The sequence below is a fragment of the Rhopalosiphum padi genome, chromosome 2, assembly GCF_020882245.1.
Source record: "Rhopalosiphum padi isolate XX-2018 chromosome 2, ASM2088224v1, whole genome shotgun sequence".
Classification (NCBI taxonomy): Eukaryota; Metazoa; Arthropoda; class Insecta; order Hemiptera; family Aphididae; genus Rhopalosiphum; species Rhopalosiphum padi.
Window position 1 is genome coordinate 40,340,404 of NC_083598.1, and position 72,089 is coordinate 40,412,492.

The 72,089-nt window shown below is 27.8% G+C and overlaps 7 protein-coding genes across 10 annotated transcripts; 3 read left to right on the forward strand and 4 right to left on the reverse strand.

Moving 5' to 3' along the window:
- The first annotated feature begins 315 nt into the window (after positions 1-315).
- LOC132919272 (mantle protein-like) lies at positions 316-1,807 on the forward strand. The gene has a single exon (XM_060980701.1). The coding sequence runs from the start codon at positions 441-443 to the stop codon at positions 1,596-1,598; it is 1,158 nt and encodes a 385-aa protein (XP_060836684.1). The 5' UTR covers positions 316-440; the 3' UTR covers positions 1,599-1,807.
- Positions 1,808-3,680: 1,873 nt separating this feature from the next.
- On the reverse strand, positions 3,681-7,430 carry LOC132919274 (uncharacterized). Of its 2 annotated transcripts, none has more exons than XM_060980702.1 (5): positions 7,281-7,430; positions 6,976-7,158; positions 6,581-6,767; positions 5,521-5,978; positions 3,681-4,919 (listed from the first exon to the last, which is right to left on the reverse strand). In XM_060980702.1, exons 2-5 carry the CDS (start codon positions 7,000-7,002, stop codon positions 4,578-4,580), a joined length of 1,014 nt encoding a protein of 337 aa, XP_060836685.1. In that variant the 5' UTR covers positions 7,003-7,158; positions 7,281-7,430; the 3' UTR covers positions 3,681-4,577. The 2 variants fall into 2 exon arrangements, with proteins under 2 accessions (XP_060836685.1, XP_060836686.1); XM_060980703.1 differs by having other exon boundaries at positions 6,976-7,129; positions 7,281-7,426.
- A 396-nt stretch (positions 7,431-7,826) lies between these two features.
- Positions 7,827-9,827, forward strand: LOC132919275 (cytosolic Fe-S cluster assembly factor Nubp1 homolog). The gene is made up of 8 exons (XM_060980704.1): positions 7,827-8,104; positions 8,255-8,359; positions 8,432-8,568; positions 8,647-8,715; positions 8,777-8,809; positions 8,905-8,995; positions 9,078-9,533; positions 9,622-9,827. The coding sequence occupies exons 1-8, from the start codon at positions 8,083-8,085 to the stop codon at positions 9,648-9,650; spliced, it is 942 nt and encodes a 313-aa protein (XP_060836687.1). The 5' UTR covers positions 7,827-8,082; the 3' UTR covers positions 9,651-9,827.
- A 118-nt stretch (positions 9,828-9,945) lies between these two features.
- LOC132919277 (uncharacterized) lies at positions 9,946-10,507 on the forward strand. The gene is made up of 2 exons (XM_060980707.1): positions 9,946-10,098; positions 10,191-10,507. Exons 1-2 carry the CDS (start codon positions 10,093-10,095, stop codon positions 10,416-10,418), a joined length of 234 nt encoding a protein of 77 aa, XP_060836690.1. The 5' UTR covers positions 9,946-10,092; the 3' UTR covers positions 10,419-10,507.
- On the reverse strand, positions 10,436-13,029 carry LOC132919276 (palmitoyltransferase ZDHHC3). Its single transcript, XM_060980705.1, has 6 exons — positions 12,583-13,029; positions 12,332-12,517; positions 11,730-11,866; positions 11,578-11,662; positions 11,292-11,504; positions 10,436-10,969 (listed from the first exon to the last, which is right to left on the reverse strand). The coding sequence occupies exons 1-6, from the start codon at positions 12,670-12,672 to the stop codon at positions 10,814-10,816; spliced, it is 867 nt and encodes a 288-aa protein (XP_060836688.1). The 5' UTR covers positions 12,673-13,029; the 3' UTR covers positions 10,436-10,813.
- A 3,463-nt stretch (positions 13,030-16,492) lies between these two features.
- LOC132922442 (ras-related and estrogen-regulated growth inhibitor) lies at positions 16,493-25,420 on the reverse strand. Of its 2 annotated transcripts, none has more exons than XM_060985959.1 (5): positions 24,948-25,420; positions 23,219-23,275; positions 21,958-22,031; positions 19,960-20,158; positions 16,493-19,410 (listed from the first exon to the last, which is right to left on the reverse strand). In XM_060985959.1, exons 1-5 carry the CDS (start codon positions 25,042-25,044, stop codon positions 19,190-19,192), a joined length of 648 nt encoding a protein of 215 aa, XP_060841942.1. In that variant the 5' UTR covers positions 25,045-25,420; the 3' UTR covers positions 16,493-19,189. The 2 variants fall into 2 exon arrangements, with proteins under 2 accessions (XP_060841942.1, XP_060841943.1); XM_060985960.1 differs by having other exon boundaries at positions 24,935-25,416.
- A 5,304-nt stretch (positions 25,421-30,724) lies between these two features.
- LOC132919309 (tyrosine 3-monooxygenase) lies at positions 30,725-41,473 on the reverse strand. 2 transcript variants are annotated; one of them, XM_060980773.1, is made up of 11 exons: positions 40,755-41,473; positions 37,267-37,378; positions 36,072-36,143; positions 35,346-35,414; positions 35,202-35,252; positions 34,503-34,648; positions 34,066-34,406; positions 33,617-33,949; positions 32,298-32,424; positions 31,966-32,195; positions 30,725-31,769 (listed from the first exon to the last, which is right to left on the reverse strand). In XM_060980773.1, exons 1-11 carry the CDS (start codon positions 40,818-40,820, stop codon positions 31,598-31,600), a joined length of 1,719 nt encoding a protein of 572 aa, XP_060836756.1. In that variant the 5' UTR covers positions 40,821-41,473; the 3' UTR covers positions 30,725-31,597. The 2 variants fall into 2 exon arrangements, with proteins under 2 accessions (XP_060836756.1, XP_060836757.1); XM_060980774.1 differs by lacking the exon at positions 36,072-36,143.
- Positions 41,474-72,089: the final 30,616 nt, after the last annotated feature.

Sequence of the window (72,089 nt, forward strand, 5' to 3'; positions counted from 1 at the left end):
AACAACTTGAAACTATGTAAAAAACGTTTTCAAAAACGTGAATACTTTTTGAAATAATGAGCGTACTGCAATGATAAAAGAATCACCTTGTGTATATACACGCCACACTGCAGCAGGTATCCGGTTATGAAATATGAAGTTTGACGTGGTTGCAGTTGAAACAGGCGCGGGAAAAACTCGAACGGCGGCGAACAGCACCGACAATAATGCGAAAGTGAAAGCCCGTGCCGCGAAAGGCATACGGGAAACGCTGTTGTTCTGGCGGAGTAATACTGCGAGGAGAAGTGTCCGCGGACAGGTATAAATGACCTGAGACCCGAGCACACTCGTCACCGTTATCGTCCGTCCGCCGGCGCGATAACTGCATTTGTGCGTTCGCGTAAACCAATAGTATATATATAGTACAGCGGGTCTATATTTTATAATATAAACCGCGTAAAATGGCCGTCGCGTTACCGTCGTCTTCGTGGATCTTGTTGACGTTGTTGTGCGCGAGTTGTTGTTGCGCGCAGTCGTCGTCGTCCGAACGTTTGCAGAAGCGCGGCGTCGTAGACTCCTCGGGATTTTCGTCCTCGGGCGGCCACCAACAGCAACAGGAATACGACTACGGCGTTCGCCACCAGCAGCCGCAGGAATTCGACTTGGGCGCGGGCGACGATCAACAACTACAGGCGCACCAAGAATACGCGGAGTTCGGCGCCGCGGGCCAGCACCAGCAACAGGACTACGACTACGGTGCCGCCGCGGGCCAACACCAGCAACAGGAATACGATTACGGCGCCGGTCAGAAGCGTAGTCCCATCAAAGTGTCGGTGATCGAGAAAAATGTACCGGTGCCGGTGCGCGTGGACGTGGTGAAGCCCGTGGGTTACGTGGTACAGGTGCCGGTGGATCGGCCGCGCGCAGTACACGTGCCCAAGCCGTACCCGGTAAAGGTGGAGAAGGATGTGCCGTACCCTGTCAAGGTGTACGAACCGCAGCCGTACCCGGTGGAGAAGAACGTGCCGGTGGCCGTCAAGGTGCCGTACGACCGTCCCGTGCCGGTGCACGTCGACAAGCCGTATCCCGTGTACAAGGAGAAGATCGTGCGGTACCCGGTGTACAAGCAGGTGCGCGTGCCCGTCAAAGTGCCGTACGACAGGCCGGTGCCCGAACACGTTCCCGTCGTCAAGAAGGTTCCGTTCCGCGTGGAAAAGCCCGTACCCGTGCCCGTTAAGGTGCCGTACATCAGACATGTGCCGTACAACGTGTACAAAAACGTGCCCGTCCCCTACGAGAAGCCCGTTCCGTACCCAGTCGAGAAACGCGTGCCATATCCGGTCCGAGTTCCGGTCCACGTGCCCGTCCACGTTCCCGTCAAGATCGAACAACACGATCATCATCATCATCAGCAGCAACAGCAACAACAACAACAACAACCACATCAACAGCACCATAACCACTACACGCAGCAGTATCAACCGCAGCCCGAAAAGTTCACCCAACAAGACGCCGTCGTAGATTTCGGAGGACACCACCACCACCACCAACAACAACAACAACATCACTTTGCCCCGGACTTTAACTCGCAACACGGTCATCATCATTCGTCGTTCTGAGGACTTGCGACTGATCGGAAATAATAATCTAATCGAAATCCTTTCCTTTCGTATTTTTAAGTATTTTTATTATTTTTAATTTTATTACGTATACTGATATCTATAATACTTATACACACATAATCATTGTAATAATAATATAATTTCGTGTAAATAATACTATCCTATAATATTATGATAATATATAATAAAACCATCAATTATTTGTACTTGAAAAATTAAAATTATCGATTTGCATCGAAGTGATCGCATGTAAGTTCCTATATACAGCTGATATATAGGTAAACATCGCAGTACGTCTGCACTGTACTGCCTGTACTAATGTACTATGGCAGCGGTTCTCAAACTGTGGTACGCGAAAGACTTCATGGTGGTACGCGGAGGGCCGTTTTTGGATAATAAACCCATTCAATTATTTCTTCCAATTCATATCTTATTTTAAAAAACTAATAAATAAAAAATAATTATACTGCAGTTGTAGTATTTTACTGATTTATTATTTAAAATAAATGTATTTAACTATACAATTTGGAATTTGGATCGTTCTATTTTTAATCATTAGTGGTACGCGACTGATTGATAATATAGTTAAGTGGTACGTAAAAAAAAAAGTTTGAGAACCGCTGTACTATGGTAAATGGAATGGACATTTGAAACTTGTAATTCGTAACTTCGTACTTAAGCAGTGTGTTAAGTATTTTTGCAAGATGACGTTCATATTTACATACATATCAGATGTACTTCTGACACCTGATATTTTTTTAAATCTTGTAATCGGGGTCGGCTGGCCTAGTAAAAACCTATATACCTACTGTTCTAGAATTGTAGAAGGCGGCCTTTTGATAAACTCAGAGAGTTAATTACTTATTTTTTACACTATTTTTTTATGTACATAATTAAATGCTTTGCCATTGACTATAGATACAAACATTTAAAAAAAAAAAATGTCTAAAGGCTTGCCATTCCGCAATGCGTTGCTATGGATTTTTTTTAAAAATAAAATCAAACAATATTTAATTGTTTGTTTTTTAAATGTACAACAAAAGGGTTAGAATTCAAAACAATCCGTGGGTTGTTGCTTATATTTACTCAAAAACTACTCAACCGATTTTGACCAAAATTTCAAATCGTTCTTAGAGATATAAGGAAAGTTTAAATAAAGTTCGAAATTATGTTAGGTGCTCTATTCAATCTAACACAAGTGGATTGCTTATCTCGATTGAATTAGTTCACCAAACGAAGTATACCGTTGTTGATATGTCTATGAACTTATAAGGTTCAGTGACATCTTAAACCTCAAATTACAAATCAATATAAATTTTTGAAAGTGATATATTTTTATATAAATTTTCTTATTTGAGGATCAAAATGTTTTAATTTTTTCATAGTTTTCTGGCATCTGGATGCCCTTCAAACATCTGTTGTTCGGGGCAAGTGCCCTTAAAACCCTCCATCAAATCTGGCCCCGAGTATGATTATAACTATTAGCCATTATGATAAATTTTTCTTATCACATAAGAATGATAAAACGATAATAATATTAATACTAACATTTTTATTTGTAATAAAATTAGAATTCAGATGTCAAATGTCAGATGTCCTAATTTAATATTGTATGTTATATACACAGAGAAGAAATAAGAGCTGAGTTAAGGGTTGATTGCTGCAGATGGTGAATTTATTGGGCTATAGATTTTTAATTTGATAATATATTTTGTTTTTAAAATTATTAAAATTATACTACATATTATAATATGTTTTTTTTTAAAACTATAAATAATACTGATTACTAAGGTCCAAAAATGTAATTATTATTTATTATAAGGTTCAGATATTTAAGTTAAAACAGTTTAAATATGATGCTATAATATTTTTTAAGGAATTCTATAAATAGGTATTCTCCTTGTGTTCATTTAAAAATTATAAAAAATTATAAATATATAGTTTTTCAAACAAAAATTATCAAACTACTAAAAAATCAAAATATGTACATTTTAAGTTTGTTTTTTTTCGAGAAAATTAATTAGTTTAAGGCAAAAACAAATAATTGGTAATTATTCATAAAAATAGAACAAAAATGCATTGCAATAAAAAAATAAAGATGTATTTATTTTAATTGAACTTGCATAAAACATTCAAAACCTAATATATAAATAAACTTAACAATAAAATAAATACGGAATAAAGATTTACTTTAAAAAAAAAAATTATATTATAAATAATTTTTTGAAAATTAATTATTGTAGCGAAATTAAGGTATGCTTGCGTAGTTACATTGGACTACACTAATTGTGAGTATTTGAAAAATAGAAAACAATTTATCAGAATTCTATCTAGATATATTGTGTTATCGAAGTTTAAGTCCTCTACCCTGCACTCTATAATTAGCTCTGGCATTTACCTCAATTAAATTCTGTCTTAGCATCCTTGACTACTGGTTAATGGTCCATGCAATCATATTCATACTAAAATATGGGTTTTATGTTGAGTATATCAGTGAAAACATAAATGATATACACTGTGCTCTAGCCTAATTTTATTTTCTATCATGGATTGTAATTATTTTTCTATAAAAAATATTATTGAAAATATACACACAAATAAAATAAAATTTATGACAATAATATGTCGTTACTTGTCTTTTTATTATTTTTTTTATGTCTTTTAGTCAAATAAAAAATAAAATCAATTATTTGCACAGTCTTATAAATTATATTGAATTTTCTTATTTATTCTTAATGCATAATAAAATAATATATCATCTTATATTAAGGTAATACATAATATATATTATTATTATAAATGGGTATTATGGTGATAAATATATATATAGAATATAGAATAAAAAACATAACTGCATCTGTCTCCTCGGGTAGATATGTATAAAATCTGCAGTTAAAATGTAAAAATATTATAAGAGCACAGCGGAAAAGTGGATCATTTGTCAGCATATCATGGATTTTGCTGAAGATATTGTGTTCAGGGTGATATCCTGATGAAAGATTCTCTATTACATGGCTGGTCTGATTCCCACAGTACTGTGTCCACGTATGATGTGAGCCGGGAAATCAGAGCCTCTCTGTACTCTTTTGGCGCGTTTTGCCATACCTTGTTCATGGCCCGCTCAGCCATTACTATTTTTTCACCGTCAGACAGCTGTTTCAGATTATCCATTACCTTAAGTTCCAGTATGTACATGGCTTTTGCAAATTTTGGATTTTCAGTGTCACATAGGTGGTGCAGCGTCTTAGCCAACGACCACGGTAAATCTTGCAAGTTTTCAAACACCAGCACTTCGTTTTTCTCAAGTGACGTAGCCAACTGAAATGTAAAAAATAATAAGAATTTAAACAAATGTATAGTTTAAGCATAAAAATGTGTGATAAATATGATTTAATAATCATATGGTTAAATCCCATATCAACCCGGGGGGGCCCTCTCAATCATCTCATTGAAAAATAAACCTTTTACAGTAGGTATTTATAGTTAACACAACTTAAAAGAAATGTAAAACAAAATCATAAAGAATGGCACTTAGGTTCACGTGAATTCGATTTGTCACTTAGATTATTTATTTTAAAACTTGCTATAGTCTAACCAGAATTTGATTTTATTGTGATATCAAAGACAGAAAATGACATTGAAAAAATGGGTTAGTTAATTCTATTGTTTTTCAATTATTATTTCAATAAAACCTAGGTCTAAATAAAAAAATTGAGCCACCCATATTTAAAAAAAATAATAATAACAGGTACTTACATAATTTGTGTAAGGAATTTAGTTTTTACTATCTAGTCACAATGAATATAAAATCTGTTCTACATACAGAATAATTTATTTTGTGGTATTATAATGTTTAATAATTGATAACAATTTTATATTAAATTATATGAATATTAGTGAAGTTGTCAAATGTTATTACCTTTTCGTACAGCAAGTGATCTTGATTTAAGTCCGTATAACTAGTCCATTCTGACCCATCAATCCACAAGCTTTTTGAAGAGTTTTTGAATATATATTTTTTGGCCGAAATGCTTGCATGCGATGCTAAACAGTCAGTAGTCTTTTTGTTTGCATCATCATGTAACAGCATGAAAATAATTGGTTCACCTGGCTTTCGAAGCCGTGAAAAAGCACCATTTAGTTTTTTTAATATGCTCTGCTGCTGCTCTAACAATGGTAATTGATTCTCTAATAATTCCATTGTGGACTTTAATTGAGCTTCACTCAAATCGGTCAAATATTCAGTGTTATAATATATATTTAGTGTTTGCCAATATGACCCAAGCACAAATGCTAAAAACGTTATAATGATCAGGATGATGTTAGACCAGTTTTTTTTTGGAGCATTCGTGGTCCGGGCATGTGGTCTCACTTGAGCTGAAAAAAAATATTGAGCATTTAAATATAATGAGATTTTGTTATAAGTAATGACACCTCCTGAATAATTTTATTATACCTTTTTTTATAGATTCATGCAACTATGGAATGCTAGAATAATTATTTTGGGATGGGAAATGTTTTTAAAAAATATTTATTTCATACTTTGTATTTTACTAGTAATTTTTTTTTTTGTCTCCCTAAAGATATCAGGAAAATATTTTCATAACTTTAATAATTTTTCAAAACAAAAGTTGGGAAATGATAGAAATCATCAAGTCCTAAAGGATTGAATTTAATTAACTTTTTACAAAGAAATGGAAATAAAATAAAAAATATGTATAAAAATGATTTTGTTTATCATTATGGAATGCATTGATCTCATCAATAATAATGATGAACTATCACAAATCTCAGTATAGCTGTACATCAATTTCAAAACTTTTTAACTTTTTATTTTTAATTTCACATAAAAATAACTGTAATATAAAGTTAAATAAAGCGATATAATAAAGTTGCACTATATAGTCAAATTGTATATAAAATTTACATAGAAATCAATCAACTGTATATTTATTATTCAAGTATAATAATATACTCACGACAATTTGTATATTTATCACGCCATGTGTTGATTCTACATGTTGGACACAGGTCACAAACTGAATCTGGATTTTTTTTGAAGTTAATATAAAATAATTGAAAATCTTTTAAGTGGCCATATTTTGTCTTCAATTGCTCAACAAACTCTGGACAATAATCATATACTTCGGATTTACACAAGGAACACTGCAATCAATTAGAACAATGTTATAATTCATAGTTGTTGTAATAGTTATTATTGCATTTTTTTTCAAATAATGGTTAGGTTTGGTTGATATCTTACAATGATTAAGTACCTATGCAATAAAAATAGTATTAAATAAAAAATACTTAGAACTACAGTCTAAACAAATCGTTGATCAAAACAAATAATTAAGTAACACAATTTTCTTACTTTTAGCTCAGTACTTTGTACATCCATTACAAATCAGTACAAATGTATGCTCAATAGTAGGAATGCATGCAAAAAATTATTTTGGTTGGTATATTAGAACATTTGTTGTCAGGTTAATATAATATACTGGAAGGCTTTCTACATTGAATAACGCCTTTAAAATATCAATTAAAACGATTTGGACTTAAATTTTTTGATTGTTGATATTTTCATTACGGTAAACATAAAAAATTGATAAATGATAATTAAAAATGTTACGATGACTAGAATAAATTATTCTAAAATATTACAAGTTCAGTGCTTACTGATTAGTGCTTGTCTTATCTTAGTCCGTGGTGCTTGCTTACTTCAAATCACGATTACAGATATACTAGTTACACAACTGATGGATCTAGGACAATTGGTCCCCGTGAAAAAATGTCGTATGCGGACAATTGGTCCCCGTCATAATTTTATACTCGGACAATAAATTAATCCCCGGCGTAAAAGTAAAAAGTTAAATTCAAAATTTAATTAAAATTTATGTAAATCTCGAAAGCCTAAACAAATAATTTAAAAGATCGTCTTTTGAAAAGTTATTATCAAAACTATTGCAAATAGAAATAATGTTTTTTTCTTTGTCGCTTACAGGTTCCGACGATATCTATTATTTATTATTATGTTCATTTTTATTTATTTTTTAAACAAAAAACTATTACCTATTATATTATTGAAAAAACATCTTTAAGAACAATAAGAACGTTTATTGATTGGTAAAAAAATACTTTGTATTTACCATTTTACTTTTACGCCGGGGACTAATTGTCCGAGTATAAAATTATGATGAGGACCAATTGTCCGCATACCACTGAAGATATATCACAAAAAAAAAAATACTGATAAGAGAGAAAAATCAGAAAAACCGCATAAATCTCAAAATTTGTTTTGACTAGATAACGAATTATTCATATTAATTATTAATTTTGATTCGTTTTATTTGCCCCCACAACAGTGAATAGACTACAGTCATCAATACAGTAGTATTAGTCATACTTGTCTATAAGCCGGATTTTTGATTTGATACGGTAAATTCAAATGATATAAATAACTGGTTTCTGAAAACAATTAATGGATCCTAACATTCCAAATCGTAAGTTTTATATTAACTGTTTTCTTTTATACATTTATTTTATTATTGTACTTTAATTTATTATTTTATATCTTTAAATCTTAAATACCAACTGGGGACTACTGACCTATTCATCTATAGACTATGATTTACATCTTTTGAAATTTTTAGATTGCCCAGGCACAGATAGCTCATCTGCCGGTCAAGTATCTGCATGCCAAGGATGTCCAAATCAAAATATTTGTGCATCTGGTGTTACTCAACTTCCTGATCCAGGCAAGTCAACATACATTTTATGTTGTACATTATTTTAAATACGAATTTTATATTTTCTTCTTAACCATTTAGCTCTAGAAGTATTAAAACAACGACTGTCTTCAGTGAAGTATAAAATACTAGTACTTTCTGGTAAAGGTGGAGTGGGTAAAAGTACATTCACATCATTATTAGCTAGAGTATTAGCTAAGGAAAATGAACAAAAAAATGTAATAATATAGTTATAATACACTGTTGTAAATAATCTGTTAATGCATTTATTTATTTTCACTTGTTTTAATATTTAGATTGGAGTGTTAGATGTTGATATTTGTGGGCCATCACTACCTCTTGTGTTTGGAGTTCAAGATGAAAATGTTTGTATCTTGTTTATTAAACAATTTTAGAAAAATTTTAATCAATTTATTTCATTTATAGATACATCAAAGTGGATCAGGGTGGTCTCCTGTGGTAAGAACAATAGAGATATTTATTTTAATATTATTTAATAGTCAAAAATTTTTTATTTTCATTAAAATTTATTTAACTTTATATAATTTTTTTAGTTTGTTGAAGAAAATTTATCAGTTATGTCTGTTGGATTTTTGCTAGAAAGTAAGGATGACGCTGTAATTTGGAGAGGTCCAAAGAAAAATGGTGATTTCTTTATATTTTAACTCTTGATAACATTAAAAATTATTACTATAAGATTATATTTTAATAAATATAATTTTTCTAGCTATGATCAAACAATTTTTAACCGAAGTTGATTGGGGTGACACATTGGACTATTTGATTGTTGATACTCCGCCAGGAACTTCTGATGAACACCTCTCATTAGTCCAATTCCTTAAATCAACTGATAACTTTTCTGCAGTTGTCGTAACTACTCCTCAAGAAGTGTCTTTGTTAGATGTCCGTAAAGAATTGGATTTTGCCAGAAAAGTTGGATTACCTATATTGGGTGTTGTCGAAAATATGTCTGCTTTTGTTTGTCCCAAATGTAAAGTTACATCTGAAATATTCCCAAAAAATACTGGTGGTGCTGCTCAGATGTCACATGAAATGGGTGTTCCATTCCTCGGATCAGTTCCATTAGATCCTTCGTTAGGACGATGTTGTGATGAAGGTGTCAACTTTATTCAAAAACATGCCGGATCACCAACAATTATGGCTGTTAAAAATATTGTTGAAAGTAAATTGATATAATATATTATTAATAATTATATTAAAAAATATAATAATTTCTGTTCATTGATTAATAAAATATTTTAATTTTACAGATTTAACAATGAATTTGCAATCAATATGATATAACTGTGATTTGTGTTTAATCATATTATAATATTAATACTACACAAAAAATATTCATCTACAAATGAAGATAGTTTTCTATTTAAGAAGCTGTTATAATATAGATATAGAAGAAAAAAATTATTTTGTAATAATATAAACAATATTTTATAATTATACACTGATATGAATTATCTTTTTATGTGATAAATTATTTAAATAAACCTAATTTTACATTAGAGTAATAGGTATGCCCCTATCACATTTAGTGTTCATGGTCAAGAGAAAGTTGGTAACCAATCAAGATGTTATGACACAATGTGTTTATGATTAAAGAATTTTAACGTGGGCTCATATACCTGTTACTTACCATGAAATGAAACTAATAAAATTTCATCAGTTGCCTTTATTGTTTTATATTTAGTATTTATTCTACACAATTTTTTTAATTAACCATAAACATGAAGGTAAGACAATAGATTTTTTTATGTTTAAATACTCAATTATTATTATTTCAATTTTATAACATATAAATACATAATTTTCACACTTTATACAGTTACAGAATCTATTATGTTTAGCTTTATGGAGCATACTCTCTGTATTAGGGGCAAAATTTGAAGCTTTTTATCCAAGAGAAGCATATGGTGTGAGCAATGGAGCGTCTAGATCACCTCACGGCCATGGATCATTCTACAAGTTCAGAAACCCGGCTCTTGTTGATGCTAAAAATTCTCCTGCTTATGGATATAGATTTGACGGGAAAAGGCGTTTCAATTTTGACTAATGATTTATGTACATATGTATTTAGAATTAATATTAATGTATTGTTCGTCAATAATAATAATAAACAAATAGTAAGAAAAAGCAGCAAAATATAGTAATAATTCAAATAAAAGTATTTATAAACTATAAAGTAACAAATTAACCAATTACTGACTGTATTATAGAAGGATTTAACAATAATAAAATAGCAATTCAAATGCATAAAATAATTAAACTTATTAATTAGATCCTCTGTTAATAAAAGAATCATTGTCTTATATTAGATACAGTCATCATTTTTAAATTTATAGAATTATAAATTTATTTTAAAATAACAAAAATATTATATAGTAGAATCATTAATATTATTAGGTACAAGAGGTAAACTTTAAAAATATGTAAATACTGTTTATATCACTAGACCTGTAGATAATTATCTACTTTGATCTTAGGAGCTGGTTGTGAAAAAGGTGATAGCCAAGTTATGGAAACCCTACCAAATACAGCTTGTAAACTTTTCCATTTAGATTTTTTCATCCATCGAGCTTCTTCTTTTTTTAATTGTTCAATACCCTAGAACACATACAATAATTATAAAAGATTATTGATAATTTTTGTATGTACATTTTTTAACCCAAACTAAATAATATGCACAAATTAATTTAACTGTATGTTAAATATTTTAAAATTAACAATATAGAATTGTAGTTGAAACACATAAATATCATGACCATTTATTAGTTATATATTTTGATCTTTTTTAAAGAAATTTTTATATTTTTATATACTTATAATTTAATAAATAGAAACTGTTTATATACAAATTATATAAATAAAATGATAATTTATCAAATACTATTTTTGTAGATCATATACTATTATGTAACATATTTACCGTTTCATCAGAGCATATGGCTTGTAGTTGAGTGGCAAACATTACCATGGTAAAAATTGCAAATAGTAATGCTTCAAAACCTAAAAATATCAAAAAAACTACTGTTGCGGGAGGTGTATACCAAGAACATTGCTTCCATTCGGAATGTAGACACCAAACAAATTGGCTTACACACAAGTATAATGCATGCATTGACATAGCAGCAATGTAAAGCTAAAGCACAAAATTACAGAATGATTATGATATTGATTGTATACATTGAAAAATGAATATATATTATTAATACCGTAAATAATACAAAAAATTTCTGATTTTTTTCTCCAACACAATTGTTAACCCATGGGCAATGATGGTCCATTTTTCTAATACATCTAAAAGTAATAATAAAGTTTGATTATCAGCAAGTGATTTTATGAGTATAAAATTATTTTAATGAACCTTTGGCAAACTGAACAGTGATGGGCTCTTGAAGGTTTAATACAACAGCATTTTGGACATTTATATATTACTTGACCCTCACGTAAACCTAAATTTTGTATCATTTCTTTTGTAGCATTTCCTTTTGGCACTGCACCCTGAACAATGATTTTAATAGTACAATTTAATTAGATTGTTCATAATATAGTATAACATATTCAATCTTGATAGTTTATATACATAAAGTGATAAAATCAAAGTAAGTAAACATACCTGTGATAATAAAAACAACTTTATAGTGTTAATTTAGAATGTAATTATTACGTTTATAATGTGTTAGCATTAAAATAGAGATCCTCCATAAATATATCTTATTGATAAAAAAAAAATTAATGATCACGCATTTTGTTATGATTTATTTACTGACCTATTAAACTAAATTATCTCAAGTTGTATTATAAAATAGACTATTTATTAAAAACAACGTGTTAAGTGTTAAACAAATACAAGAAGGTACATATAAAAAGTACCAAATGTAGTTTGTATTTTTATCAATACCAAAATTATGCAGGTATTGTAACATGATATTGTATGAAAACTACAATGAGTTTATGTATACATACCGGATCTGTAAACATTGTGCGAAGATGAGAAGCCATCGCAAGGAAAGCAAAGATTTGGAATATCACCATGTTGACACACTGAAAAATTGGATATGGGCATGGTAGTAGTGTGACAAAAGTAACTACAAACTCAGCATACAGTATCAACAGCCACGTGAATATAGCGCATATAATACCGCATATGTCCTGGAAAAACAAACCGTATGAGGGGAAATACAAAAAAATATATATATTTATTATATTAGTGTTACCTGAATACACCACATGGAACCACCGCAACATCGGTTGTGCGGATCTACTCCTTGGTTTGGGTAAAAAATCACTTGATCATTGTCGTCCATGGCGGTCACTTTTTATACCACCAAGAGGGTGTTGAGCAACGTTCATCGCACACGTATCAACAGTAGACCACAAACTGACGGGATTTGGACAGTCATTTCAGGTCGCTGTTGTACGTGCATGGGCTATGCTAGATACTGGTAGTAGTCTTTATTAAAAAAATTATTTTCAACAATTAAAACGACGACAGCCGCATATACCGCGAATCGCACGGATTTTGGAATGAAGACGATCAGGAACAGCAACGGCTACAATATCGATTAGATGACGACGAAGATCAACGACATAAATTATTCCATTAAAATTTAAAATTTGGATGCATTTTCTTATCATCTTTCTTTATCGCGTAGGTGCGAAACTGATTTGTGTCTATTTCTATTATCACTAACATAGACGATTAACAGCGCCAGCCACGGCGGCACCGGCACTATAGATACTATAATTTGGAGAATTGATTATTTAAAAAAAAATAGATGTCTATAATTGTTGTATGTAAATATAAGAATATATATATTAATATGAAATAGTATGTAGAATGCTGAAAACGATTTATAATAAGTGGAAAAAAAAATGACAACATAATAATTAATAGATTAAGTGAATACAAATACATATTTGTTTGCAAGGTTCGTTAACTGTTGCATGGCCTAACCCCTAACCCATGGCTGTATACCTAACATTTGCAGAATCACTAGTGTATATTTTAAAATTTAAATAAATGATAATTACATCATCAAAAATATAAAACCGAAAAACGTACAAACAATTTTATTATAGGTAAATTGTTTTTTTATACTGCCAATAATTTCGTAAAATGATTAAGTCGACAAACTGTGATCGAGGGCAGTTTATCAAATGCGATCTATAGGTACATTTTAGGGTCGATAGACCAATTGCGCTCAAAACATTTTACAATACCTAAGGACAACTAATTAGGTATGCTGATAAAATATGTTTAACCAGTAATCAATATCAATAAATAAGTTTTTATTTTTCAAGCATTTTAGTGTGTAGATTTTTTTATGTTGATGTTTATGGACATGGGCGTAACTTGGGCAATTTTTATGGGGCAAACCTTATTTTATGTCGATAAACCGTATACTTAAAGATACTTAAAGACTAAATATAGGTACTTAATCAGTGAACACTGGAAAGCATAACATAATAATAATTAATATTATCTAAGCTAATTAGCTAAACCTATATTGTACCATGTAAAATTAAACGACCTTTAAGTCATCGAAATTAATATTGTAGGTGTTACAAACTTCTAAAATATTTTCATCCCACTTGTCTCTAGTACTTGACTATTTTGAAGAACGTTAAGCATTTTTACTTAGTAATTGTTTTCTGCAAATTTTGTTTTTTATCATATACATATAATATTATATATATTATCTAACACAGGAAAATAAATACTAATTTTGAAATATGATGTAACGTTTATCGAAATTAAAGTTTCACCCCTGTCTAATCTACAAGGTATTGTTCATATACTTGGAATTATGGGTAGTGAAATACTGAAATAGATTCTTTGGAAGCTAGCTGCTCTGTTTCCGTTCAAATTTGGTCGAAACTATTATCACTGCGAAGAGATTGTAGCTCCACAAGAGTAGCTGCTGTTAATATTGAAATAGTAGAGAAGTTAGCATTTTTTTTTTTTTTTTGAAAATGTAGTGACAAGGAGTTAGTTAATTCGAAAACTAACTTCATTAATTTTAAACAAAATATAAACTCAGTTATATTTTTCAGTTTTCTTGAAAAAATAATTCTTACAAATCTAAAATGTCTTTTTGATAATAATTTTTAAATTAATTTACAAAATACCAAGGAGGCATTGTCCCTTTAAATTTCGAAGGAGCAGTTTCTTCCTCTCACCCCCTCCCCCCGCAGTTTACGTCTATGTTAATGGAAATATGGAATTAAATCGAACAACAATATTTTCATATTTGAAAGTACCAAGGAAAATTTGAATAAAAGCGCAAAAATATGAGGAGTGCAACTAATATTAATTATTACACTGATCCTAAACAAAAACTTTGTTTTAGGCGCAATTGGTTCATACCCTGATCGAGAATTATGTAGGTATGTTTGTAACCTAGGTACGCGTATTGATCATTGTAGATACATAATGATCAAAATACGGATATGTCTAAGACTCTAAGAAAGTAAGAACAAAACTAAATAGTTCGGATAAGGATAACAGGATTGGATAAATATGCATATGCTATATGAATTTTTTATTTTGATTATTTTAAATTTCATATCTAATTGATTACGCTATAGTAAGTCAAAAATTTTTTATTTTTTAAATAGTTGGCAAAATAATTTGGTTCCTTTTTGAGACCTTAAAATGTATAATAAAGCACAATCATTCAATAAATGGAGTTCTAAACGTTATTGGTTATTACTTATGTATAGACGACTATATGGTAATTTAAATTTGAAATTACGAGTCGATGTGTCCAAGCATTTTTATAATGATAATTATTATTATATTCGTGTACGGGACACGAATCTTTATCGCAATTACTTAACTTGACTTAGATACTGCACTCGCGCAGTCGCGTATAGGTACAACTTCAACACCATCGCCCAATTCGCTTGTGTCAGGCTGGTGTAGACGTGTAGTGATGTTGATGTACTGTTATGTTGTATACGTTTATAAATTTACATTAAATTTACTACCTAATATTTAGTTTTGTTTTTCATTATAATTTATTATTAAAGTATAACAATGGAGTCGATGGACCACGGAAACAATAATACATTAATACAACAAAATTGAAATACATAAATTATATTAAAAGAAAAAAACATAAATAAAAACATTTTTTAAATTCGCGTGTATAATTTTATACCTATAGTATATCAGGTTCCCGGATTCTAAATAAAATTAAGAACTTATTAATTTTTTAATGAAGTAGTATAGGGCTGTGAATTTTCAGGAAAGTGAATTTTTTTTTGACTGTGAAGTAAGTACATAATTTGAATTATGTAACAACAAATTTATTTATGAAACTTTTATTTTGAATTTTTTGACTTTTTAACATTTTTAGGTCATATTTTCTTTTAGTTCCTTAGTTCATTTTCCGGTATTTTTAATTAATTCCGTTAATTAACATCGTTGAAATTTTTTTTTTTATATGTTTAGTCGAGTAGCACATTATTAAAGAATCAATCAACTTCAAAATTAAAATTAAATAAACTTTTTTATAATTTATTTATAAATAAATTTTTAGGCATATATACATAATATACTAATATCAATATAAAAATTAAATTACTATAATTTTTGGCATTTTAAGTCCATATTTTATTGAATTTTTTTGATATTTTAAACGCATTTTTTAGTATTTTTTAGTGCATTAAATTCAAAGCTCTAGTAATGCTTAAATAATTTTTTAGTTATAACTGTTATAAGTGCTTCGCACCTCAAAGGTTCCAATAGTGTTCCAACATTGATAGACATATAATATATTTCTTCCTATTGATTGGGCATTAAACACAGATGGTACTTTAGATATTATGTAATATTTTTAATTTCTCAATAATTTTTGGGAAAATATTGAAATATTGTAAGAATAAATTGATATATATTTTTTTGTACTTAACTCACATTTTTGCTAATTGCCCATCACTCTTTAATCCCTGTTTAAAATTATTTCATTTCTTATATAATATATACTATATAGTAACAATGTACTCTCCATTATATACATCATATATTCATATATATTATATATATTATATATACATATATGTAAATTATTTGTAACAACAATTTTTTTTTAAATTTATATATATAATTATAATCGTCGAGCTTTATTAATTTTTATATTTGAAGATATTAAAAAAAAAGTGACATTTACATAATTTCTTTTTTGAATAGGTAATAACTAATAAGGTAAGTATAGCTTGTAAAATTAAGATGATATCACACCTGCATATGTTGTCTCTGTTTTACCGACGAATAACAGCAAATTGTTCAAGCTTCTAATGAAAGTAATGCAACTAATTTTAAAGTGATTACTTATATGGCGATCTTGAATAAAATTATTTTTGTGCTCGAAAAAAATCATTTGATGCATTTTTTAAAAGTACCTATCAATTTTTATTTTGCTTGATAACAATCACTAACGTATAGAAGTGGTACACGAATAGGCCAATGTACTTCAAGAAATACATCGAGATTGAGTATTATTAATAATTGTTATCAAGATCTCACAAAGGAGAGAATATAACAGCCTAACTTTTTACCGTTTCTCAACATTCAGCCTTATTTAACGAGAATTTCAGTTTTCAATGTCATTATTATAGTTGTAGCTTCAGAAAAGTCAAGGAAGAAATTATAAATTTGGTATTGAGACTGGATTGTATTTATAAATTAAATATGCATACCTACATTAGATGCTTAATAAATGTCCTTGTCTTACACATACAATTTTATAAAGTACCTAGGTAAAAAATAAAAACATTATTTATAAAATCATTTGTGTCGTGTTAGTGTTATTCGGTAGGGGAGGGGGATTATATTTTTTCGCACCGGGGCGCATATATTATATTCAATGCGCGTCACGACCGAACGTATATGTTATTGTAGAGTGCAGACCATTGTGTGTGGTATTTCAGTAACGAGAAAAATAAATAGCATGTTAAAATCAAAACTGGTGGTTGACCGTGGATGAGTGGTAATATTTTATTCATGAAAATTATACAAAAATGTTTTGTCTTGGTTTAAGTAAAATAAAATCTGGCAACACTACACTGGGTAACGGGTGTAAGTCATATGAATATTTTGTCGGCGTTCCTGTAATTGAAACATTTAATTGAAATATTTTCCCCATCTATGATTTTTTTAATAATATTCCAGTACTATAGTCTATACTTCTATAGTATACCAAGTATAATGTTTACAATTCAATTTTAAAGTACTCCTCTAAGTGATATTGAAGTTGCAACATCAACATAATATTATGTGCCCTACAGGCGTATTTTGTAAAATACTCAAACCATACGTGTTTTGGTAATGCTACTACAACTATGAAGAAAATAAGAATATTTGTTAATTAGTATATTTGGTAGTGATAAACAATAGTCAAAATTGTAATCGAACATTTGAAAAAAAAATATATTTGACCAGATTTATAAAATTTACTATTTTAAGTTACAATTATACCTACTAATAATAATTTATAACGCATTAATTATATGTTATTCTAAATACACATATAAAATCGCTAGAGTAACACAAATACTAAACCCGAGTTAACTGTATAAATAAGATGTAGGTAAATTGTAGACTGTGGTGGATCCTAAGAATAATAGCTTTTCTAAATTCTAAATCTGTCAAAATACAAATAAAAAGTCAGATGAGATTGAATGGCCAATTGATAGCTCGCCTGGGTGAAAACTATAAATAGTTCTGTACCGATATATTATTATTAAATTAATTTAAATACAATAATTGCATTGCATTTAGTTCTCATTGCGTTAATAGTAATAATAATAAAAGGATAAGTTCGCAAATCAGTTTGTTATGTAATGTTTAAAGGGATATTATTATATTAACAATTATATGTTAAGATGTTATGTATTATAAGTTAGGTTAAACAATAAAATAGTTAAACGATTATAAATTTTGAACATTTATTTGAAGTATGATAAAATGTATGTTGTTGCAAGTTTTAATATAAAGTGCGAAGAAATCACGTCATAATTATCATTTTTAAAATCCACAATTATTTAAAATATAAATCACAAAAAAGCATATAATTGTATTACATTTTCAGACCATAAAATAAAAGGATAATTTGTTGTCACGTTCAGATAATAATAAGTATACATAATAATGTCTTTTTGAAAAAATATAGTGCTATTTACAAGTAAGCTAAATTCAAAGAAAAACATTTTTTTACGAAAACATAAAAATGTACTTGAGGTATATATATATATATAAATTATATATGCATACATAATATATGTAATGAGTGTTTTATTTAAATTAATCTGCATCCAGTTGCAGTATGCGTGTAATATATATTATATTTCAATATGTATTAGAATAGTGCAGGGTATGTTGCAGTTTCTGAAATCCGCAGTTGCTCGCATCCAAATTCGATGCATATAATTATAATTATATATGAACATTATGGCCATAATATATTTTGTTATTTTATATATATAATACTATTACATATACAAAGTAACTCTTTTATCACGAGCTCGACAATATATATTAGGATAATCAAGTAATATTTATTATTATATTAGGAATTTTAATTTTTTTCTACTTTCAAGAATAGATACTGAAATCATAGTATGTTCCCATAACGTTTAAAAAATAAACAATTAAACAATTCCTTTAGCCTTATTTCCGAGATATTAATTATCTGTGGATAAAATAAATATTGTGTATACATCATGTTTCATGTACTGAAGTGCATATACTATAAATTATTGTATACCACGCGGTTGTAACTCTATAACCGGAAGATTGTGTTGACATCGTAAAATATATTATTCTTTTGGCAAAGCGCTGTCGCTTTTACCTCGGGCGTACGCCTTTACAACAGCCGTCTTACCACCTAACATTCGGTCCAGCAACGATTGTTTGTTTTTCCGCCGAACACTCAACACCTCTCTGCACACTTCAAGGAACACCTCGGCGATTTGTCCCACTTGTTCGGCGGCCGCCACCTCGGTGAAACAACATTCGAAATCTTTCGCCAAAATTTCACCTGTAGAACCACAGGCATAGAATAATTATATTGTTAGCTATATTAACATTTAATTAATACAATTATTCAAATATTTTTATAATTTATGTCGGGTATTAATTTCGTTTTTGTTCAGAGTACCGCAGTGCAATATATCAATAATTGTAAAAGTCAAAATTCTATTAAAATAATAAAAAAATAAAAATAACATTTCTCCCGATAAAGTGATTTTTTCCAACATCCCGAATCAGGTTTATATACGTTCCATTTTCATAATGATAATATGTATAGATGCATATACAATTATCCTATAAAAAGGAATACAGGGCTATCAGCTTATATCCCGTAAAAAATAAGTGTATATGTGGTATTGTGGTTATCATAACCTTCACCACCACGATCATCACGGCGGAAAAGGTCATTTGGGATTTTTTGGCTTCTTTTTAGTAAGCAAAGAGCATAATAGTGTGTCTTTAAAAAATGTGGTTAACAGTTGAACAGACACTATGGAAGAAAATAAAATATATTATGCCACTGGACATACTTTGTAGGTACTATTAATGTAGGTACCTTCTTCCGTGCTGACTTGTCTGAGATGAACCATGTCAGCCTTGTTGGCCACCAGCGCCACGGGCATTTCAAAAGCGTCTAACATTGTTTGTTTTACACGCCGGACGTAATTGAACGATCGTCTGTCTGTTATTGCGAATACTAGCACAAGCGCGTCCGCCCAGTTGTAAACATCGTTTAAAGGTAACTCTTCGTCATTCTATAAAAAAAAATAAATAAATGTTTATACGCAGGCAAACAGTGGTTTGTTAAATAACTGACGATAATAATAATATGTAATTAGAAATTGATTATACAATACCGCGTTATCTATTTATATATTTTTAGGCACATAGTTTACAAGGTTTAGATACAAGTATAGTAGTTAATTATTATGCTTAAAATTTATTTTTCGAGTGTCTATTAAATTGAGAAATAAATATAACAGGAAATATAGTCTAGGTATAACATATAATTAACCGATCAAACACACAAGTTTACTATAGTTTAATATTCGTTCCCTATATAGATATTAGATAGTTTATTCTTTATGGGCATAATGCATAAACAAGCTTAAAAAATTAAAAACAAGTTAATTTTAAGTTTTTAATTTAATTGTTTTGAATTTTTCCACGTTTAAATATTCTTTACGTATAGATATTTTATAACTTTTTTTTGAATTTATATACTCGTACTAATAATTACTATTGTGTGTTATACATTTAAACTCATGACATATAACATAGGCATATGCCATATAGGAATATTGCAAGACTATAATTAAATATTATAACTATAATATAGTTGATGATAATTTATTTTACAATTTAACATATTATAAATACTTTTAATCATAGGTATATTAAATTTACCTATAAATAAAATCCAATTAACATTTTTTAGAGGAATTTTTTTTTTAATGAATCTTGTCGGGCAGCTATAATCATATCATTTCTAGATTTAACCCACTACCTTCTGATAAAAAATAAAAATAAAAATATAAGCCTGTTTATATACCAGTACCAATTACAATGAAACTATTCCATATAACAAAGTCGAATTAGCAACAAAAAAAAATTCGTAATATGGAGGAATTCGTTAAATAGAATTACATTTTATTTAAAAATAAAGGTCAAAGTTCTTAAAAATATTTCGTAAATTGGAAATTAGTTATATGGAAGTTTCACTATATCTATATTATCTATTATTGACTATTATACATTTTTAATTACCTACCTACTGAAAATCGGTGATACAAATATTGTTGTCATTATTAGTATAAAATATAGTATGGCACAATCATATAAATTTATAATTATTATAATATTATTTATTATGTCATTATAAATTAAAGAATAATAGAAAAAAAATGAAAAATGCTTACGCTGTGGTTCCAGAATAGTCTAGAGTATATTGTATACTTACTAATTACATTGTTATTATTATTATTACAAGTAATTATTTATTATATTTTCTATATGTAAGCACCGCACCTGTTTTGTATGCTCCTTTTACTATATGATGCCCAAGAGGACAATATAGCAAATTTTACATTCAGAATAGATATTTTACTATGTTAATTTTAATATTAGAGCGAATTGGCTTATTTAAAAATATTCTTACTTTTAAATTTGATAATAATTATAATAAGTCATATTACCTATACAATTTAAAGCTAAGAATATTAGGTACCTATCCAGGATCCACCATAATATTATGCTTTTTATGAAATTTTAACATTGAAAAAAGTTATGTATAATTTAAAATTGTAAATGTTCCATGAATAATATTTTTACTTTTAAATTTGATAGAAGTCAATTCGCTTTAAATACAAAGTAAAATAAAATCTTCTGAACGTAAATTTTTCCATATTATGATAATTTAACATTCGACAGTGCAATACGACGTTCTTTTAAAATATTAACATTATAATATTATATGTATTATATTATTTTTAATGTATATATACAATTTAAATAACTATATGTCTATAATCTATAGTATAGATTCTATACATACCTTTGGACAAGTGTCTAGTATCTCGAAAAGAATCGGTTCGCTGTCCACCATCACTTCATGCTTATACCTCGTTTCTATATGGCAAACGAATTCAAACAATCAATACATAGTATTTGAAATTTCGTTAACCTAACTATAGCTCGTTAATTTTTTAATTAACTTAATAATTGAGTAAAATAGTTCATTGTAAATTTGTAACAACTTGTAACTTATAAGTTATTATGAGTTCGTGAAAAACAATACGATAAGTTATTAAGTTTGTTTATACATATCTATAACTGTAATCAACACTAATTAATCATCCCATAGATTTTTTATCACGCTATATTCAAAGGTTTTAAATAGGTATAAATAAATGGATAAATGTTCTTTAATAGTAATTTAGTTGACACAAACGCATAAATTCTATTTAGCTAGCCTCCATAGCTAGCGTGAAACTATAATATGAAGGAAGAGCGTATTACGAGTATGTAATGCATTTTTAGTATATTTTGTTAATATTTGAAAAATATTGAGTTCCATAGTCATTATATGCGTGCGAGTGTATGATCTCGTTGGTGATTAAAAAAAAATGTCTAGTAGGTACAATAGAGTTCGTTATATGTATTAAGTTTTAAGCTTTTAGAATTAAATATATTATTTTTTGCTATTGACTTATATCTGAACGTTCTTAACGTCGACTTAACTTAATTAACTCAAGTCAATACTAAATTGTTTTAATTAACTTTCCCACCTTTGTAAATTACTATAGTAAAGTAATAACATAAATATCAAATATGGATACGCGTGTAAACGTGTACAGTATTTATGAACACATTAAGTATATGTTTAGATGTTTTTAATGTCATTATTATTTCTCAAGATTTCATTTAAACATAAATTATTGCAATTTGCGAACTTATGCAAGATTAAACATTAAAGTCTATATGGCCTTAGCTTATTATATATTATAGGATTCTCTGTTCACTGTGTACTATATGCAATCTCATCAATATTTTGTTTGGCCTTCAGAAGTTATTTTTATCCTTAAACGTTTTCACAAAGTATTTGTTTTAGTGTAAGTTTCGTACCATATAATTATTACAGAAAAAGAAAATTTAAATAAACACAATATTATGAATTATTTAGATACGAGTAGTCTAATTTTATTTTAGTAGGTACTAGTTTATAATAATTATTACATTTTTTTTTGCAGAATAATTTAACAGTGAGTTTTCTGGGCTGTAATTCTATTTGCATTAATTTTCAAATTAAAACTTACCAGCTTGGTGGTCATATTCGCCAATATATCGCTTTGTTAAAAACCGCACCGTCAATGCTAAAAACAAGAGAAAAAAATAGTTAATTTATGTTATAATTAGTTACAACTTATACGTTCATAAATATTTATTAAAGCAGAAATTCAAATCTATATTATTTAACGATACTAAAGTTAATTATTATGAAAAACTTGATTTTTTTTATCCTATTAATTTACACTTGATATATTAAATTTAGTATCGGTTGTTTAATGAATTATATTTAGACATATTATAATGCATTATTATAATAAGTATAATATGTGGTTTTAATTTCATCATCACACTCATATGTGTTCTTTCCGCCTAACAAATGTACAATACAAAAAATTCGTGTTTAGCAGTTTCAATTTTGTATAGTAAGGTGTAATAATAGATCAAATCTGTGCTTTCTCGTGAAATTTGTACGTTATTATAATTTTTTGATTTATGAGAATTTTTTAATTTTAATATTTTACGTAGGCATTACGTACTTACTTAAAAATTGAAATATCATATCATTATTTGAAAGCACAGATAATAGAGAAATAGTTTAAGTTTTATAATAAATCAATTTTCTATATTTTTTTAAAGGCTATTTATGAATATAAATTTGGTGTGTCGCATGTTTGTAAGACGTCGTCAACACGCATAGATGTGGGGTTCTAGTTCTTAAGTCTTATAAGTAGTTAAACAGGTAAGCGAAACTCAAGAAAATCCAGTTTAATAACTACCTAATTTAAACAATACGAAATTGACTGAAAAATATTGAATTTTAATTTAATTGGTATTGTTCAACCAAGAAACGTATTCAATAATTTTAATGAAAAATTTGATAATGCGCCATTAGTAAATTGAAGAAACATATAATTTCAATTTTAATGCAATGACCAACAGAAATAGAAAGCACGTGTCGAACAAATTTTATTAAGTTCATTATAATAAATAGAATATATTATAAAAATAATAGCAATATTTGTCTCGGTTATAATTAACGCACATTTTTATTTGGTAGGTACCTATATTATTACATACTTCATGATTATATACATAGGTATACCTATATCTATACCTATACAATACTATTTCAGATACCTTTGGATTTTATTGAAATATCCAGTGGAAAAGCAATTGCAGTTTTTCACACCGACATTTAAATTTAGTATAAATTAATTTGAATTTGGTTGTGTGTTTCAAATAGGGCTGATACATCGATTGTGCAGAGGTGCAGTGCTGCATTGTAATATTATAAAATATAAAAACTGCAATATTCTCAACGTCTAGTCACAGTTCAGTCAAATTGACTCCGATTAACGGAAGTCGAGCAGATGGTTTCCTGTCTGTAAAATTTAATTTATGAAAAAATGTTATATTTTTCGATACTGCGCATTGAATTTGATTTAATTATATGTCGATTATGAGAAGTGGAAAGAACTGATGTAGATAAATCGATTTTTTACAATTAAATCCAGGAAAAAATATATTTATATACAAAATGATTTTGAATATATTTTTTAAGTATTATTACCATCATAATAATATACTATAAGCTACTTTAATTATAATTTTAAACGTTACACGACTACATTTGGGGAGAGGGGGGGGAATAATTGTCTGCTCTATTGCAAGGTCTATTGACCCTTAACCGGCTGTCTGTTCAATGTAGTATGTACATAATATTATTATCTAACATAACATACAGGTGTTGCTCACCGCTTTTGCCGACGCCGGGAGCCCCCAAAACCGCTATCTTCACTTCGGTCAGCGATGACTTTTTCCGCCGGATTCCTCGGATGGGATTTGACGACATTCCGCGGCGCGATACAATATATTATTGTAATGACAATGCGTAGATCACGTTTTCACCGTAAGACGAGCGCACGTGTACTTTATGTATTTGCTGCGTATAATATATTGGTATATCAATTATTATAATATCACCGGCACTTCACGCATGTATACGACCTGTGATAAGTATAACTTTTAAATGCGACGGATTCCGGTCTTCCGAACTGTCGAAAAACTCTGGCCGGGTGTTATAATATTATAATATTATCGCCAGTGTTATACTTCTTATAATATAGACTCGCGCGTTCGCGACAACGGTCGAGAATAATCGAACCCGTCCGAGGGGGAGAATCGCGCTTGCATACGCGCCACGCACAATATAACACAGTAAATAGTGTGTATAATATTGTGTGTGTGTGTGTGTGCGTGTGCGGGCTTTGGCGCTCGAATGTGGGTATGGTTAATATGTGTGTTTATACAGCAATGTAATATATGTATAAATTATATATTATAAAAAAGCAGCGCGCTCGCTACTGCGCCCCGCGCGAGTTCTAAAAATAAAAGCCCCAGTCGGGCGGGCACGCCAGCAGTCGCTTCCGTCTCGCGCCTATTACCCGAAACGCGCGTGCCTAAGTACGCCGCGTCTGTTCGAGACGTTATTTCTTATAATATTATTATTACTACTTATCGAGTATGCGGTGCGAAACCGACTTTTTAGTTTTATTCAACCGTACGAATCTGGCGGAGGTGGTCATTGGCCATTGACAACTATGTTGAAGACTAACAGCTGGCTATAGTTCATCCAAATTATCAAAAACTCAGATGAATATTTTTTCAAACCAATTATTATCACAACTATATCGATTATAAATTATAAAAGTAGAACCCACGCCACGGTTATACATCAGCCATACCATCACCAACAATACGAATATACGGATTATTAATTTGTTATAATATACAACTATACAATTATGTTTATGATTGTGCGAGCTTATATTATGATAATGAATAACAAAAATTGTATTTCATAAAGAGTGGAAATAAATTCAACTAATACGATGTTATAATTTCTAGGAATATATTAACAATATTAGCATTGAATAGACTATTCTATAATAAATGATATTAAGTATTTAAATGTTTATAACGAGTTTGTATACTATATTAGAAATATAGTGATTAGTGATTATCGATTGATCAATTTGATGGTCGATTTTTTTAAATTATGAGTAAAAAAAAAATTATATTTGATTTGAATTTAAAAATTGTATCTTTTGAAAAATGTCTTCACAATAGGTTTATGTATAAGTATCTAAAATAAGTAACAAAACGCCAAGATATGAAAAACGTTTGACCGATGACTGACTTTATGGACAGAGTTGACTTTGTGATGTTCGTGGTTCGTGTGTTCAAAAAATATGAAAAATATAGATAATTTCTTGTAAAATATATCCTTGTTATAAAGGTAAAGTATTAACAAAATGACGAATTTTAGAATCGTGGGATTATCAATTAATATGCTAAATTTAAGTCGATTCAGTTCCGTAAACAATATATCTCTGTCAAGAAAAAAATGGACAAAGTCATTGTTGGCTTTGTGACATTTGTCGTTGTTAACTCGAAAACGCAATGCAATATAGCCATCGTTAAATTAATATATTATGCAGTGTTGTATTATTTTTTTTACTTTCGTAAAACTATAATATTCCTATGAAACGTTGTAGTTACTTTACGATTTTGAAATTAAATTAAATTAAAACTAATATATTTAAATTATGATATAAAAATTAAAACAAAATGGCTCGTTCTTAATATACCTAAAGTTAAAGAAGGTTTTTTGTATTTTCGAAGTCAGAAATATTGCAAAATTTTAAAAATTTTAAACACACACATACGGCAAGGTTCATGGTCCTATATAATATGTATGGTAATTTATAACTTTATAAGTGAGCGTGCAAATTATTGTGCATAGAACAGTAACGCCAGTGATGTGACATCTCGGCGCATTTGTTTGATAAGTTTAAAAATAAGTAATAACACTTCTTATTGCTTTTGTTTAAAAATATAATGCGTCCCCCATATTTTAATAATGTATGGACGGTAGACGTAGCACAATTGCCATTTGTTCATTGCATTAAAAAGTTGATAAAATTAGGTATATCATTAATGTATAATATTATATATAATTATATGTGTTATAATTTTTATTTTTTTTTTATCACCATTAATATTATATATATTAGCATAGTGATACATAAATACGTGTTGTATTTGTATAAATTATTGAAATTCTAAAATGTATTAAATTGTGTATAGGGTTCCGCTCGTTAATAAGGATTATTTTTTTTTTTTCATATTGCTTAAATATTAGTGACAAACAAAACTATTAAACATTTAATTAAAATAAAAAAATTTTTTAATAAAGATAAAGATCCATAAATAAATAAATAATTTAAATATAAATAGTATAATATAGTGATTTTAATATAACATTAGCACAGTTAAGTATTTTAAACTTTTTTATTCTCTAAATAATTACTAAACTTAAGCATATAATATTGTCGTTTAGTACAAACAATTTTAAGTTATGTGAAATGTTACGCATTAAATATTTAATTACATTACATAATATATTAATATATTTACATGACAATAAATAATAATATTATTTAATCATATTGTTTAATAATCTTTTTATTCTTTATTTTTAAATAATGATAAATTTGATCCTATTCTGATAATATGTTGGTTAATTATTTGTTTTACTTAATACAATATTTAAATGCCTACTAGTTACTACGACATAACAAAAACAAGAATATAATTATAATAATAATGAAAGTTATAGAAGTACAATAAATAATTGTATTTTTCAATTTTCTACATTAAGGATTTGGTAATATTTCGACTTTAGAACTTAATTTCTTCCAAGTACATAGTTTTTTTTTTTTATGTAACAGATTCAACAAAGAGAATTTTCTTTTGCATTTTCTTATGTTTTTTTTTTAGCTTTTTAGATATTTAAACTTATTTTTAGTATATATGATTTTGATAATAGGTTAATTCATTCTATTATTTAAGATTACTAAACAAAATTAGAACTTCTGAACACAAATTTATTATGCTGTATTTAGTCAGATGGAAACAAAACATGCATGGGTTCATAATAGTTAACATATTTATTATTAAGATCTATGTCGATAAAAATATTTTAGATATTTTTAAAAGCTAATAATTATTAAGAAGAAAGATAAAATTTTTTATTAGCTAAAATTATTTTAAGTTGGTTATTTTAACAAGTATGTAATATATAGGGTCTTGTAATTTTTGTAATAGTTAGTTAAGTTAATTGAATAATGTCCCTTATTATTATTTTATTTACTTAATTATAGTCACTTCTTTTAATATCTATACATAATTCAGTAGGTAGTAAGTTTAGGGCAGAGGTAAAAGAGACTAAATAGAGCTTTTTACCTAAATCTTTTAAAATATATCATGTGTTAGTAATTTGTTCGCAACTAAAAAAATAATTCCGTGCTCATTCCGAAGTTGAAAGTTTGAAATTTGATAAAAGTTACAATCATAATGAAGTATTAACGAGAATGTTATTATACTTCCTCTGTTTTAATTTCCAATTAAACTTCTATACCCATTTTATTTATTTGCAATATGATTTTTGTTACTGTTTAGTGTTTATCATTGAATAATTTTTAATAGTAATTAGTAGCTGTGTATTTTGTAAGTTTTATATGAAACACAAGCAATAGTAGTATTATTCATTTAATGTTGATCTGATTGTGGATTCCATAACGCGTAGAAAATATATTTTTAGCATTTTCCATTTTCTCAATTAAGTTAATAAGAATATTGAGAGTATGGATAATCTATTTTCAAAAATTAAATAAAATATTTTTTATTTAATAACGGTATTATTAATTTTAAATAGTAAATCATAATTTTCACAATTATTTTTTAATAAATTTAAAATTTAAAATATTTTTGAGTTCCTTTAAAATTCAACCAATGTACGATAGATTCTCTACGTTTTCTACAGGAAAAGCAACGTATCGAAAATGAATAGTGGCAAAAATTGTGGTATATATAAATATTTTCTGAGCCAACATTTTTACCATGGTCAAAAGGGTTTTATTATAGTTTCATTCCAAATTTGTTTGTACGCAAAAGTATAATATTTAATATTAAAATTTTACAAACCTACAAAATAAAAAAATTGAATGTTTTAATAAATATTAATTCTTAAGTTGAAAAAATGTGCATATTCACTAAAACTATGAATTTTGTCTAGATATTTGGCGAAAATGAGTAATGTTCTACAAAAGAAATGAAGACACAAAGGCAAACGAATCATTCAAATTTCAAAGTATAGTTTTTTTTATATGTTTAGGTAACTTACAATATGATTCATTTAAGTATCTATATCATTATTTCAAAAAATGTTTACGTTTCTAAAAATATATTCTTACAGTTTTTCAAGTTTTTACATTATTGAATGGTAACCTACCTATTCTTTTTTAATTTCATGCTCAAAATCAAAATATTTTTCGAATATTCCGATATAAAATCAAATTTCTAATGTAAAATAAATTGAAGATGGTTAGAGTAAAGTGGCGCAGGTATACAGTGCAAAATGTTGGTTTACCACTTCACTCTTCCAAACTTTAAATGCTTTTAATTAGTAAATACTAAATAATAAACTATTTAATTGTAAGTACTTACTATTTCACAGAATGTTATTATAGTTAGGAATACAATGAATGATGATTTGTGATTTCTAATCCACGGATATTTGCAAAAACCAATGATAATTAATAAAAATATGCATATGCTGCGATCTGCAGTATTGTTATTCTGCGTCTTCCAATCTCAACCAAAGTAGGTATTACATGGTTAGATCTTACCACTTACCATCTACGCTGTGTAATATTTTTCTAGTACCTTCATTGTTTTGATAGTATGACAATGTTTGCGATTTTCTTGAAGTTTTGATTCGTGTAGATCGTGATTATCAGATTATGTTATAACAATCGATATCTGTATAGTGTATAGTGTGTATACTGTGGTTTAGTTATACGTAATTATATTCAAAAGCAGTAGGAAAATAAATAATTTATTTACAAGTAGTTGTGATTTATTATGTACCTACATATTATGTGCAATTCACTTTAAGTAATAAAACAATGAAATTAAATAATAATAGTAATCAACACCTATAGTGATTGTTCAAATAAAACACATCAGATATAGCCTTGAAATGGAAGATAAACAAAAACAAATTTAATAAAAAAAAAAAGCTATTTTTCATAATTACGACTGATTTTAAGCTTATTATAATGTTATATTATTATTGTTGTTATTGTTGTTTATAAAGGTCATTATTTAATATGTATTTTTTTTTGAAAAAAAATTATATTTTGCTTCATAAAACTAATGTGGCTTTCGTGTTACACAATTTCCAATCGAATGTTTTTGTATTCAATTTGCTTGTAGGCTACATTTTAAGCACTTTGTTTATTTATATCACATATATATATTGTTATATTGACTATTGACATACTCCGATGAATGTTTGGTGCTTATATTTATTTTCACATAACTGTTTAGAAATTGGAGACATTAATTTTACCATTTATATTCTAAATAGAAAATTATAGGAAGATTAAAATACACAAACACAACAATTTGTTTAATAATTATACGTTTATTATAATATAATATTTGATTTTTTTATGAACAATTTTTACTTATCTTGGTAGATAAGAGAAATGACAATAGTTGATTTTCTTTATTTTTTTGTAGTTTTAACATATTACTAAATAGCTTTGGAAACTAAATAGTTTTATAATTGCAACTAAAATAATAAAAGAAAATTTTTAATAACTAAAATTAACATAAAATAATCTTGAACATATAACCTACAGAATATATTGAAGAAACATAAACTTGGTTCTATATTAAACAAAAAAAAATACGATTCTACGCCAAAGACACACGACGCGGTAGTGTCACAAAATATATTAATAATAATACTTTAAATAGAAATAAATAAGAAAATACATACATATTTATAGACTATAATATATAATATGATAAGTGGATATAATAAGTTTAGTTTAATGCTACATAAACATTATTAGGAAGAGTAGATGATTTAAAGTTGCCAAATTAAGTCGATGTAAAAGTTTACAATATTTTCGATATTCAACTACAATAATTATTTGTGAGTACTTTAAAATATGATATTTTACACGCACACATAACTAGGGGTTATGAACGTGTGGTATCTATTAATTAAAGTGTATGAAGCATGAGCAAAATGTAATAAATAAAAATATTATTTCCGAGAGATCTTGCCGGTAGAAAAAACAAAAAGTTGTCCCATCGTCACCGGTGACTAGAAACACGCCGAAGACATACAATAATATTATAAACTATATATATATAAATTATATGTTAATAAATATATAAGTAATAGATAAGTATTACATTTTTTTGTGGAAAAAAATGAATAAATGGTAAATATATTTGCATGCGTCCGGGAGAATTTAGTCAATTTAACCGGATCTCATTTTCAACTTGTTCAGTGCGGTGTTTAGATGTAACATTTCCAAGTTCAATTGTGTCATGAGGTTGTTGAGTTGATCAACTGAGTCTAGGATTTCTGCTCTCTGGGTGTGTGGGTTATAACGGACTTCGAATGGTCGTGACATAGATGAAACCCATTTCCTGTGAACATCAAAATCAATTTCCGGTAAATATTTTGCTTCTAAACCATCGTTTATATTTTATATACCGCGTTCGAATTATATGACTACTTGAATATAGTTTAATCGATAAAAAATAAGTAATAAAAATATAATATTTATATTGTTTTTGGTCTGAGAAAGTATTTAGATGCAGGAATGCTGCAAAGCATATTTACCTGAATTTGTCTTTGGCATCTTCAAAACTTTCAGCGACGAAATAAATTGGCTGGTATTCTTGATCTTGGTACGGTTGGACGGCTGTAATTGATGGTTCGAATGGTCGGAGTTCGGGTTTGCCAGAAACAGCGTGCAAAAGTTCACCGTAAGCGGACAGCAGTCCTGCGCCGTAGGCCTTTACTTCGCCATGTTCCTTGCAGAGACCAAATTCGATCGTGAACCAATATACCTATAAATATTGAAATGAAACATAACAATGAGTATATTATATAACATTGATTGCATAAGTACAACATTGAACAATCTTTAATAATTTATCTGTAATACTTACAGTTGACAGTTTTTCAATTTCTTCGTCAGAAGCTCCAAGGGACGCTAAACCGAGTTCTTGTGAGAACTGAGCAAAGCTCGGATCGGCCAATAAAGGCATGTGACCGAGTACTTCGTGGATGTAATCCCTGAAAATAAGTGTCGTTCATTACTTTTTTTCCTCTAATCGAATATGTACAATTTTATATTTTATTTTGTCTGTTATTATGTTCGAGACCTATTTAAATAACTTTGTCATACATTTACGAATCATTGATGATTTATTATAAAGCTGTATCGAGTTTTTGTACATCTATTGAATAAATATATTTTATGGAAATTACTGGGTAATTTATTATTAACACTATATGCTATTTTATCGAAAGAGCTTTATTTAACCGAATTAAAGTGAACTTAAATATCGCATAAACGGTAGTCGCTATAGATCAGTAAAAGCAATTTTGTCATAGTTGTGCTTAATTGAATCACGGGGCACTTTATACATCGAAGTATAATGGACTTAGGAATGTTCATGCAAAAGGTTTATTTCCCCCATACATAATAGTGCAATATTGTAACGCGAACGGAAATTGTCTCTATCCGTGACATAATCGGCTTGTCGACTTTATTATTCAATTTGTTTCAAAGAGATTTGTACGTAATTCAATACTAAGTATAAATATGTTTAGGTACGTAGATTCTTTTTAAGTGTACTTTAATTTTACCTCGTTTTTCGATTTATTTTGTAATAATGCGACTACTAATAAAATTATTTTGAAATATAATAATAGGTATAAATGTAAAATGTATATTTGTCATTAATCGTAACTAAATAATAAGTGCAATTTAGTTTCGCTAATATTATTGAAATACTAACCATAATTGCTATATATAGAAAAGAAAAAACGAGGTTTCTTGTTTCGCAATAACGGTGATTAGAATAAAGTTTCTAAATTTAATCAATTAAAAGTAATGAAACAAATAGGTAACGACAAATTAATGGTTAACACAATACCACAATAAGTGCCCCGGGATTTGATGCATTGAAATTGCCTACACAGCTTGCCTGATAATGGTATTATGTCGATGTTTAATAATTATTAAATAATATTTCATATTTTTCAATTTAATCTCGTGATATTATTATATAATATAATAATATAATAGAAATAAAACGGGATAAAAAGGTTTCAAACGTTTTATATAGTCAATACAGAATTTTATGCGTATCATTATTGCGTATCATATTATAATATTAAAAACTAATATTGGACCATAGTTTATGATTTAGTTTTTTCAAAAAGATTTATTTTTAACATATTCGATTGACAAGATACTTACGGTTCAGGTGTGTGGAATGGTGATGTTCTGTGACGAATGTACTGCGTGCTTTGGAATACACGGAACGCGAGGCTAGCGAGGAAGTCACGGGCCGTCAACAAACCAGCCGCGGGCCGGAGAGTGAATCCGGTGTGCTTTTTCAAGAATTCGTTCATATCCTTAAGTTGCGGGATCTTGTCTGCTGTGAATATGTTGTCGTCTTGCAGCATCTTGAAAGCGTTCCTGTATTCCATGCAGAAGTGTTTGGGCATCAGGTCCAAAACGTTGTTGAAAACTGCGGTCCATGTACCAACTTCGTCAGCAGTGTATTCAATGACTGGGATCAAGTCGCCACTGTTAATCAAAAAGTACGACATGAATATTGTGAAAAAAAATCGTTATAAAAAATAAGTACAACGATAAAAATAATCGTAAATAAAAAAAATGATAATCTAAGTGCTATAACGTACAATTTATAATCGAAAGCAATGTTGGCAATTTCCTTCCTGCGGGCGCGGTATACTTTGTCGGAGAATCCGGGGTGGTTCATGTCCAATTCCGGTTCATATTTGGTCATCAAGTGGTTGCAGTTGTCCAAGTCACGGGCGTGTCTCGGGAACCACGGGTTCTTGACGTTGATGTTGTCTTCAGCTAGAATCGTAATGCTTGCCAATGTAGAGCTTTGTCTAAGTATCTTCATTAATGCTAATAAATCTTTTCTCGTCATATCCACTTTGGCCAAAATGTCAAATTGAACTCCTTGTTCCTTAGACGGCCTTGACTCTAAATGGACGACATTACCTTTTCCGTTCTGAAAATATCACGAAATCGTTATAGTATTATAAATCCTAACGACAAAAATCGTAAATTGTCACAAATAATATTTAACTGTTCCAAGTCAACTTACTTCGATTACTTTCAATACCCGGGCGAGTGAATTGATACCTTCGCGCAGACGCAATACCAGAGTAGCCCTTTGTATGGCCATCTCCGCATCTTTGTCTTGGCTTGCTGCCTTTTCCAATAGCACCTCTTCTTCGGTAAGTCCGGCATCTGTGGATACAAACGCCCGACGGCAATGTAATTAAAATCTCTCTATTCGGCGGAAATGCGATAATACAATTCCGGAATCATAAGGGACGATGAGTGGGCGGCAGACCGCGCAATTTCCTCAATGGCAAAGTGGCGCTGTTCCGGTTCTTTTGCTGCCCACTCTACTGTATAATCGGTACTTATTTCGTCGGCATAAGTGATTTGGTGTGTCAAAAGAAAAATTGATAAAGCTACCACGTTTTATGCCATTTTGAAAAGAAATGGCCAGTGGGAGATGATAAAATTGAAGTATAAAGAAAAAATGTTAAGATAAAAAAAAATAAAAATATGTGAATGTGAAAATATTTAATAGCATAAACGAATTAACCACTATATTAAATAATATATTGCAGCACGAAAATTTGATTTTATTCAATACTAAAAATAATAGTATATTTAGAAAATGTATTTTAAAATTAAAAAAATTAAAATTTTGTTTGTTTATAAGGATAAATTATATGGGGCTATAGTTTGCAACTACTAATACAGATTTAATAATCTTAATTATATTTACCTGAGTCATCATTGTCGGACGATACTTCAGATGATTCGGACGATTCTACTTCTAATAAAAATAAGCCAAATAAAAATAATAAATAAATCATTGCAAACATACAAAACTTCAAATAATAAATAAGCGTTCAATCAAATAAATTACCGAGTTCGTGATCGTGATCAATAGATTTTTCTTCAGATTCAAAAACTTGATCGTCGTATTGATCGTTAACTAATAAAACAAAAAAAAAATAATAAAACAAAAAATCCATGCAACAAAAAAACTAAATAAAATGTTTATTAATTTAAAAACTTTATTGTTTTTGAAACTTTTCAGTAAATAGATCTAAATAAATAAACTATTCTATTTATTATAAATTAGTCACCCATATTTTGTATAGTTAAATTTATTACGGTGTAGATATTGATTACATAAGTCAAAAACTGTAGTACCTCATTCAAATTTATTTTTCTTATAAGAACATTTCAATTGAAGTTAAAATAACTAAATGATTTCCTACAGATATTATATTTAAACTGGTTTTAAATATTTTAATTGTTACGTTTTGTATTGTCATTACGATAGCTATTACACAATAAATAACTTGACGGTCTTAATTATTATTACAATATTGCAATGTTAAAACTGTATAATGAATTTATGAAGCGAAAAGTGGTTTTGTTTGAATGTAGAAATAACGAGGATACACGTCATCGATAAAATAATTAAAATAAAACAGAATACAAAAATTGTTTGTATTAGGTAAATTTGAATTTGGACGCGTTAAATGATTCAAAACGAATTGCGTCGAAAACGCCGCCATCATAGATGGGAAAATTCAAAATGAACGGAATTACGAAAAACAATAAAAGCACTATATCCACTTACTTTGAGCTTGGTGTTGACGTTGAAGTTGGCTGGCGAAATGCGCTACGGCTGCGTCGGTCGCTAAAGAAGCGTCTAAAAGCCATAAACAACACATTGTAGCCATTTTATCGTCGGATACATACATGATGGTAAGATGGGTATAAAATATAATGCAATATAATAATAAATGAAAAACTACAAGCGACAAACGATAGTGTGAAATAAAAATAAAAAAATTGTAAAATATATATGAAAACTAAAATTAAAAATTAAAAAGAAAATTATCGCGATATAAATGGATGATTGATGTAATAACAACGTGGCGACAAAACGATTAAGATGATATAATTTAACTTAGGTAGAAAACGAAGAAAACGAGTGGTCGTTGTCGTCAGGACGAATGTCCGGTCCGTCCGGACGTATCATATATTATATTATGCAGAACCACGTAGTGCGTCGGCGACGAAATTGAATCGCGTTCCGATCGGCGTTTCCGAGATTCCGGTGGAAGAAGCGACCGGCCGAGTGACCCTTAAACAATGTCAACTACAATTTGTTCCGATACGTACATAATAACGTCGTCGTACACATGCTTTTACCCGTCGGTGGCGGCGCGTACGTACTCGTATGTTTTTACGATCATTATAATAATTTATCATTATACGACTGTTGTTATTATTTTTTTTTTTCGTCGCCTATCGTTTTAAATATTATAAAATTTATTATATATATATTATGTATAATAAATTATGCGATGCGGACGATTCGCAAACGTGAGCCAATGTTTCATCACCGGAATTATGGCGATTCGGAAACGACCAAACGGGTATATACGGCACCGACCCCATTGCCATCGCGATCGTTATATGTATTACGATTGTGCAGTGACCGCGTTGATCTTGAGCGTCGGAAGCGGCCGTCAAGGCTGCAGCGCAAATTATATACTATCTACATTATTTTATATAAATATATCTCATGATCACGGCGGGGAACCTGTTCGGTGGCCGGGTGATCGGAAAACGGAAATACTGAGCGCGTGATAATACTAATTATATTTTTGTTGACTCATGGGTAAGTTTTGTCCGGTTTAATTATTATTCGTCGGTATTTTTTATTTTTATTCTGGTTTTTGGCTGGTTTTACTTCCGTTGTTATTCGTCCTTTAAAAACCCAACCCAACCCCACGAATTCCCCGTGCATGCAATCGTATACTAACCATTTGCCAATTGTCGAGCTTCCTCCAACACGGACTGTTTGGTCTGCTTCACGACGATCGTCTCGAATCTGGCATCGTCAACGAGAGAACGTCTTCTCGCTGGATATCCGTTCTGAAATCAATGTACAATTCGTTCGGTGAAAATTTTGATTATGAAAAATAATATCGCGTGTGTTACGGTCATATACATAATATAAGACGTGTCTGCAGTGTACTTAGCGTAAATAACCGCGACGATTAAATTATAGACATGTCAATATAATTGTGCCGCGGTACACCTATGAACTCTGGGGATGGGAGAACAATATATAATACGTACAACACAGTCCATAGGGTACGTTGTTACACCGTTTTCACAACTAACCGTTTTTTATTCAAAAATCGTGTTTGTAATAATTATTATTATTACATATAATATTGTTACCGCGTGCATTGTGTTGGAATTACCTTGAAAACTTCCCAGGAGAATTTATACATATATATTGTTATGATATGCGTATTATCAAAAAATTGGTTATGTGTTAAAAGGAGAAAAAGAAAAGAAAAAACAAAAAATAGGAAAATATCATGTAAATAATCGAGTACTATAACTCGATAACAATAGTTTAGCGAATATGTATATGTATATATTGTACATGTATGAACACTCGGCGCGGTGCAGTGATGTGTAGTTGACGTATCTGATGACGTGGATTAATAATAATTACCTACTCGGTGTCAGATTTTAATTCGAAAACCGTGTCAAAAACACTAAACAGAAAAAGAGTGAGAAAGAGAGAGAGAGGCATTATATATAAATTTATATATATATATATATATATATATATGTGTAGAAAGAGAGACGCTGTTGCCGACCCATGTTGGCCTGTAGAGGTTAAAAAAAATTTGGCATTATTATTTCGCCATTGTAGTGTATAAAAATAAGTAAATAGTTTTTTTTTTGATTTGGCGCAATGAAAATATATAAATATATATATCATATAAGTATATATAAATATAATATATATATGTATTGCGTTTATATATTACCGTCCACGTTTTCTTTTGGTCACGTATATATAATGGACCGTATAAAAAACACATGAAACGAAAATATAAACAAGTGTGAAGTGAGGGGTAAATCCGGAAAAATTGTTATTCTTGACACACGTCATTTCATACAGCGGCTTATGGAACTTTTTCCTCGGCGTATAGTGATTTTTTTCCGTTGGAATTCGAAACGAGATTTTTTTTAAAAGAAAAATATCTAATCATTGAACATTATCCCACAATTGGAATGCGCGATAATTGCAAACCGTTATGATCTGGAGCACGAATTATGCCAGTAAAAGTTTACGCTTAAGCTTGTAAAAGGCCATCGTTGTAATATTATTATATAGCTATTCGGCCTCGGGACTCCGCGTGCTGCTGCATCGGTATCTTGATTTTCACAGAGCCATTACACGCCGCCCTTGTCTCTTTACAGAGAATAAGAACGGGAGAGTAAATATACAAAAGGTTTTGGGTCAATGACGTAGAACTTTTAGATGCAAGTAAAAACATCTTTTCAATAATGAAATTAGTGAAAAAACGAAGAAAAAAACCAAACATAAAATAAGAATCAACCCGACATAATAATTAATATATAATATTAATTGGCTAAATAAATGCTCAGTTGTTTCTTTTAATTGTTTACTCGTTTTTTCGCCATCACTGATAAATATAAAAACGTCGCGATCGCCGAGATTATAATATTATACACATCACATATACCGACTATACATATATACTTATGTATATACATGTACAATTCTTAATAATAATATCGTTAAACCTATGCGGTTTGCCTTGACCTAGCTGATGCACTATTATATTGTAGGCGAAACAAGGGCGTCCCGTTACCGGTTGGATGTTATCGTACGGAAGGACGTTGATACTATTATTATTATTACTATTATTATTAAATGACGTTTCCCCTTGTGAACTCGCAGTATGACGACTAGGACCAATTCTAATAATAGATGTTTTTTCGGATTTATGCACCCGTGAATAAAAGATTATAATGTCTAAGGGAAATAAAGAAAAATTCAGATACGAAATATATTTTCTCACGTGTAGTGCGTATAACGATGCTGTAATGCGTATAAAACTAAACACATTATAATTTATAGCTGCACTATATATCGTAAAGAAAATGAAAGCGTTGGCTAGTGACTACGTGCATTTGCACGGCCTGTTAATGAACGAAACGAGCGAAAATAACATTGCATCTAGGTACACAGAATAATAGTAATAAATGTGTTGGTGACTTATTGGTCACGTCTGTCGGTCACTGGTAATTTATTAACTTAATTCTCGATGAAGTGTGCTGTTAATGTTTATTAAAACTCGTGACATTAAAATAATATAATCGTATAATACAAAATATGCAATATATTGTAACCAATAAGTATAGGTATAATATTTTAAACCAAACATTTTTTTTTATATAATTACTCCCGTGCATGAAATGCAATTTATATACATGTACCGAACGTGTATCTGCAATAATGTTAGAGGGTTCATGAATATGAATTTCAAAAATATATCGTTAAATTTTGAATGTAGATCAAATAGAATAATCCGGAAATGAAAAAATTCAAGGCTCCCGACAAGGTAAAAAAGGAGAGGTTTTTTTCTTTCGAGCGGAGAATGTATTACCTAATATGTTCTCGATATTCTATATATTATAAATTATAAATTTATAAATAATCAAAATATTTTAAATCCTAATAATTAAGTCGACTTTCAAAAAGTCTAATATTGAAAAATTATATTTTCCTACACTATTAATCATAGAATTAAATATAATTTTAAAACACAATGTTAAATAATAAACATTCATTTCTGGGTGACTTGGACGGTGGAACGCAAAGTGTCGAATATAATACAATATAGTGAATAAACGAACACGAGAACATTGTTTGCATACACAAAACGCCGTCTTATGGTTTGGTCACTTGTAACAATAATTATTATCTAAAAGGATTTAAATGCGGAATTTCAGTGTGAAACAACATATTTATATTATTAATAAGAATATATTTGAATAATTATAGAAATTTTTTTTATTATAATTCAAGAGTTAAATATTGAATATGTTATAAAAGTTAAAATATTTATTGGTTATTTTTGTTTTATTAATTATATTTATCAAGGTTCAAGTACACAACTAGTCTAATATAGCTTAAAACCGGTATAGTATTATAATTGTTTAATCATATATTTGTATTATAAATACGATGCGATGTATTTTTAAAAAAAAAACCCATAATGTTATGCGAGAACATTTTTGAAAATAATTTATTCAGACATTCAAAATTATGCCTGTTTAATAAACCCGATGTTTACGTTTATGCTACTAGGAACTACTATTTTTTTTGTCTCACAAAATACAAGGAAATGCAGAACCTGTTCGTTTTCACAGTGAACGGGAAAAGGAAATATAGTTACGAAACGGCGGTTATTACCTCGATGCTGTACGACTTGTTGATGGCGAACATCTCTCGGCTCTTCTGGGCTGCTGCTACTGCCATTGTATCTGATTGTGGTTTCTTGGTGCTGACTTTACCAAAACTGTGTAGCAAAATGCCGTAAGCTCCAAACTCCAGTGTAAATGATCACCAAGAAATATCGCGGCGCGCGACGAAATCGATTTTATCGGCGGATAAAAGAAAAATAACAATAACGGTCAAAGCTGATGTCTCGGCTTGATCGCGGGTCGACAACTCGTCTAGTTTCGTTTGAGTGGTTTTTAATAACTCTGCTGTGGCAAGAGTTACAGAATAGCCGTATAGTGTGGGTCGTTTCTGACGGATCGGAAACGGTTTTCACGGGCTACTAGATTTCCTCTTGAAATCGACAACAAACGGAAACGGTATATGTATATGCGGTGTACGACTTCTGCTGGCTTGCAACTATTACGTATACGACGACTGGGGCGTGCGTATAATAACGATGATGGCAGAGGTTCGTAGTGTATACCGGATCCGGTTTAGGACTTCTCGGATTATTCCTTGCGCTGGCGGAAAATCGGAAAAACTGAACGTGAGTCGTGCAGTGGTATAAGTCCTCTATTTGTCGCTATGTATATGCGGAGAACCCGAAACAATTACGAGTATATTTACGTCGACCGGCGGAGAACGCGCGTCACACGTGCACTCGGATGCGAATGAAAAGACAACCCCGTACCGGCGGTCCGGCTCCTTATATAAAGGGACATCGGCCGAGCGCGCGCGTCGAGAGTCCGCTCCCCTCCCCCGGATAGACCGACGTCGACCGCCCACCGACCGCCGCGGCACGTCATGACGCGACACGCACGCACGCCGCCCGATGGGAATTTCCACGGTGCCCACCCCCCCTACCCGCCCGCCGACGATTTCCATGACACCGCAGCCGCCCCACCGCAGCTGCCGACCGACGCCGTCGTCGCCGCCGCCGCCGCCACACCCTGCGCGCTTTGCCGGATAACCTTATGGCCGTCGCCGTCGCCGATCGGACCGCGCGATGACATGCCGCACGGCACACGATCGGACCGAACGTCGCGCGGCTTTTCTCGCTGTCGCGCGCGCACATCACTCGACAGTCATAATATTATTATCATTATATCGTTATACGTATACATTATATTAATTATTATACATTATCGTATCATCCAGTACACTCGCGACGTGATTTACACTCGATATATTGTTATTTGTTATTGTTGTTATATTGTTGCCGTGCTGTCGTGTGAACAATGCGATCGCATAACATACGCACATCATCGTGATACATATATATTACGCATAAATATATATATATATGTATAGCACGGGTAATGATAATAACAAATTATAATTATAAACATTATGTATTTTCGTGCGTATATATTATTATTATTATTATTACAAGACCGTCGTGTCATCGTCGATTTTATTGTCGTCAAGTTCGCGGTAATCGACGCACACCAATACGTTAATAATATATTATTATTATTATTAGCGTTATTACCATTATTATTATTATTATTATTATTATTATTATTATTATTATTATTCCGTCGCCGACCGCGACGCGTACCACGCGCGAGATTTCGCCGTTCTCTCGGTAGTACGAAACCCAATACTGTTCGGTACGTTATTCTTTTTTATGATCTCTTCCTCGCGATATCGTAATTATTTTAATAATATGTATGATATAGAGTGTAAACACCGCGTTATTGGAATTATTCATAATAATATTAGTCGTATTGGTCGTATAATATATTAATATACACAATATACGTCACACGCGGATGATAATATATTCATTCCAGATAAATTTTTTTAAATATTACGTAGGTAGGTATTTTTTCCCGTATATCCGAGTTGTGCAGTATAAATAACCAATGTCACCGTTGTTCATTATCGTTCGTTTTTCATTCGTTAGGGAGCTAATCTGCCGGCTACCGCAGCTATATATACTTATTAAAATAAATATACTTAATAAATATTATATTCGTGATTCGCGAACGATATCATCATATAGTTGTTTTGTATATAATACCTATATGATCTGCGTGATGGCTATGTCGAACATAACATTTTTTATAAACAACAAGACGAACTCGTATAGAATTGTTTAACTGCAGATTTCATTCATAATCGGTAAATTTTAAGCAAAATCTAACACCAAAATATCATTATTATTCGTAGGTGCAATAAGACTGCATATAGTTTTTGTGCTTCTAACAACATAATAATAATATCAGTATATTATTGTCACGATCACGGAGGTATTCTGTTTTTGAAATTTTAAGTAGGTAAATAAAAAAAATTACGTGTGTTTTTTTCGTATTATATTATAATATCGTTACATAATGTATAACTAATGTATTTTGTTGAATTTAAATTGCATTGTGTAAGTCTTTTTACACCTAATATAATGTGTTCTATACGATTATTTCCTGAAGATATGACAAAGTATCACTATTATATCCTGGTGTTATATTTAAGTTTAATTTCTATTTTCATAACATACTAATGCTTTTGGAAAATATTTCCATCAAGATACATAAACATAGGACATAGATTCAACTATAGCTCAATTTTTATATAATTATAGATATTAGAATCATAAAGCAAATCATAGGTTTAATTATAATATTATTTCCTTTTGGTTTTATGTATTAATATTTTATGTTGCCTATAATATTATATGGACTTGAAATTGAAACCAGATTGTCTATAGGTGGAACTTTGAAGATCGTATTTTAAATTTCCTTATCAACTTTTGAAAAAATTCCGAAATCAAATAGAACCATCAAACAAATGTATTTTGGTTATTTTGTTGTTATTCAAACAATATTATTATAATACATTATAGCAAAGACCTTCACACGTTAAAGATATCTACTTAATATTTTCACTTATTAATTATTATTCATCTATCTATTTAAGTACTTTATATATAGACGCGTGTTATAATTTTTGTGAAATATTGACCATGTTTATTGTTTGGTATGTGTAACTAATAAGTAATAACTATTAGGTATCTGTGTAATAGATGATATTATGATATTAAAAATCTCGGCATTTTGCTACCAATTTAGAAAAATTGAAAATTTAACGCTGACGATTTAAAAGTTTGGCTAAAATAGAATTTAGTTATTAATTATAATAAAATGAACTAAAAATTATCTGTAACACAGCCTTACCGTCTTAAAACATGGTTAGGCGAGGTTTATCGCATATCGTAAGTATTTTTTTTATCGCTTATCAGCTATCTTTAAAAGTTTAAAGTACACCTACCTGGTTCCTATATAAAGTAAAGTTTTACATAAACAGATTTTGATCATGATGATTAATCATATGTGTATTTATCGTATAATGATGTAATACAAAAAATTGACATGTAGTGTTCTGTTTATACATTTTTTAGGCATACGATTTTTGCGATTAGTGAATAATATATTTATTATTGGTATTTTTGTATAATAGGTAGCTGTGTATATTATCTAACTTCTATTCTGCAGCACTGCCGGGTGAAAATATTCTTACAATTAATAAATATGTAATTGAATATTCTAATTAAATCGTATATCTCAATTATATATAAATTATAAATAATCTTCAGTAATAGCTATATTACAGTGTTTGCATATTAAATTATTATTATGATGTCACTGATTGGTATCAGTTCTATTATAAGCTACTAAATTATTGAATGTGTTAATCGATATTCTACTGCGATAGGTATATTATATTAATCAATTGCATTTCTAATTCGTTTGTAAATAAAAACAATCGTTTTCTAGTGCTATAAATGTAATGTATTATTGTTTTATTTTTGTACACGACAAATTACGTAAATAAATAAATATATATATAAATAGATAGATATAGATAGATACTAGTTAACTCCCGTGTACTTCAGTGCCGTCCAAAAAACACATCCATGTTAAATTTGGTTGCCTAATTCTAACATTTAGCGTATGAGGCAAAATAATATTTTTGGTTTTCTGATTTGGCGTATAGATAATATTTCTATATCAACTTAACATAACTATTCCGCCCGACGGTGCATTTTTTCAATTGATTAACCGATTATGTATAATTCGTTAAAAATAATCGCACAGCACTAAACGTTATTAAGAGGTAATATTGAAGTCATTAATCGAGGTAAACACCATTCTATCTTATAATGGAGACCAAATTACACGTCATATTGATTATAATTTCATCAAAATCGGTTGAGTAGTTTCGGAGTGTATATCGCGGACATACTCACCGTACACCAAATTTTTATATTATTATAAAGATATATAATTATACAAACTAAGTCAATAACAAAACTTTATATATGTGTTTATTGTATGATTAACATTAAAGATAAAATTAATACTTATTATTAATTATTTATAATTGTTAATAATTATTTTTTTTTATTTGTATGGTACATTGATACAGAGTATTATGTTTAAAAAGTTTTATCATATTAATAATTTTTAATAAAGTACATATTTGGATTTTTAGAATCATTATACGTAGTTAAGTATATTAAAAATAAATAAGTATTAAGTAACCATAAAAAATGTAGGTAATATTTATTAGTTTTTGGTTTCATTATTGTTTCCTCAGATCTTATATACATTATGAGTTTAAAAAGACAGTTTAGGATAAGAAACCAGATATAAAGAACTATAGCCTCACTTCGCTAACCTTGACGCAAGATATTATAATGTACCTATACCTACTATACATTTGAAAGCACTAACAAAAAAAAAACGTTTCCGAATGGAACATGTTTATAGACTGATATATTAATGTTATGGATGAATGTTTGCTGTCACATTATATTGCCATTAAGTTTTGCGATTATTTCTCCAAACTGTTGAGCGATTCAACCAAATGGTCTCTTTTCTGTATAGGTATCATTTGAATTCGTTTTTAAACATTGGCGAATGTTAATATTAAACTTGCAACTAATCCCCAGTGGAAATGTTTCGAACGAATAATGTAACTATTGTAACTTGTGCGACCAATAATTCAGAATCCAAAGTGAGTGGATTTTCACGGAATCTATATATATATGGACTATATGATGTCTATAATACGAATATTTATAACTACATAATTTTCGCTTATATGTTTTTTACAGTTTTATACCATTACCATTTGCCAACTGGCATTTTATTTAAATAACTGATAATCTAAAACAACGCTAATTTATAAATTTACGTATAAAAAAAGCCACCTGCCACGTGTATCTAATTATTTTGCTTTTATTACTTTGAAGACAAAAAAAAGCACTACCGTGTTTATAAAAACATCGCGAATGCAAGGCCAATAATTATACATATAAATATATATTGTTTGTATTGATTGAAATTATTAGATTAGTCATAACAATACGTATTATAAATCATGTAACTATATTACATTTATGTCGGGTTCCATTATACTTCCATGTGAGAGTTTGACTAACCGAAGTCGAGGTCTCAATGGTCATGCACTCTCGTGCCTCAAATCTCAAAATACCATTCGTTCGTGATACTTCATATCGAGGTTTTTACCTCGAGTTTTTAATATACAAATAATAACCAATAATAGTATATTTTATATCAAGAATTTTTAAATTCCGAGAGAAGCGGGAACCTATTGTATATTGAAGATCTAAATATAATAGGTATAATAATATGCACACACATTTTATTTCACTTGAGGATTTTGATTATTTCACTTTTTTTTAAATTCAATAATATTTATTTACATTATAAATTCACACAAGATGTACATATTGATGTAAAAATGTATATAACATTTTAGATATTTTTATTTTTTTTATTTAGGTAAGTACTTAAAAATCATTAAAGAAAACACATAATAATATAACATTATATTATGGAACTATAATTGTTTTAACGTTCGCTAAGAGCAATGCGATAAATAGTGATTGTAGATTTAAGTCCAATAAATTTGAATCCGTCAATACTAGAATTTAATCATAAAACATATTAATGTTGTGTTAACTTTTATAAAATAGAAATAAATATTTTTTTTGAAATGAAAAACTTACTCATGACAATATTCGTTTTTTTTTTTAATTAATCCAATTTTTTCCAGTGAATTTATAATTGTGCCAATGTTTTACTATTATTATTTATAAATTATAAGTAATGATACACCTAATAGTAAATAGTAAATAGTAAATATAGGAATAAATTATTTCCCATGTAATTCTGCGTTGATTGATATTTAAGTGAATTTATAATAATAACGGACGGAAAGTAGTACACCTAAAGGATAATAATTGGTTACAGCAGTGTACATATATATATATTTCTATATATTGTATACTTAACAAAAATTCTCTTGTACAAACTCTAGCAATTATTTATATCTACTATTACCTATAGTTAACTATACAGTAATTGCTATTAACTATTATATTTGAATAATGTAACACTTTGTTCTTTGGTTATAATATAATATAATATAATAATATTATATATTATATTGTAGGCTCTAGTATATACTTGCCGAGCGTTCATAATTGTTTCATTATCTTCATTGTTATAAATTGTAATAATTAATGCAATACTTTTTTTGTTTACCTAATATTTGTTATTTAATTTGTGCTTGTTTTACAAATAAAATAAATATAAATTAATTTGACTTCAAATTATAACGTAACATTATTTTACTTTAGGTATACACCTAACTAATTTTTTTTTAAATATGCGCGTAAATAAAAAAAAATATCTTCCAAATTGATTTCCAGAAATCTTTCTCAAAAAAAAAAAATGTATATATATATTATATTCTCTAGGCGTAATAATATTTATTTATATTCAACACTTACTACTTCCTTAACGACCCGTTACATGTTACATGTTTAAACTGTCTACAGGTTAATAAATAGTATAGGTATACATATAGTTTAATCTTTAATGGTTTATTGGCATTACTTAATTGTATTTATTCTTAAATAATACTATAAAGTAAATTATCTAGACTATAATACATTATTAAACAATAGTAAACTGCTTCATATAAATGAATATATTTACTATAAGAACGATACATTACATTAAGTATTGCAGTTATTTCAAACGAAAGTGTAAAATCGAATAGTTTGACCAGTTAAAGTCTCAAACTTAATTTCATTGGAAAAATTAAAATAGTATAATATTTTAAATTTATTGTGTAATATGTTGAATGAAAATCATTTAGATACTTAGTAGAAATATACCAAGGGCATTTTAAAATAAACTCTAGTCATACAGTTACTATAGTTTTCATCAGACTGCGTTCTATTATATTTTATAAGAAATAATTGGCGAGTGATTAAAAACCATTTTGGAAATATCAAAACAGGTTAATTATATTTTAACAATTTATGGGTATTGCCGTTATGGGTTTGTACAATTCATGAGTTATTAGCATAAAAAATAACAATAACTATATGTAAATAATTATGTATAAAATGTTGATGAAAATGTACGTAATAATAATAGCATAACAATAGTAAAAACAAAATACAAATTAAAACAAGTGGTTAGAAGATGAAACAAATTACCAACATCTTAAAAATTAATTGATTTATGTTTTAAAATAAAACGTAAATATTTTTAAATATTCCCTACAATAAGAAGTAAAATAATATATTATAATTTCAAGTATATGTGGTTTAATATATGTCATTATTCCACAGTACTGTAGCATGCCCACTTCCTATCTCTTCAAGTCGTGGATTCAAACTGATTATTAAGTCAACTGTAATTTAAAATAGTTCATTTATATCAAGTACGTATACAAGTGTATGTGAGACGTGAAGGTGTTATGTGAACTCAATGCCCCCTTGTAAATTTAAGTATTAATAATAGTAGATATGAATATAAAAATCAAAGATTGATGAGAGACTGACCTCATGAGGGTATTTCGCCTAACGTATACCTAAACACCTCACTGAGGTCAATAACTGTACAATAGATCGCTTTAATAAGTAATAATTTCATAAATTTTATATTTCTAAATCATAGAATGACTATGTGTTTATATTTTTTTTATTTCGCACTGTTGATATATTTTTACGGAAATATACTTTTAAAAGTCATTAGCCGAATAAATTTGTATTTGTAATGCTATACATCTATAATTCAAGGTTAGCGTGTACCTATGTATTTTACCGTTCATCATACCTTATCACTACAATTACCTAAATTATTTATGGTACATGCTCTCCTTAATTAATCTATCAAAATAATAATATTATTATTGGTTAGAAAAGGAAAATTCAAGGACTTTTATTATCAATATTTCATCATATTTTATGCATTTAAATATGATTCAGCACGGTGTATAATAATTTAAAATTTTAAGCTTTAGTTTACATAATAAATATATTCATATTATAGTATATCCGATATAAATAATATTATACAATACATACTATAAATATACTTATAACATATTATATAAATATGTATTAGCATTACAAGCTGTTTAGGCTTTTAGCTGTTAAAACTTAATTTTTCTATCTTTCTATATCATAATATTATATATCCACAGTATGAGTGTGATACCTTTCGAGACTGTATGAATTCCATCATAGTCTCACTGTCCATTCATCTCAGTCGTAGTATTTATCGTGGAATCATTTCTTTCATTTGTTCGTTCATGGTTTATCAGTCTGCCTCTCGCGCTCGCCAAACTTGTTCGGCTTTGTTCCCCTAATGAACTGGACCACATTTTCCCTTTTGTAAAGCCTATTAGTCTGGTAAATTGATCTTATTTCCCGTCTTTGTTCATTGGTATATTTTTCGCAGTAGCTCATGTAGCGCACACATATAGACTGCAAGGACTGGTCTCACGTATAAATAATAAAATATAGTTGCTCTTTTGTGTTTTTTTATATAAGTTTGTTTTAAAAAGGTTCGTTACGGTAAATTAATATCTATATATGCAACAATAAGCCTTATATTTATTTCATCATACATATTATTTTGACTGTCCAATATGTGATAGGTACCCGCAAGTATTTAAATTCTCGTAATTGTTCTATTCAATTGTTGACTATAGTCATAGTAAATAGTAAAAAATTCCCTTTTTCTCGTTATTATCGTGAACTAGGTTTTTACCATGTTAACTCTTAGGTGAACGTTTTTCTCTTGCTACAATCACGTATTTATATAATTTTGTTTATAAGATTGTTAATAATGCTTTTTTAAAACGTTATAAATTAAAAAAAACGTGTTTCTTAAAAATACAAAATAACAATGTATTTGTTTATCGAAATTAAATTCGCCTATTAAAGGTTACGTATAAAACAATTTAGACAAAACTACTTATTGTATCAAACGTTTTAAACACACACGTTTAGAACAATACCCAAGTTACCTCCTATGAAACATTGGTGAACTATACTTCATTCAAATAAAATTTAATAACTAATAATTAATTAACTTTTCAGTTTATTACTTCTTAATTACTCAAAACAATTTTTTCATTCTAAAAATGTTGTTTTGTAATGAACAAGATATTGTGACTGTCTATTAAAATATATAATATACATATATCCTGCTACTATTAACTACTTACTTTATAATAGGCATATATTTTAATCTTTTTTTTTATTAATAATCTTATTATTTACATGATGAATTTTATCGAGCAGGTCTATGTATTAAAATCAATGCTAATAGCTTTTACTAAACCACATCGACTCGTAAAACAAGGGAACTTCTTTTTTACATAGATAACTCGATCACCTCGAATAAAAATACCCCGTGATTTTCGGCTTATTTTTTCACTTCTTAAACCCGTCCGAATTGTATTCATACTTCGATATCGATAAATATAAAAAAATTCCTATGTTTAGTCAGTCAAATTAAAAAAAATATTAATTGGTTTTTATTTGTAAGTGACTGTGTCGAATAAATATAAATATAATATTATGTGTGCACAAACAATACAGCAAAAAACACACAAACCGGAACTATACAGATACATATACTGTAACCGCGAACTTTGATGGTTATGTGTAGGAATAATAAATTAATATCGAATCTTTTTTTTATCAATATTAGAAAGAATAATAATTTACATTAATATATAAATTATTATTCATATATTAAATGTGTGCTTTTTTAAATACATAAAAAATTAATATTATAAATTAAAACTAAATCAATGTTATGAATAAATTGTTATTGGTATATTAATAATATCTCGAATAATAGAATGTAATGTGTGTTTCAGCGTATTAATTGTGTCGTACCCATTTATACGGACTCCGTGACTCACAGACAACCAACACTTAATCGAAAACCTCACGATAACCATGAAATTGTATTTAATAATAGTAGGCATACTACCAAATAATTCCGGGTTTGTGTATACTGTGTACACCATGAATTTTACCACTATACAAAATTATTTAAACAAATAAATTGGAACGGTTCGGTGTCAACTTGTTAAACGGATTGACCACCGCGGGACCTTCGTAACAGACTCTGATTCACTGAATAAATTTACAGGAAGAGATCAATTTTATTTTATATTATTTATAAATGGCTAAAAATAAAGTAAATTTGATATTAATTTTAATAGTATAGTGTAACGATTTAATACAAGGCTATTATATGATTTATATAATAATAGTAAATATGATCTATTTTTTTCTCGTATTTAATTACCTTACCTATACAACACGATATTAGCCAACATTATATAAAATAGCATAAGTCATATGGAATGCGGATCGAATAAATCCCTACAACGTGATAATACGCAACTAATTTTCAGTTTAATTTTCAAATCGAAGTTAGATATATACAAATACACAATTTTGTAAACACAGTCGTTTACGTTTATTTTAAGTAATTTATTTATATGACTATTTTTTTTTCGTTTTATTACTTACGTATTTTTATTAAACGTTAAACCGTCGAAAAAAGGATAAAAATATAAAGCGTACTGCGTACATATGACACTCACCTCAGAGTAGTATATTATATAGTAGGGTGTAGTTGCTAATTATTATCATTATATATATTTGAACACAATCCAAAAAAATGTTAACTATAATATATATTATTCATATAATGATTAATATATATATTAGTAACCTTGTATTAAAATGCCAAATCGTATTACTTAAAGCTACGATTCAATTAAAAATATATCTTAATGTTTACTTATATCTTCAAATTTTGATTTGAAATATTAACCGTTAATCAAACTTTATATCTTTATAAAAAGAAATATTTATATTCACGATTATCCTGTTTGGCATAACATTATAATATGTGGTTAACCATGTAACTATTAACATTGCAGGTTTTATAGAACAAATTGCTAATTTTTAAAATTGCTGTTCGAAAAAATGTATTTAGTTATGCAATTTAAATCCTTATAAATAAATGTGTTTCATTTATTTTTTTGGAGATTTTCTGTTAACAGTAACACAAATTGCAAATTTTAGAATAATAATAATGAAAGAGGTATGCAAATGGGTACCGATTTGCTGTACGATGGGTGTTGACTGGATCTCTCATGTGATGAATGTGTTATATTTGAATTCAATGATATATTGTTGTATTTATACACAAAAAATAATTCTGAGCGGAGACCAGTCCTTATTTTTGTGTGTAGTAGCAAATGAAAAATAGACGAAAAAAATTAATGTTTACTAGTTACAACCCTTAAAAGATGTTTGTCTAGATATGCTAAAAAAAAAGAATGGTAAAGTGTGTAGTATAAAAATTTATTAAAAATAGGGACTGGGTCGGAGACGATTCATTAACATATATCACTAAGTTTATTTCGTTCTCATCGATATTTATAAGTAATTTAAAACTAGTTGAAATATTTTGAAAATTTCATCAAGTATAGAAAATTATCATATAAACATATATAATACAATTTTAAAGTGTCTACGGTTTATTCGTTTTTATTGAAAAATCCATTCAGATTATCATTTTTCTAATAAATAAAAATAATTTTATGACTATGCTAGATTAATAATTTGTGATGAATGCAAATCTATATTATGATTATAATTTTTTTAATGAAATAACTGGAACTGATTTTGTAAATAATTGGAATAAATACCGTAAATGTAACAAACACGTGTAATTTGCACGTTATTTCCCTTGGACAAATAAGTGAGAAAATATAAAAAATATTTCTAATTTAAGTACAATTTATATATAATTATAATCAATTAATGCTTGAATCGTATGAAGTATACTTTCACCTTTTACTAGATCAAAAAACTAAAAAAAACCTATAATAAATTATAGTTCTTACATAATTCAGAATCTAATTAAAATAAAGATTTACAAATGCGGTGCATAATAATATGAACAAGTTATTTTAATATAGAGATGTATTTTAGGAGTTTTGTTCGAATCAAACAATCTTTTAGGTTTATGATCATATGATTTTTTCGTTTATTTATTTTTCGTGTATTGGTACGTTACTACGTTAATGCTCTAAAAGTTTTACTTCACGCCCTTGTCCTTCTGTACTATGTACTCGTAGGTTGAATATCTGACGAATATTCTAGTTCAATTATAATAAGGTATTTTAATGTAATTTCCCGGTAGTTTTTTTAGAAAGTTTTATAAAATTAATGAAATTTGCCTACCTTTTACTAATAATAACACGCTGAAAACTAAAATTATTTTTAATAATCCTACTAAAAAAAAATAGTGCTTAGTTCCTACTGATATTTATTTTGATTTTTTTTTAACATAATATGCTGTTATTAGGATTTTTCTAACACCATTTTTTATGGTTTTGAATATTAAGATAAGATTAATTAATTTCTATTTGATTATTAAGCTTACATGTATAAGAATTTATATCATATTAGTCATAGTCACCATAACTACATATGTATATTATTTAATAGGAAAAATTGAAATACAGTTAAGTCTGTCATGCGTATTTTGTTATCTACTCCACGAATAACGGCCGTTATTAATTTGAACTCGGCACGAAAACTGATAATTTATCGATCTTTGCTTTCAAATGAAAAATACTAAATAGTAACAATAAGTTGTAACTTGTAAACAATTATGTGCCAAGGTGAGCGGAGCGAGTGACGAGCGCCCATAACACAGTCTCAGCTGTATATTACTATCCTGTCAATATAATAATTATTGTAAAAGAGTCTGTTAACTGTTTAAAACAATTTATACGATTGTAGGTTTTGCAGTTATCACGATTATACAACAATCGAAGTCGTCCACACGTATAGCATATATAAGCTATATTTATAAGCATAGCCGCATAGGGATATTGTTTTCATAGTACACATGTCCTATGATATAATTATAGGAGTATATAATAAGATGATTTTGTGAACGTAAATATAAATTATACGTTCGAATCGTATTGGTACGTTACAATAATAATAACAAGGATTTCATTAGATTTGTTTGTATATCTAACTCTTATGATTCCCATTATTTATATAATCTATCTACTACATTTAAATGTCCTTGTGAACGTTTTATTTTTACTGTATTAAAACATAATATAATGTATACAACACATTTTTAATAAGACTTAACGTCTGGACATTGATTGTACGACGAATATTTAAGTAATAACATACTGTCTACAACATTACGCATTTATAAGTAGTGTTATTACTCCTGTGCTAAAACACGCTTGTAATATAAAATTCCGATCTCGTAATGATTTATAACACAGAAATTATGGAATTAATATACTTATTCATATTAATCATGATGATATAAACTATAAAGACTTACTTAGAGATACTTATAGTATATTGGCTTGTTCACTTCATAATAATAATATATTTTTAGGAAAACATTTACTATATTAGAATTATAAATAAGTTATTAATGTTATTATCAATTATTGTGTTAAATATTTGATGGTTGAATAAAATGTTTTTAAAATAATTATTATTTATAACCGAGTAGATGGTTATAGGTAGTCTTATTGATTAAATATAATATACTATAATATATTATTTTCTGGGTATGAGCACTAACCAATGTAATATATTGTGCAACCACGCGTATAGACGATATCATTTTTTTTTACAGGATTCTGTGCAGAATATGGTTTTTTTGTTTAATATAGCTACTTACTATAGGAAATACGACATATGTGGCGTAATATAAACAAGAATTATTCAAATGAAACTAAAGTCTTGCTACATTAAAGATAATTATATTAATCACTTGTATAGATGTATGTGGTAAGCAGAACGCAGAACTAATGCAATATTTTGCATTAAGCTATACTTGTACAAATTGTATATAAATATATATATTTATGCGTTTACGTGACTGCAGATAAACGTTAAAATTATTGAGAATTTTCCGTACCTACATGCAAATATTTATTATTAAAAAATCAATACATTTTGAAATTTTTTTCAAAAAAAGTCCTTATCGTCAATCTATACATTTTTTTTTGTTCGTTTATTTTTATAACCATAACCATAACCATAACCATAACCACTGAGAAAATTTATGAAATCTATCGAAAATCATCTCACTGTCAATATTATTTATTAGCATGCACCAAGTGTCTACATCATGATTCGGTGTTCAAAGAACATTATGAATAATTATGCAATTATGCCTTGGAAAACCACTGAGATATCGAATAATGACTTCCTCGAAGTAGCAACTAATATCGATTTCCAGATGATATAATCGAATAATGACTTCCTCAAAGTAGTAACTAGTAACGATTCCCATTTTATAAAGATATAACATAGAACAATTGATAATTTTAAAGCACTGTAGATAAGTTATTATAGAATTAATACAATCCTTTAACTTCGCTATATGAAATTAAGAACCATTTTTTTTTATACATATATACGACGATGTATCATTGCTTTTTACTTAAAAAAATGAATCGCAATAAAATTAATAATATAATACTTTTTTCAGTAAGCTAAGAAAAACAAGATTTTAATTTAAATTTAAATCATTAAAACATAATAATATGTAAGGTGAATAATTATCTATCTATAGTAAAATTGTTATTTAAATATGTGATTTAGGTGAGTAACTTCAATTTTCTAAATTGAATTTGTACCTTCAGTCAGTTTACTTAAACGTAGGTGTAAAGTTTGTTATTATTATTATTATGTTTTTAAAATTATATATATCCTGCAGTATACAAAATAAATATTAAATATTTTTTTAAATATTCAAGGAAATAATTAAGAATTAAGGATATAAATAATGCGTATGAGATTGATGATTGATCTACTTAATATAGAATCATATTTCATTAGTTTATTAGGTATTGTGTTTTTTATAAGTAGTACAAATTTGATATAAAACATTCTACATAACTCTTTATTTCATTACCTGCAGTAGCATTATTTATTTTCAATAAATTCATAGGTTCTCTACCTTTAAAATGGTTTATTTTATTATTTATAAATAAAAATAAAAAATAATTCTAATTAATATTTATAAAATTTCAATTTTTAAGTAGATATACTAATAGATATTAAATCTATAATTTATAATAAGTAATTTTAACTTAATTTAACTAAAATAAATTTAAGTTTATAAAAATGCATTTGTTATTTATACGTTTAGAACTTTAATATTTTTATAAAATCTTTGCTTTAAAATTACATAAGTACATTTTAGTAAAGTTATAAGTAAATTTATATTTATTTTAAACATATTTGAATAAATACATGTTCATATCATTATTTTTGAAAAAAATATGCTTTAAATCATTAATAATAGATGAAGATGAAACATTAAAATTTATAAATCATAATAGTAATTTGTATTATAATTTATGCAACTGTACGTGCGTTGTATATTTTGACAAAGACAATTAATTCAAAATATTTCTATTTCTATAATTTATTATCTATATTATCTAGAAAAAAATCTCTTTTATAATGTGTAAATTTGGAGACGTTTAAAATCAAAGGTACCTTAACTTTACAATGTGTGTTTTAATATAATAATTACATATTATATAGTATATAAGTTTAAAAAAAAGGTTCTAGCAGTTACACCATTTTTATTTATTTTCTATTATTACAACTTACAAGTGCTCATAAGATTGGCGCTGGTTTTACAATACATTTTTTTTTCGTGGATTCTAAAAGAATTATAAAAGATTTAAAGATAATTGTGTATAGGTAATACCCATCATGTTGTTAATAAATTACATTTTATTTATACATATAATAAGAAATCAATACTTGGGTGTTTAGTGACATCAAAACATTTAGTTAAGTACTTACCCATGTAACGACGTAAGTATATATTATATGAAATATAAAAAATACTATAATTATTGTGAATTTAAAACCTAAAATCGATTTGATACTAATATAATATTGCATCAAATAGCTGCAACGTCCGCATGGAATAAATTAAAGGATTGATTTATGTTTACTATAAAAATTGTGACCACCTGGTACAATTTTGTTTAAATAACCTATATAATATATTTATATTAATATTTATGTTTTAGTCATACCCCATAATATTATTGTTTATAATAAATAGGAATTTTTAAATTACATTTGCTCAATAATTACAAATGATTAAGTGAGTCAACGGGATTTTCAAAATTATCTTCAACTTATTTACACTCAAATATGGTACTTCGCAAGTCCATGTATATAATATGTATACATACGTATATGTGTAACACATATTACAATATTATTAATATATTATATAAATTATAAACTATTTTTTTTACCGCGAGAAACATTAAACAAAATATACTATTTTAATATTACGTTGATAAGATTTTTGAAATTACTTTTATTTGTCGCATATTTATCAAATATGTATCGATTAACAACTATATTCTATAAAATGTTTAATTCTAGATATGTATGAATATTATATTTGTTTTATAAAAATATAAACATAATTAAATTTAATACTCTTTAACTAAAGCTGAATATAGGTTTTTTAAATTTGTTCATTTAAATAATATTGTATTTTGCTTTGATTTTATATAAAAATATATCAAAAGAAACTTGCATATAATTATATACATTATAATTAGTTCGGATTATAGTGCATTTTCGTATTTTTTTTTTTTTTTTTTTTTTTTTTGAAAATAATTCCTATGCTGTTCGATTGCAGAAATAAATGCCGTCATACCGACGATTTGTTTAGTAGAGAATGTATAGAAAGAAATGTATAGTGCATACAGATGCATATTTTAATCATGACGGTTAATTATATTATGAAAAGTTTGTATATTCAAGCCATTTTGATTGAAAAGTAATTTCTCTTATTATGCCTAGACTATTTTATTTATATAAAATGAAATCTTCCTGGACAATCTTAAAAATTGTTTAAATACACATTTATTTTATACTAAATAAGTTTTCAAGAAATTTTTTTTTTAATAGATGTTTAATATAAATCTCTATATATTCTCACAACAACAGTTTTGTTTAATGATAGATAACAGATATTGATGTATGGTTTTCTGGATAGGTAATAACTTGATAGATTGAACGTGACACGCGTGACGTCGTATTCTTTAAAAGTTTAATGTTTTATTATTATATTGTCTCCGAGTCTTGTAAGTACCTAAGTTGTAGTCAAGTTTGACTGAATAATGATATAAAATCAAACGGCATTAACTTATATACATTTTTTATTTTTAAATTGTAAAATAGTTTTTTGAAAATAGATTTTCAATTTTTAATTTATTTACTAAAAAAAATCTTATGCAATATTACTTTGTATAACAATATATTTTTTACTGCAATAATACTTCTTAATGTTTTTCAAATATTTTAAAAGCTTATATTAGATCCATTTTCAAGGTTTTTCGGGTCATAAACGTATATATTATTATATTTAAAAAAAACCCGATTTTACTTATAATATAATATCGCATTATTCGCGCATGTATATTCTATAATCACACGTTCATACATCGTATTATACACAAAATTTTAAATCAAGTTTATTATCGATATTTTTCATATAGATCCTTATTCTATGTTTATATTGTGATTGTTTACTTGATAAGCTTAGGACCATGTGCTTTTTCTCGGTGTGGAATATTATGACTGACTATAATATTATGCACGCATATTTTGTATATGTATATAAAGTAATGTATAATAATTACGTAATAAAATATATATTATATTACGTTACACTAAGTATTTGAAAAAAATCATAAAAAAAGTTTGAAAATCTAGTCTAAAAAAATAATTCAAGGTCGCTGGAAGGCGTGTATTTATTCTGCACGTATACATATAATATTTATTTACAATTTACATAACCCCAATGCTCCACGAAGACCATTAGCTAGCTCTAAGCTATTGCTAATTACACATGATTTTTATTGTATCCGTAATATATATCATTATAAAACAAACTAACGAACGACTTTGAAATGCGAGAATGAGGCTGAAAGATTATCAACTGATATTGTTATTAGAAGTAAAGAAAAAAATTACAATTGTAGAATGATGTTGGTAAAAAAGCGTGATTTTCTTTGCCACCAAGGTCTTTTTTGCAAACATATTATATACAAACAATCATAGATTTACAGACCGAATTAATATAGATAATATATATAAACTCGTGAGCTTCTTTCAGGGGTAAAACGATATTATTATTATTTATTATTGTTATTATTGTTGACGAGTAACCGCATTTATACCGATAAACTGTATTTTTTTTTTACTAGTAATTGAAAATTTAATTGGTCCATTTGACCGTGAAAATACTACAGATCGCGATTTCGAATGCAATATTGTCTCGAGATTTAAAATAAATTCGCAATTATCATGGAATTTACAGACTGCGGTCTCGCATAATATTATATTGGTATTTTATTATTCCAATTTCAGTAAAAAATGTACACCTGTTATACATACATAATCTTGTGATGGCCTAATCTTGCGCAAGTCGAGGGTATCAACCTCTTTACTATACGTGCGGACGTGCGGTATATACGATGATATACTTTTGCTCGACGAATTACGCGAGTTTTTATACGGTTGTCTAATATGTATATAAGTGTGGACAGAAATGCAATATAACTGAGAAGCGTACACAAATATCAATTAGTATTATACTAGATATCTCTACGTATAGGACCAAATGCGGCTGTGAGTTGGGCAATTCCAGTAAGATTCATTCGTGTTTTTATCAAGAACCGATTATTTTTTTCTTTTATAAAAATATGCATCCGTGTGAACAACTAATACATTAATTGTCATCATCTATATAATAAGTTTAATATTATTACGTATCTACTACGTAGGCTGTATAGTGACATCATAATGGCTGTTACGGTTTCAAAACTTATCAATTAATGCCACTAATGGTTTCGATTGATTCGGAAATAAATTTTAAAATATTCACAGTGACCGAATATGGTGACCATGCAGAATCTTTTTAGCGAACGCGACAAGGAAATAACAATAAACTGGGTATGTATAGGAACTCAATGTGTTATGTACTTATAATCAACATTTTCACGTTTATTGTATTCGAATGAAAAGTTAGAAAAACAATTTTCTAAGACTCTGTCGAATGTTTAAAAACTTAAAATGGGTGTGTTAAAATATGAACAAGTTTTGTTTTAATCAAATTTTGTAACGCGAGTGTATTGAGAAATAAAGGTTTCCAAACAATATTAAATTAAAACTAAAACTTCAATTGAGTGTATATACCTTTCTTTAACAAGTGATATAACTGATTATTAACTATTATTATTATGCATAGTGTGTTCTAGTATAGGTACTATTATAACTTATAAGATATTTGCAATATTTTTTTTAAGTTCTTAAAATAATAAATATAGTATTATAATCATCAAAATTAAAGTAATCAAGTGTGATTACTGATTATTGATTAAAAATCAATGAGTACGTGACTAAATTACCAATCAGTGTTATGTCATTATACGTAATACTTTTATATAGAATATTGAAATCTGATTAATTTATGGAAAAAAAATAAAGACATCTGATGACGTTTATCTTATACACATTTATCGTTTGTGTGATCACGCATAAACAAGTTTTTCTCAGTTCCATCGATTAAGCGGTAGAAAAAAAATAATAATGTTTGGCATCCTGTGTAGCATTATAAACAAAACCGTAACCGTGTCACACGTAGGTACTTATTAGTTATTGCCATGTACAATTACGCGGGTTATCTTTTGTATAATAAAAATTCTTAAATGGAAAATATTTGTTGACATTCTATTTTACATATACGTTGGTGATTTTGGTTAAATTGGTGTCAAAACATTCCTATCCCTTTATTATAAATCATTAATATAATATATATATATATGTATAGTTCCAAGCAAGTGACTATAGCAATAAGGGATTTTTTTTTATCGAAAACACTAATGATTTTATAAAATTATTAACATTTTTAAAAATATCTTTTACATAATTCTAGGTACTTGAAAAAACAACAGCATTGAAATTATATTTTTATTGTTTTTTTCATTACCAATTTTAAATTTAAAACATGGAGGACTTTCTAAAATAAACAAAAAAAAATTTAAAACATTGTAGAACGGAAATGTATCTGTGACAAAATGGGATTAGATAAATTAGATCCGCGATAATTTGTGTTCGTTTTGAAAGCGGTAAATTTTGAGTGTAGAGTATAAAAAGGTAGTAAGTAAGTTGGGTGTCGGCTATAAACCATTGGTACAACTAGGTTTAAAATATTAAAAATTTGAAACTTTAATATTTAATATTTATACAATTTACTTATGCATAATAATTCTGTTACAATAATGTTACTATAATGTTAAATTGCATACTTAGGATGTATCTGTTCGGGACGGGAGCATATATATATAGTGGTACATCGTCTGGGCACCAATTAATTCTACGCATCGATAGATAAACAAACATTGCATAATATTTAATTATTTAAACCATATAATATTTATTTAGAACATGATATTTTAAAAACCACATATATTTTAATTTATACCATTAAATATTCAATATTTATACCATAACTATAAAATTTGACGTACTATATATTTAAATGTAATAACATTTTTTTCCGGGACTCAACTTACAGTGATAAAATTATTTGGGACCTAAAGGGGTTTTAACTTCCTGAATTCTATAGCACCATAAATCTCATAATAGTATATCTGGTAATTGTCTTGAATATTATAAATGTTGAATTAATACATTTAAACGTGGTTATTATTTTAACAGTTCAAACATTAACTTTTTCGAAAAATACATTTGTTTGAAAAATGTTAGTTATACTTAGATAGAAGATAATACAATAATAATATTTATTTATATTTTTTTATGTTGTTTTATTCTTATTGGTTTTTAAAATAAAACTTGTATTTTAATTGTATAGCCTGTAGTATTTTACTTTTTTTAAAATATCAATGTACAAAATAATAATACATATAGGTACCTATATTATAAATTCAAATATATAATGAATAGTTGGTAATTATTAATTAATGAATGTTTAAAGTGTGGATAGGCCTGTCAATTGTGCTCGGTACTTGAACATTCAAATATGGGTATAAGTGGTTTGTGCATATGATGCTGGCAGTATTTATTATAATACCTACTTATACAGGTAATTGTTAAATTAGATAATTTATACGTCGTTTCAAAGCCCATCTCGATATGTCTAAAATAAATGGATGTCAACTTGTTTTGTGATGACGTGACCCAGCTAAACGAGGAATAACAATTAATAGTATTAATACTAATAATAAGTATTATAATATGTAATATTTTAGTTGTCGAGGAAATTGCCGTCTATCCCGGCTATTTCGGCGTAGTACATTATATTATAATTATTCAATAGGTTTTAAAAACAATAATGATATCATATAGCCGTCATGTCAAAAAACAATTCCGATTTAGGGTTTCTAATTACTATATAGACTTTGCATGTGTTAAACATTTTGAAATCAGTGATAACGATAACGGTATTTACGGTGTATAATATCAGTATATTTTGTGATATATTGCGAAGTTCAGGAGAAATAATAATGATATATAATGAACGTGTTCATAGGAAATAAACCCGATGAATTTTCAAAAAAAAAAAAAAAAAATAGTTTAAAAATATAAGTTTGGTGAAACGTTAGAAAATTCCAACAATCTATCGCTATAGGTGGTAATATAACCAGAAACTATAAACATTTAGAGTTTAGACACAGAGTACAACAAGTTTATTTCGCGGAGAACCCAGAAAGACGATACGTATAGGTGAGAGTACCTATGAGAGTAGTATGTCATGAATTGCATTAAGTATAAGTAGGATAAAAATGTATAATATTTATCACTTGTCCAAAAAATCTCTCTAATAAAGCTCTTTTTGTTCTTAAACATTTCTCCATCAACGGAAATTAACTGATATTATACACCATTAATAAGAGTATTAGTATATCTGTTCAAATATATTATGAAAGATGAAGACATAGGTTATGAGTGTTATGATAATATATTATTTATTATTAATATTATTCTATATCACTGTTATTATTATCACATAGGTGCCTAGGTATATATTATATTTTTCCGTGGCGATCATAATACGACGATAATATACTTAAATAATTATATGTGATAATGCGGAGTTGATAGGACGAAAATTATATAATTATGCGTATAATATCCGCAAACATTAAAATACATTAAAATGTATTAAGGATAGATCATTAAAAAAACGCAATTAAACTTTTTATTTTCAAAAAAGATGATCAGCTTTAATTTATTGTTGCATCAGTTTACTTATTATATTTTTACAACGTATCTACATGCTGAATTTGTGTGATTCTTGAAGGAAATATAAAATTATCTCGTTAATGCACCAATGCCTTTATATAACTTAAGTTTGTTTGGCATGTTATTGTTAGTTTTCAAGGATAATCTTTATTTTGATCACTACATGTATTATAAAATAATCCTTTAAAAATCAAATCAGTTAAAATAATATACCTATACATAACTTTTTTTTTAAACCAAAATCGCAGCAGTTTAACTGTTTAATAATTAATAATAAAATTAACATTTTGTACAGTTAATAATGACTTTAAATTTATCATAAATACAAATACACAATTTTTCACCAATAAAATATTAAATTCATATGATGTTTGAATTACATTTTGTTTAAAACACGATGATTACAATTTTAACACATCCATATCAGCTCAGAAAAAGTATATAATTGGATGTAGAATTTAAACTTTTAAACAACTCAAATTTTGATAATTTTCGTAAAACATTATTTTTTTATGAGTGTGCAATACTTTTGTTTTTATTTTTTAAACATGTTCAAATGGTCATTTAAAAGATAAATATTTTAAAAATTCAAATTGTATTTGTGAATTAATATAGTAATTTAAATATTTTTCAAACCATTTTGACGTAATGTTAATTATAATATTTGATGGAAGTATAATGTATTATAATCAAATGAGCTAATAACTATTTAATTATTAAATTTTTAATAATATAACAATGAATATAATATTCCTATTAATAAATAAACTATACTTAACTATACATAATATTATATCAAATAATGTTCTTTAAAAGCATTTAAATTCACGTAGAACTATTGTTTATATTATAAAGCTAGTTAAATAAATCTTTGGAAAATAAAAAATATCTATAATAAACATTATTATTCATCATCAAAGTTTATTTTTTAACCGTTTTTGTATACACTTCGCGTATCAACATTTGTAATACAGTAACAATTTATTATTATATTTTTATTACATATTATTTATTATAGTTATTGTATTTTATTATTATTTATTTATTGTCTGTACCATTTATCTCAAGAAATGAATATGTACCTAACAGTATAAAGTATTTAGTATAAATTCCAGTATTTAGACATTTAATAAGTTTGCATAAATTTATTCTTTTGTTTTCAGATTAATTAGATAATAGAGTACAGTACACGATACAAAATTCATTTATATCATATTCAGTCTTTACACTACCTACTTATCTTTTCTTGTAATGTATTTTATACAATTGTACTATCATTTCATTGAGAGTTTTTAATAATTTTTCATCATAATAACAAATGATAGACATCATGACCCAAACACAAACATAATAAAACATATTGTTTTTAATTACCGCCAATACTTATTATTAATGTCTAATTACATAATATGATAGAAGTTGAGAACTATATATAATTGAACCATTAAATTATATAAACATATAACTTGACCGTGTTGTAATTGATTTTATTAGGTATTTTGTTGTTCAATTATTCAGTTCTGATGTATCATAATTTTATTTTACTCTGAACGAAGTGCATGACTTTGAGATGACTAACGTTAATTGTACAATTATGATAATATATAATGTTTTTTTAAAAATTTGTCGAATTTTTTTGTACCTACCAAATTTTTTTAAGAAGGAAATTTTGTTTATATTGGTCGATATTTAATGGAAACATTTTTATTTTTATAATAGTTAGGTACCTTCAGTCTACCATGTATGTGTCACCAATAATTTATATTATTATTTTTAATTATTTTGTTTAATTCATTAAATAATAATTTTAATAATAGAATTGACATTTTCGACGAATATTTGATGATATGATAGGTAGGATTTTGAGTAATATATATTCTATAAGACCCAGTTTCTCAAATAGGCTTTAAATGGTATTATTTTTTAGTATTTTTTATTTCAAATTTAGATTTATATTTTATAATAATGTGTAGTGTGTACTTATTAAAATAAAAAGTAAATTACATATCTCACAAAATCACAAATCTTTTCACTAAAAGAACTCGGACATGAGTTTAACTGCAATTAGTTAAATAAATCTTATTATTACTCATTAGTTAATAATAAGATGAATTATTAGAAAAGCTATTTATAGTCAAATTTAAACAGTTTTAATTATATTCTCGTAATATTTTATGAACCATTCAAAAACCACATGCGGTATTTGCGGTTTCCTGTTCGTAAAATAATGAGAAGAAGTAAATTACAAATCAATTTTATCAAGAATATTTACTTTTTAAACGCATATTACAAACTGTTTTATAGGTAGTTATTATTTTAGTTATGCCTAAATTTGTTCAACCTATTGAGTGATCTATTTACAGATTTAAATAATTATATTCCAGCACAGAAATCATGAAATTATTTTGAAACTATTTAATTGGAGAACGTTTCTATTCATTCGGATTATTTTATCCCATGAGATAATATTCCTAATATATAGAAAAATATTTAGGAATAGATAATAGTTTCCGATAGACTGAAATTTTTTTTAAAAATAATAATACATTTTTCAAATTAATAATAATGGAATATCAATAAATTAAATTGTGATAAACACATGCGAAATAAGTTATAGTTAGTTTTTACTTCCAAATGACGGAGCAATAGTTCCGTTTTATATTATTTAGGTAGGTATCTATATCACGAAATGTTATCGAATTATCGATACAGTTACATGTTACAGCCCTTTTTTAATAGCTTATTATTAATTGGAATATTTACTCAGCGACATGTGAGGCGTGATTGAGAAAAAAAAATATATTAGGAGCCTATAAATTCCGTGGTATTACAGCCGTTACACGGTGTAATTACTACTACGAGAAGTAAATAAACCGCGACTTGTAAGCAATACAGGTACATCCAATTCGTCTGGTTTCCGAACCCTTTGAATTTTTTATAATAATTATATAATATTTTGTACGACAATGCATTAATGCCTTCATATTGTAATACAACTAATACATGTCACCTTAAAAACAATGCGATAATCGTTCCTACTTATATTATATTATTTTTTATCTACGATTAATAATCTTGATATCAGTTTTGCAATTATTGTGCATCATACGAATACATCAAAAGAGCGAGCTAGTTTTTAGCGACGTGTGTCCGTGTTGTTTAATTATTATATTGTGTTCTTATTCCGTTTGAAATGTGCGTACGTGACAAATTGAAATCATCTTTTCGGGCCAGTATACAGTATAATAGCCAAGGACCCATTACTTATGAATTTACGGTTCAATAAATAGGGCCCGTTCCTCAAGGTTTCCCGAGATAGTCCGTGTATGTATACAAAATATATACTTAAACTTGTAGAAAACGATTCTCGACACCACGAACCGTCATCGTGTGCGTGGAAAACATTTTACCCGATTTCACAGTACTAAGGCTAGTCAACATCGGCTGCCCGTCCGCATGTATCTATAAAAACATTATTTATTTTGGACTACTAATATCATAGTAAAATAATATACATGTTATGATACGGTTTTGTTCCGAAGAATCATTCCGGATATAAAGTAAACTGTGTCACTACTGCACTCGCCGTTGTAAGAACACACTCCCTGCAAGTCTACATACTTATAGGTGTATATAATATATTAAAGAATACGAAAATATATGTATAGCTAATTACATCGCAATCCAATACAAATCAATCATATTAGAATTGTATTTGTATAGGTAATAGTTAAAGATGAAATGACGACTGTACTACGGTGGTAGATATGTTATTATGATATACTTTGTAGGAATAACAGCATAGGTACATAAATTTATGTATATGTACATAGGACCTATTGAACGTGTCCGAAAGGACCGTTTTTAATTGTATAAGCTAAAAATAATTTTAATACCTCATTCCTCCATCCGTTTTAAACATCCTAAAATAATATCATAAATACACTGACCGGATTCAAGGTCACTGCACTGCCCCGATATAGTTCTTATAGGTTTATGAAATCTACCATAATTTATGTTCGAATTAAAACCAAGGTCGGGTTGGGGCGTCAACCAATATTCACAATCGCTATATAAAATATATATATTAAACTTAAGTATATACCTATATGTATGTATGTATATATATATATATATATATAATATATATATTATATATTATATATATGTTTGTGTGTATGTGTGTATGTGTATTATACTACACGTCCGTATAATAATATGATGTGTGTGGATATTATCAAGCTGGTCGAACAGGATGTGATGGACGAAAGAAAAACAATCTGCCGTGTACTTGTGAAACTATCGTTATTATACACATAGCTCTATACCTCCTTTTCGTTTGGAAAATCGTTCGGTTACTACTGTGTGAGCGATGTTGATAACGAATCGAGGCGGCGACGACGACGACGAACGTATGAATAACATCGCAGAAGCCGATAAAACGCGGGGACCTAGTATGTAGTAAAGGTAAAGCAATAGTATATGGTAAATGTGTCTAAAACCGTGATACGGAGTGGTCGCAAGGTTGTTGTGGCTGTACGCGTCTACATATCGTACCTACTTATACTATATGGGTAATTATTATGAATTATGAACCCACGCGACCATATAGTCTACCATATATTTCTACGACAGATCGCTCTATTTCACTGTATGGGTCACAACTCCGGGAAAATAAATAAGAAAGTAACTAGTACGTTTACTAGGCCGCATCGATAATATTTCACATAATTGTTATTATTATAACTGTATAATGTATATAGGTTTAGACATTGACGCATTTTTAAGGAGTGTATAGTATTTATCTTTCATACGAATCATACATATTATTACGTTATAGTCATTTGCTATTAAATACAAAGAATTACTATACCCAAGTACACAATTTTAATACCTATGTATTAATATATATGTGTACGTGTGTGTAACCTATATATTATATTATAGGTAGACACGATAAAATTGATATTTTATATTAAATAAATAAAATGCATTTATAATGCGGCTTGTACCTATTTATAACTTTTTTAATCTTGTTTTGTATTAACGATTATAATACTCTACTAATATAATATATAGTTCATACATTTCGTAACCAGGAAAAAACATTAATTTTATTTGTTTTTATAAATAGCAATAAAAAGTAATATATTTTAAAGGGATTTTTAAGTAAAATTATAAAAAATAGTTACAAAAAATAAAATGTAAAATGTATAAGCAGCCTCTATAAAAATAATATAATATATACGCTATACAGCTTCTTGTCTTGTAAAGTTGTAAGTAGACAACTAATATAAATTAAAACAAACGTAAGATAGTAATTATAATATATATATATAACGATAATGATAAGTGTTGAATCAAATCCCATTAGGTATAGTAGGTATATATTATAATATATACCTACCTACTAACATAGTAGGTAGCTACTGTATGTATATAGCTATGAAGAAATAATTAACATAGTTTACGAAATATTATATATACAATTTATTGTGTAAATTATATTATATTTATATACATCGACTATGAGGACTGCGATAAATATGAAAAATTTCAAGGTAATAATTTTCTTTGAAATTTTATGAATTAAGCCTATCATATCCTTTTTTCGTTATATATGTATAGTGTAGAGGTATCGTAGGCATACATTAAAATATATAAATGTAGGCTTAAATATATCAAGTATATTATTTTTATAAAGCTATAGAGGATATCCGCGTGTGTTGAGTTTTTTCCTTTCTTAATCGCCAAAGGCAAAATATGAGTATATATATATTGAGCAAGGCCAAGGTCTTTTATTAGTCGAAATTAATATATTCCCAAAGTCTGCGTGTGATAATCATAAATCATTATAAAAATACAATTTATTAAAAACTAGTAGGTATCTGTCAGTTTTTTAAACAATTAGTGCATACGGGTAGCAACTAACCCCTCAGTTTAAGTATATAATTATTTTATAACTTGTTTTTTTTTTTATTATAACTATATAATCACGATTTAACTAATTATTGTTTGATCTACTACTGATATATGTACTTGTAGGAATAATGACATACTACATACACCATATAAGAAAAATAGTCAATACCTCAATCATTGCGCTCAACACAAATTGTATAAATATTTTTTTAAATACACACGTAGAATTACATTTTAGTTTTATTAAGGACTATATTTATAATATGTGATTTTTAACTCAACATTTTACGTTTTTTTTAATATATCCAAAACTTGTTAAAAAATGATTATTTGATTTTCAATTATATAGGTAATATTAATGAAGTCTGTTTCGTATGTATAAAGAGTGTCTCGAAAACAGCCCCTTGAGCCGTTTTTAAATACCCAAACCTATAATGAAAATAATACGATTTTATTTTGTACTAAACAATAATTATTTTAAATTAATTTATCTGTCATTTTTTTTTGAAAATAAATATGCAACTAAGTTGAAGTTTTTTAAATTTATAATGGTATCGTGGTAATCAGATAGTCGACCATATATTATATAAAAGTATATAACTCAACAGTCACTACAAGAATAACTTTCTGGACATTCTTTCTAATTTTTAAATAGAAATAAAATTAATAATTAATACAATTTTTATCATAATAATTCAGTTTTTTTTTTTTAACATTCGTATTTTAATTATATAATTGTATTTTTGAACTTACAGATATAATGATTAATTATTATTTTAATGTATTACCCAGAAGTTCGAAGTAATATTTGGTTCAGAACCTTGCGACGGACAGATTTAGGTCAGGGATAACGTTAAGTTTATTTAACTAATAACTAATTATTGGTTTTTAACCTTTAAGATCATAATAATAATTAAATATCACTGAAATAAAAGCAGGAACTTGATATCCAGATATTATGCGGTCAAAAAGTATGATTTGCCTAATTAAATAAAAAAAAATACTATTTTAATTTAATTAAGTACGATTTAAATTCTTAGGTAATTATTTAATTAAATAAAATATTATAATACATATTTGAAACATTTTTTTTACACATTATTATAGTACTAATTGTAGTTCAGTATTCCTATTTTATACTTATTAGTACACAGTGTTCTAAATTATAACGCGTAAAATATTCTACATGCAAATTATGTTTAAACATGAGAAAATATTAAAAATATTTTAAATCTTGATAGAATGCTATTTATGTGAGTTGTTATTTGTTAAGGAAATTATTGTTAACTTTAACGATGTTAAGTATAAATACTATTATTATAGTTACATACATTTTCGAAGTACACACTTAAATTCGATAATCTTTTGCTTAATAACTTTTGATGTATACTCGAAGGTTAAGTATATTTTTTAAATTATAATTAATATTTTAAGTGCGTTTTTTTTTAACTAGACACTTAATTATGGATTTTTTGCATTATTAAATAATAATATATAATATTTTATACAAATAACCAGTAACGGAATATTAGAAAAATAATTTACTTACGCATGTCTAAAGTTGCAATGTAAAATCATATTTTTGTCCTTACAAATGAATTCTGTACTCATATTTCATATATTATAATTATGAATGTGTTATAATAATATATAGACTACAATAATATATCTAGGCTTAATTTATTATTAAAAATATGCATTATTCTCTAATATTTGTTGATTTTAGAGTGTTTGATCACATATATCGTCAACTTTTATAATATTATATACTTATATATGTTTAAAATTAAATTATATAGTATTATAGCCTATAGGTCCATTTTAATAACTTATCAATAATTAAAATTAGCCATATAAAATCGCATGTTGTATGATAATTAGTACCGGGTTCGTGGGAGGTACATTAAACAATGCCGCAGGTCTATGGTTGATATTATTATATGATATATATAAGAGCACGATTTATCGAACGCTTATGAATTTTCATAATACAGGCTTTTTACAACATATAAAAATTTAAAAAATTAGAATTTTTTCATTTGGTATAAATAAGGGGCAAAGTTCACCTTAATAATTAATATATGTATAAACATATTTTATTATGTTTTATAATATTTATAGCATGTATACCTAATAATGTAATTTTCGATTTCGCGTATCCATACGCGCAAATAAAAAATGACTCAGTACTAGTCGAAAACTCTAGGCTATTAATTTTTATTGATATTATTTATTGGACAATGGACTTATTATACGGACATGAACACACACTATACATATAATATATAAAGTAGGTATTCCTCTTTGTCTCTTTTGTTTGGTGACAGAGACAAATTATAAGAAAAATACTGTTACAATTTTGACCTATGTGAACTAGAATAATCCACACATTATAAATATCTTAATTTTTTTCAAAAAAATTGTAAAAATTATTTACTATTTTTTTTTAAAGTCAATCATAGACAACAGAGTAAAGTAATAGGTCGCCTGAGTATCGCATTCGTGAGTTATAGAACGTCATCCCTCGACCCATTCCGTTTTAAACGCCATGTCGTCCATTTTTTTCATGATTACTTCATTAAGTGGATTCGCCGCCATGTGAAATACGTAATTTCCTTTTCAATTTTCATGAATAGTTATCACAC

Coding starts and splice junctions, on each gene's coding strand:
- LOC132919272 (XM_060980701.1), top strand. CDS start 441: ATGGCCGTCGCGTTACCGTCGTCTTCGTGGATCTTGTTGACGTTGTTG.
- LOC132919274 (XM_060980702.1), bottom strand. CDS start 7,002: ATGGATGTACAAAGTACTGAGCTAAAA. Junction 5,979..6,580: donor TGATAAATATACAAATTGTC/GTGAGTATATTA, acceptor ATTTTTTTTCAG/CTCAAGTGAGACCACATGCC. Junction 4,920..5,520: donor ATCACTTGCTGTACGAAAAG/GTAATAACATTT, acceptor TTTACATTTCAG/TTGGCTACGTCACTTGAGAA.
- LOC132919275 (XM_060980704.1), top strand. CDS start 8,083: ATGGATCCTAACATTCCAAATC. Junction 8,810..8,904: donor GATCAGGGTGGTCTCCTGTG/GTAAGAACAATA, acceptor TAATTTTTTTAG/TTTGTTGAAGAAAATTTATC. Junction 9,534..9,621: donor TGTTAAAAATATTGTTGAAA/GTAAATTGATAT, acceptor TTAATTTTACAG/ATTTAACAATGAATTTGCAA.
- LOC132919276 (XM_060980705.1), bottom strand. CDS start 12,672: ATGGACGACAATGATCAAGTGATTTTTTACCCAAACCAAGGAGTAGAT. Junction 12,518..12,582: donor GTTCCATGTGGTGTATTCAG/GTAACACTAATA, acceptor TTGTTTTTCCAG/GACATATGCGGTATTATATG. Junction 11,663..11,729: donor CACTGTTCAGTTTGCCAAAG/GTTCATTAAAAT, acceptor TATTACTTTTAG/ATGTATTAGAAAAATGGACC.
- LOC132922442 (XM_060985959.1), bottom strand. CDS start 25,044: ATGTCGTCAAATCCCATCCGAGGAATCCGGCGGAAAAAGTCATCGCTG. Junction 20,159..21,957: donor TACTAGACACTTGTCCAAAG/GTATGTATAGAA, acceptor TTTTTTTTATAG/AATGACGAAGAGTTACCTTT. Junction 19,411..19,959: donor ACAAGTCAGCACGGAAGAAG/GTACCTACATTA, acceptor GTGGTTCTACAG/GTGAAATTTTGGCGAAAGAT.
- LOC132919309 (XM_060980773.1), bottom strand. CDS start 40,820: ATGGCAGTAGCAGCAGCCCAGAAGAGCCGAGAGATGTTCGCCATCAAC. Junction 35,415..36,071: donor ACGTCAACACCAAGCTCAAA/GTAAGTGGATAT, acceptor TTGTTTTATTAG/TTAACGATCAATACGACGAT. Junction 31,770..31,965: donor GATGCCAAAGACAAATTCAG/GTAAATATGCTT, acceptor TGATGTTCACAG/GAAATGGGTTTCATCTATGT.